Genomic DNA, 72089 nt, shown 5'->3' with positions numbered 1-72089 from the left:
CCACTCTTTTCGCTACGAAATTCTATTTGTGAACATAATCTCTGTTCTGTACGACGGCCTTACAGCATCTTACCAGGGAAGCCTGTAAGCCCGCATGGTACCACTGTGCTGGTCAACGTCGGAGCCAGCGTTTTTCTGCATAAATTACCTCCGCATTCTCGCCGTACGCGCAAGCAATCCCGCACACAGGGTCCTACATTCATGTGTAAGGTCTATTAGGCGGCAAGGAATCTTGCCGGCACTCATCTTTGAAATTAATTATAACGGTCGAGATCGCAGAGCACGTTTATTAAAAGGTGACCGGTTTCGACCATCACATGATCATCTTTAGACGTACAATCACATTGATGGACAATGGCTATGAATTGGTAGGAAACCGCTGAATGACGACTGAGCAGTTAACTATTGTCATTCACATGTTCCTGCTTCCATTCACAGCCATTGTACATCAAGATGGCTACAGGTCTGAAGATGATCATGTGACGATCGAAACTAGTTACCTTTTAATACGCGTGCCTTGTGAGCTAGACCGTTGTAATTAATTTCAAATATGATATTGTAATCACTGATTTCTCCAATAATTAAAAAACACACCTTTGAGCACCCCAACTGGTGGACGGGTGTGTAAGCACTGCCAACAGAGACGTCCAATCATGTAGCAATGTGAGTATGATTCGTCGACAGCCACGAATGAGAGTATCCTCAGGTTCCAACACCGTAGGAGTCAAAGCTGTGTCCGGCCGACCAGCACTCGGGAATTCAGACGGGTGTGCACGATCTTGTTACGGTCATGATAAACGCATCGCCCAACGACTCACCGTGCTTTTGTTCATTGCCGGGTCTCGTAGACATACCTCAAGTGCCTATTGACAGCTGTCTGCTACAAACGTATCTCCTTTACAGACGCCGTTTTGAAAACTACATACAGAGCGGCCACCTATCGGCACTACGTGAAACTACGGGGACTGAAGTGGGAATACTCCATGATGTCTCACAACAAATTCCGCATTTTCTCAACCGACACTGGCTGACAAAAAAAAAAAATCTGTGTTGCATTATTTACTGGACTCCCCTCGCAAATAAAAAATAGAAGAAGTGAGAGGACGTTTAGTTTGGGAGCTCAGCTGCAGTTCTACATCCGGCTTAGGCAGAGATCACTGGGTCTGACACACAGCTCCCACAGATTACAAGCGCGTGGAAGTCCGGCAGCTCACCACAGGGGAGGGGGTCCGCCGGGTATCCAGCAGTGACACAGTGGCGGCAGCCGCAGGGCCGCGCGTATTTCGCGCCGCGGCCGCCGAACCGCGCATAATCCACGTTTCTCCACTTCCACTGCCCCCAGCCACCCCTCATCCTTCGCCCCCCCCCCCCTTCCCCCACCCCGCATAAATCTCTGCGCCGCCGCCGGCGCTCGAGCTGACGCTTTTTGCAGGACGGACCGTGCCCTCCCGTAACAAATCGCCAGTCGCATTTTGCGACGAACGCGCAAAAAGACGCGGCTGGACGTGGCCGAGGTCGGAGGGAAGTGTAACTGGCGTGATTTCCACCACTGCGCTTGGCCGAGTGCCCGGACACCGGTCAGCGCATCGCACAAATTCCCTGGTGACGACGCTAGATCTGTGACAAAATTGTCCGTCCGAATAATTAAAGGACGTAGACGACACCAGGAGAATATAGGAACGTAAGGCCCGCTGGCGCCGGTTTTAGAAGGCAGGCGTCTTTCGTACAGTGGTTAGCCTAGGCAGAAAGAAACCTTTGTTCATGTGGAAATACCTTAATAAACAGTCAAAAAGCCTGCAATATGAAATTGCCAAATAGTACAAGAGAATCCACAGAGTGGTGCAAACCCTCAGCTGCGAAAGTGCCCTGATTCGGTCACCGTCGCTTCGAGAACACAGCAGCTTAGTGCGGTTATGCCGTTCGTCCAATGTTTAGAAAAAAGAAAGTTCAAATGTGTGTGAAATCTTATGGGACTTAACTGCTACGGTCATCAGTCCCTAAGCTTACACACTACTTAACCTAAATTATACCTAAGGACAAACACACACACCCATGCCCGTGGGAGGACTCGAACCTCCACCGGGACCAGCCGCACAGGCTCGTCCAATGCATTCGGTCAATCCATAGATGATGTACATTTCGGTCAACCCTTCATCGGTAAACGAATAAATGCTTTTGTTTATCACAGTAGATATGCAGTTCAGACTGCCCGAAATAAAGAGACAAAAGCGATTGGTAGCCTACAGAAATCAAGATGAGGGCAAATAGTAAATCTGTCATTACTATTTTCAACAGCGAATACCATTGATGAGTAAATGGAATACGTTTCGTTCGAAACAAGACGCATAACACATACCGTCGAAATTTACAACGTCGTGTAGATATTTACAGGGTAATAGATGCACAAAAATAAAAACTTACGGTCCGAGCACAGTCATCTCAAAGCAGCTCTAGCACCAGTTTCTGTCTTTCCCAGTTTATACCCTCTACAGTTCTCTCTAATACCATGAAGGTTTTTCCCTAATGCTTTAATTCATGAATTATTTAGTAAACACAGTAGTGGTCGCCTTTAAGATTTTAATTTTCATGTTAAGACGACCGGTTTGGTCTTCTAAAGATATCACTATCAGATCTACATTCGTTGATGACAGCAGGAGTCGCTGGCATGGAGACCACTACCAGCGATCCCTACTGTCCTAAAAGAATGCTGATCTGACGATGATCTCTTTATAAGATCGAAACCGGTCATTTTAAAATGAAAATAAAAACTTAAATGCGACCACAACTGTGTTTACTAAATAAATATTAATATTAATAGGTCGTTCTTTCCCTGGACGATGTTCCAAAACACTTCAATACATGTCCTACCATTCTATCCCTTCTTCCTGTCAGGGTTTTCCATTCTTCGTCGATGCTACGAAGAACGCCCTCATTCGTTATCAGTCCACCTGATTTTCAACATTCTTCTGTAGCCCCACCTGTCAGGCGCTTCAGTTTACTTCTGTTTCACTTTTCCCACTGTCCATGATTCACTGCCATATAATGTTGTGCTCCAAAAGTACATTCCCACCATTTTTTTCCTCAAACTAAGACCTATCTTTGATACGATTAGATTTCTCTTCGTCTGTAATGGCGTCTGAGTGTGCTTTTTATTTTCTCCTTGCTTCATCCGCCCATTTTCCTTCTAATGTGCCAGAACTCCTTAACATCGTCTACTTCGCAACCACCAGCTTTGATAAGTTTTTGCAATTCTCATTTCTGCTACTTCTCATTACTTGCGAGTTCTATAGGTTTATTCACAGTCCATATTCTGCATCCATCAGACTGTTCATTCTGCTCACCAGATGCTGTAATTCTTCACTTCCACTGAGGATCTCGTCAACGAATCTTATCGCCGATATCATTTCACTCTGATTTTTAATCCCACTGTTGAACCTCATTTCCAATCAAATTAACAGTTATGTTATTGTGTGCTTAGCGGTGTTGCTTCTTAACTTTGTAGGACCGCTCGAACGTTCGTTTCACCACCAGCAACCCAACATCGGAATATTGAATGCTACGTACGTTGGAAGACTCGCTACAAACACTGAATGATATCAACAGTAAACAAAATTATTGTGACGAAATCGTCGGTTGGGTTAATGATTGTTTCATATGCATGTTACTTGAGAAGACCCCTGAAAGAAGTCCAGATATCTCAGGCTAGGTGAGTGCAGTGGTCTAGCCAGTTGGCTGTTTATTGACCTGTTCACAAATGGAACTGTTACGTAATTTCTGACATTATCACTTCAGTGGGACGGCATCCCCGTGGCTTCGACGTACATTCTTCACGAAGCGTCTAAAGGTTATACAACATTTATAGAAACACTCTTCGAGGAATATGTTAATCTCTATAGTTAAACTGTTTAACCTTACAACCTTACAACCTTATAACTGTTTAATCTTACAAAAAGAAGAGAAAAAAGTTTTTCTGTCATGGAAACAAAGATTCTCAGGTGGACATCTGGCTTAACGCTGCACGATCCTGTTACAAAAGAGGAAGTTCGTAAGTCATATGGAGTATCATCAGTAGAAGACAATATGAGAGAAAGCCGTCTACTATAGTATGACCATGTTCTTAGACCAAACGCAACATTGAAAAATTCTGGTTTTAGTTTGAGAGCAAATGGGAGACAGCCAGTACAACGATTCTGGCAGCTACGGATTGATAACCTGCACGAAGATCTCAAGATCCCAGGTCTGCACCCTGATCAGGCACAAGAACGTATAAAATGGCGACAGAGAGCCAAAACAGCGGGCCCTGAAAGCATGTGGGACAAGTGCTAAGGAAGATGAAGAAGAAGAAGACTGGAAGTAGCAGAAGTTGTATGAGTTTCCTATTCATCTCAATGGATAACTAACTGTGACGGTGCCATCACCGTTATAACTTAACCAAAAATCTTAATTCTGCATGCCAAGGTCTGTACTATGAGCTGCAGAATGCTCATGTATTTTCAGTTAGAAATTACTGTTAGTCGTTTGACTTGGAAACTGTATTATTAGCCTACTTTTCACACTTTCCACAAATGCATAACCTACAGTATAATCACGTGACAAAGTAAAGCTAAGGTCAAAACAGCGTTTATGCTACAGAAGTATGTAGTAAGAATATTTTTTTAAGATTGTTAACCACACATTTTGCATATCCCTTTCGACAGATGTTGGGATTCATACACTCACGTGGCATTTACTCCCTAGTGAAATTTGCAGTTCATTATAAGAGTGAATTTAGGATGAACTGTGTAATTTCTAGTTACAGTATTAGGAACGAAAATAATTTCTATTTAGTATATGTGTCGCCGTCTAGGGTTCAGAAATCGCTCCCTACGGTCCTCGTAGGCAGGCGGCTGGAAATTAGAAATTATCAAATGTTAAAAAAAGTAAAAGCGTAGCTGATAATCCACTTCTTCTACAGTTCATCAGAATATTTGGACTCGGGAAAGGAAATGGAGTTTAGCAGTAATATTCATGTTTTACCGCTTTAAATTTTGCTTTATACAGTGCGAACCAACAAGGGTGGTAATGTCAAGAGTACAATGGGAATTCCACTCTTGAAGGCAGAGGAAAGAGCAGATGGGCGGAAAGAGTATATTGAAGATCTGTATGAGGGAGAGAGCTTGTCTCATGATTTCATAGAAAAAGAAATTGGAGTCGATACGGAAGGCATAGCGATCAAGTAAGTGCTCTGGAAGACATGATAGCAGTAAAGACAGGAGAGACAGATAATATTCTGCCGGAATTTCAAGAATCATTGCGAGAAATTACAAGTAAATGACTTTTCAAGTTGGTGTATAGAATACATCAAACTGGTGAAGTACCATCAGATTTTCGGAAAAATATCAGCCACACAATTTTGAAGACAGAAAAGGCAGTTAAGCGCGAGAATTACCTTACAATCGGCTTTAACAGTTCATGGATCCAAGTAGTTGACAAGAATAGAACGGAAAAAAATTGAGGATGCAGACTGGCCTGGCTTTAAAAATGGTAAAGGCACCAGAGAGGCAGTTCTGACGTCACGCTTGATAATAGAAGTAAGACTGAAGAAAAATCAAGGTATGCTCATAGGATTTGTCGATATAGTAAAATCACTTTACAATGTAAAATGGTGCAAGGTGTTAGAAATTCTTAGAAAATATGGGTGTAAGCTATAACTATTCATTTCATCAAAATCTTTCTATGTATAATTCCACAACATCACGTGAAACCGTTGGGGTACTTGTCACACTGCATCGCTTTCCTCAAGATGTAGACAGTCTATGTCACAGGGTAGGTCGCTGCAACACACTCGAGCTATTTCAGTATTTTAAGTTACTATGTTGATGAGGTGGCAGCCACCCAGAAGGATTTCAATTGACGTTGACATCGATATCGGCCACGCAAACCTAAAATTCATGTGACTGTAAATGTCTCCAGGATCAAAGGGACCATTTGTTCTCTTATAAAACATATTTCCTTTGTTGTTATCGAACTCCCGTTTTCATTTGAGCACATAATCTTGTAAGATTCTACATTTATGTTCTATACATCACCCGAAATGTAATATTTTTGGTTAGACTGAATGAAGAATTGTTAGAGTATAATGTGCCGTCGACATAGTAGCCAGTAAAAGAAAGGAAGATGTGCTCATTTGCACAAAGACATGGAAAATTAAGCGGCTTTGGATTCTTTGAAGAACTGTCTCCATACTAATATGTAGAGATACCGAAAAGTATGATGGTCATAAATAAAGATGGCTGGAATTCATTTCTTTTGGTGACTTACTAATTCATGTCCATATAGGCGGTAAAAGAAAACAGTTGAAAACGGGGTTACGAAGAAAGTGCGTCACGTTACGAGGTAATGGTCAGATTAAGTACAAAGTGAGGAGTCATAAATAACAACATGATTGCTAGAGTAGATACACCAAATGTAATGTATTGCGAATACATAGAAAGAAGGATCCTTTATTGTATGATTATATGATAGCGGAACAAACACTGGTAGCAGTTACTTCTGTAAAATATCTGGGAGTATGCGTGCGGAACGATTTGAAGTGGAATGATCATATAAAATTAATTGTTGGTAAGGCGGGTACCAGGTTGAGATTCATTGGGAGAGTCCTTAGAAAATGTAGTCCATCAACAAAGGAGGTGGCTTACAAAACACTCGTTCGACCTATACTTGAGTATTGCTCATCAGTGTGGAATCCGTACCAGATCGGGTTGACGGAGGAGATAGAGAGGATACAAAGAAGAGCGGCGCGTTTCGTCACAGGGTTATTTGGTAACCGTGATAGCGTTACGGAGATGTTTAACAAACTCAAGTGGCAGACTCTGCAAGAGAGGCGCTCTGCATCGCGGTGTAGCTTGCTCGCCAGGTTTCGAGAGGGTGCGTTTCTGGATGAGGTATCGAATATATTGCTTCCCCCTACTTATACCTCCCGAGGAGATCACGAATGTAAAATTAGAGAGATTAGAGCGCGCACGGAGGCTTTCAGACAGTCGTTCTTCCCGCGAACCATACGAGACTGGAAGAGGAAAGGGAGGTAATGACAGTGGCACGTAAAGTGCCCTCCGACACACACCGTTGGGTGGCTTGCGGAGTATAAATGTAGATGTAGATGTAGATGTAGAATAGCTGCTTATAATAAGTAATCTTTATTTACGACAGACTATTTCGGCTTAATCGTCATTTTCAAGTATCTGCAATTACAATTTTGGTGAGAACAGATATGGATGCCAATGTCATTCATATTGAAGTAGCTGTCTTGTACTCACGTCTAGACTGATGTGACGTCCACATTGCGCCGTTATTGGACGGTTTTGTAACTGTCACCGTGTTATTAAGATAGTAAATGATGTCATGATGTTAAAATTAAATGTTAGTTACGACGTGACAGCAGTTTGACAGTTCCACTCTTACGACGCTATATGTACACGAGAAAATACCCACAAAAATATTAAACGAACATACAGAATTTAGACATAAGTACTACCTTAAAAAGTTTATTGAACCGCTAGAACACGAAAGTGGATAAATCGGAAGTAACCTAAGATAATCCTAACAAATTTTAGTTAGTCAAATAATACCCCTGTTCACAATCTTTGTAAACATATAAGTCGTAAGAGTGGACCTGTCAAACTGCTGCCACATGGTAATTAACATTTAATTTCAACATCTTGACATCGTTTACGATCTTATTGAAGCGGTGACAGTTACAAGACAGTCCATTAACGACACAATAAGGACGTCACATCAATCTATAAGTGAGTAGAAGACATCTGCTGTATATGAATGACACTGGCATCCATAACTGTTCTCACCAAAATTGTAATTGCAGGTACTTGACAATGGCAATTAAGCCTAAACAGCCTGTCGCAAATCAAGATTACTTATTATAAGCAGCTATTTGATGTGTCTTCTCTAACAATCATGTCGTTCTCAGACATATTTTACGCTGCTGGCCCTAAAGAAGAAAAATCATAAATAACAGCTTAGTAAAGGAGTTTGAGGCGATGCTTTACAAAAAGCAATAGGTTAGTGGACACTTACTGTCATATTTAGAAAAAGTTGTCACTGTAAGGAAGCTTGAAAGAGAAAAGTTGCAGGACAGAGAAATACAATAGATGGTTCAGCATCTTCGGTATAGTGGACATGTAACATTCATATTATCAGTCCATGAGAAGAGAGGTGGGACCACATCAAAACACTAGAAAGATGAACCAATTTGTCTTGCACTGTTTTTGCGGGTCCCTTCTTTGCTAAGATATAAGTGCTGGTTTTAAGACCTTTACATATTAATTACATCGTTTTGTGAGACCATTTGAGTATATTCTCTAAATAAAAATTGAAGAGAATATTTTGAAAACTGTTGCAAATACTTAAATCACTGTGCATTAACGTTTTCATTTAGGTAAATCAAAAGCAAACCAGTAAAATTTTATTTATTATAAATAAAATCATTAATGTGCAACATAGTAGAAATTCATATTGTGAACTTGCGCACATGTTCTACATGTTGCGTCGTTTAATAGCTTGAGTATCTTGTACATGCCTTGGTTGAAAAAAATATAATTTATAAGTGGGTGCGACATTATTCAAAATTCAAATTTACTTTCCCGTTGTTCGAATTGTGTCTTTCGTGCTTCTCCTCTTCCTCCCCCCCCCCCCTCCTCCGCCCGTTGTCTCTTCGTATGTGTGTGTGTGTGTGTGTGTGTGTGTGTGTGTGTGTGTGTGTTTGTGCACCCGCTTCAAAGTCTAAAACGTTGGACAGTCAAGACCAATGATATGAATTGTGGCGATACTGCGCTTTTTGAATACGTCTTTTAATAAAGTTTCTTACTGCTGATTTCGTGACCTATTTATTCAGTGCATCTGAAAGGCTTTATAAGTTAATCGCAAATGCTGTAAACCTAAAGTTATTTCGTTCTTTGGCTTTGCCTCTTTCTCATTTCTCCACATTTAAGGAGAGATGCCATTCAATAATCAACTAGAAGGGAAAGGAGATATATAGTCAGAACATCAGTCACAAAAACTAAAAGATGTTAATTGAAGTGGTGTATTATACTGGACGGAATCTAAATGAAAGAAAAATTATGAAATAAATGATATATGATGAAAAGCAGTGACCCAAAGGATGGGAGTTGGAGCGTAGAAGAGTTGACTAGAACGGAAACAAGAATGAAGTACACAACCGTAAAACTCCAGTTTGTATGCAGAAGACTGATAAATGAACTCTTTGTCCTGCAGTTACAACAAAAAATCTGGTTTCACATGCACGACACGTCTCATATTCCAATATTTCGATTTAGTGGAGCACCGTCGTTTCCAATTAGCGGTCACGTCACGTATTTCTTCGTCCGCAAATGTTAGACGGCCACGCGAAATTGCTGACCAACCAGCGGGGAGCTGCTCCTTCTTCCCTACAGCCACTTCGTCACAGTTAGGGATAGCGTCATACGCTATCCCTCGGGACCCGGGAGGGGCGGTGTTGGCTGTGCGGGCCCGCATTATTCAGCGCGGAAGGCAGGTCGGACGCCGCAGGGGCAGGGATACCGGCCCGCGTTGCTCGTTAGAAGCTCCGACCCGCTCTCCCGCTGCCGCCACAGGCAGTCTGTGTGCGCGCCTAGCCCTTCTCTTTTTGTCGACTCCCCGCACTCACAAATTTCTGCCCCGTCCCACAATGGGAGTACGCACACAAAAACTGACCTGCTCGCACGAGGGTGTCTGCGTAATAAATATGCCACAGACAATGTGGTCCAATCAACATTCGTTACTGTGATGCACAGCGAGGGAGGAAAAGATGGGAAAAACACTTCTCCGCATTGTCGCACTGAGATTTATTTTCTCAACTCCCACAATGGCACGTACACACATTGTTGCCTTTTTGTATTCCATACTGCTGCACTATACCGCACAGTTTTTTTTAATGAAACGAATAATCAATATTGTGTTGGATCGAGTTACAGATATTCTCTTTACAAACAATTACAACTTATTCGTTAAGGGGGGCTGGGGCGACCTATCCCAACAATGTTAAATTTAGTGACTTGTCTTCCCTGTATTTCAGGAACCACTGTAGCCATTGATATGAAACTTTTACAGGACATTAAACTGTATATTCTGAGTGTACTGAACTAAAATAATTGCATTTCAGCCACTGCTTTCGGAAATGCTTTTTTTTAATTTCACTGTTAAAGTTTTGCGTACTTTTTTTGTACGCTATCCTAAATAATTTTAATTATAGATAACATTACGCTCTAATTTTAGTTCAGTAGACTCAGGATACGTATGTTGGTACCCCCTGAAAATTTTAATACTGTACTCGGAGTGGTTTCTGAGATTTAGGGGAAAATGCTACAGAAAATGTAAATTTTTAGGAACGGCTTCTAAGATTTCAAAAGACTCTAACTCACTAAATATGAGCTTAATTTTTTATTTTTAGTCTCAGAAGCACCCTGCAGCATACTGTATATCATGCTCTTAATCTTTTTCCAAGTTTTTTCTTCTTTTCTTCTTTCTGGACTCCTTAATGGCCAAATGTGCTGCATTCTCTTCTTAATAAATGCGAACTTTGTCCATCCATTCACGTTCTCGGTTGCAATTTGCTCCAGGATTAATTCCGATATGCTGTAGCACTTTCACCCTACCAATGCTGCCATCATTAAAAGCAATAACTGCATCATTGACCCCCCCCCCCTCCCCACTTTAGTGTCTTCATTCCAGCAAAAGCAATTTTTAGTATGTGAGTCCATGTAAGATTATTGAACGACTCGTTGAGATTTTGAGTGTGATCATGCAGACACTTCTTCAGTAATTCGGGAATTGCCAGGTCTCTGTAAATACATTGTATGATATACATGACTGCTGCTGGGATGGATTGTTTGTGCCTATATGAATTGTTTGAGTACTGGGCATTGAGGTAACTGCACCATGAATCAGGCCCAGGGGCGCAAAGTTGGTGTACTGGTTTTTCATCAGTTGACAGTCTGTGGAAGAAGGTAGCCCATACTGCCTGATTTATTTTCAACAAGTCCTCAATATTATTTCTTATGGCCATCCCATAATACTGCTGTGTTATAAAGGTTAAATTACGTGTCTGCATTGGTAGCACTATCATAAACAGAATCGTATCGTTTCGTAATATAAACACGCTTTTTTTGTCTGTCAGCCTGCCTCTTTATGGTTTTATCATCAGAAAGCTTCTTGTCTCTCAAACTTTGTTTCAACTTCCTCAACCTGGTGCCCATCCTCTTCTGGACATGACCAACTCATTCCAGTTTTGTGATAACCTTCTCACCATAAGGCTGAGCGGCTACTACACTACTATGTGCTTTTGAGCCTCCATCACCTAAGTACTTAACGTAACACACTTCCCTTTCATTCACAGACCGACTAAAAATTTCGATAGCTGCAGAGGCCTCCATATCACCACTTGTTCCTTAATTTATGTCACAGATACGCCCTTCTTCATTCCCTGATTTATACTTATGACAATGATTGGTTAAAATCTGGAAATCTATTACCTTCCTAGTATCCACACTGGTCACCATAGCAACAGAATTCTTAGAACTGTAGCCGCGCTTTTGCCAAGTGCCTTCAAAAGCTACTGGTACATCAGTCATACCATAATTTATTTCAACAGCTTCGTTTGCAGCACCCTTCATTGAGTCACATGCAACAGATTCCACAGCAGCTCCAATAAATCCTGAAAACTTGTCGATTTTACAAGGTGGGCGTGGCATATTCATCGTGGCACACATATTTTCTGCTGCAGTGTGTCCTTTGCCAATAGCTCTCAAGCCATAAAACCACCTAACATTTACTTCAAAATAATTAGCTTTACACTCACCAGAATTCCGAAATGAATGAGTATATTTACAACTGGCACAATTAATGATATGTTTCCTGGCTAGTCCATTTGATACTTCACAGTCTTCACAACCTTCATCTGAACTAACTGTCCCTCCACAGATTTTACAACACACGTATTCACCTAATACCCTTGTTAGGATGTGTAAATATATCAGAATATAACCTAACCTACCATTTACGTCACTTTCGTTTTGAGAAAACTGTGTATCACAACATTTTATTTTAATCTTCGAAGCACGTATGGGTGTTTCTCTAGATACTGAAGAGTTTTCCTGTATTTCTTTGTCTGTGACTTTACACGCCACAATCCTTCCCTTTATTCGAAAATGTATTACCATGAAACCTACGTTTCTTAAAAACACGTCGTTTTGGCATCATACTTAACTTTACTTCGAAAAACGTTAGCTCTTCGACATACAAAGCGTGTTTATATTACGAAACGATACGATTCTGTTTATGATAGTGCTACCAATGCAGACACGTAATTTAACCTTTATAACACAGCAATTCACAGCCTTCGATATACAAAATTACCGATTTTATTAGATCTTGAAGTAATACACTTTCAACCGGTATGGCCTATATTTAAAAAAATAAAATAAAATATTTCCCATGTGGGTTTATTCGGAAAATTGCAAATTATATGATGAGATAAAAATCCGAAAATGTGAAAAAAAATTCCGATTCTAACTCCCCTTAAGTCAACTTTTGTTTGACTAATTTAATTTTTTTAGTGTGGGATAACAGTTTAATGTCTGCTTGTCAGCTACATCCGCCAGTAATTGGTTTTCCATTCTGATCCTACCAAATTTCCAGTGTATCGTCTTAACCACTCCTGAAAATCGTAATGTACGCCGAAAGCTAAATGCTCTGTGCATATGCAGGAACGTTGCTTCGCAGAAAATCCAGTTTTGAGAAGAACCGGTTGTCTCGATGGATAGAGTGCCACCGTTGGTTGTTGAAGTCTTGATTTCGCTGACACAAAAAAAAGAACCCAGTTGCGACATTAAAATCAGGCAGTTATTCTCAATTTATTCAAGGCCCTGCAGAGTACTGTATAGACATCCACATGTTGCACAAAGATGTTTTGTCCAGTCAAAAATTAAATATATTCCACAAAATGTTAATATACGACCAACCCAAGTAATAGCCATAGCTAAGTTCCAATAATACATCTGAGTACGAAAGACGACCTGTAAGAATGAAAGAGAAGAAGTAATACATCGCTAGCAATACTTCACATGTCGCTGTCTCACATCTGTCAACTGCCCCACCAAAGAATGTACTTCACCACTTTGGTTTCCGCCATGCTATGCTGCTCCAAAATATATTCTTGATCCCTTGGTGCCAGAGATCTTACGGAAAAATTGTTCTACATGCTAGTAAGTTGTAACTCTGTGGCCATATGGTAAGTTTGACACATACATTATACAAAACATGCCAACATTGGCACAACGGGGACCCCTGTCAATGTGTATCATGCTCTTATTTTTGGTTCTTCTGGTACACCGTATATTTCTTACATCAATCGTTTTTTCATTTTTCTCTCTGCGAGGGTAACTTACTAAAGGAATCTTTACACTGTACTCGGTGCATTTTCCTTTCTGGTCAATGCACTTAATTCGATATTCTACCAGCGAGCAGATGCAGTACTTAAAGTGCTCTTCCGGAATATCTGCAAACTATCCATCAGTGGTTACAACAGTCCTTCTCCGTATCGTTCTCAAGCAATAAATATCTCTAATGTGAGAATAAAGGAAATATACAATTAAATACTTCTCAAATAACTTTAGAAGCTGTAAAATTTTTTACTCAGACAATGAAACAAAGCTTACTTAATTGGAAAGCCCAAGTCCTAGAATTAACGAAGTGCCTTACTTCAGAAACACCTAAAATACGTAAGATGATGTGATTAATAATAATGTACAGAATAGGGTAAAGAAAACTAAGGAACTGTTAGATGACAATCACTTTGGCCTTAGGAAATGTAAAAGCACCAGAGAGGCAGTTCTGAAGTTACGCTTGATGATGGTACCTCAAGACACTTTCATAGGATTTATTGGCCTAGAAAAAGCCCTAGACCATGTAAAATGGTGCAAATTGTTCAAAATTCTCAGAAAAATAGGTGGCAGCTATAGGGAAAGATGGGAAATATACAATACATAAGTGATCGATGTTCTGAGACAAATATGAATAAGCTGTAGGGGACACTAAGCTCGGAAGGCCAAGAACGAAATGATTAGAGTTGAAGGGTGTAAGACAGGGGTACCGTATTTCAACTCTACTGTTCACTTTATACATCGGAAAGCAATGCCAGAAATAAAAGAAATGTTCAGATGTTTACAAATTAAGGTAAAGGAACGTCAGGGACGTTGCTGTCCCCAGTAAAAACGAAGAGGAATTATAAGACCTATTGTATGTTGTTTTCACAACAACACCCTGGATGGATTCAATAGTAACATGGGTACAGAATAGGGATTGAGGGTAAATCGAAAATGATGAAAATAATGAGCAGCAGAAATGAGTTCGGTGACAAATTTAACAATAAAATTTGTGATCACGAGGTAGATGAAGTGAAGAAATACAGCTGTCTTGGAAGCAAACTAACAAATGATTGACGAAACAAGAATGACATAAAAAGCAGACTAGCACAGGTAAAAACGGCATCCCTCACCAAAAGAAATCTACTAATATCGAATGTCGACCTTAATTTGAGAAAGAAATTTTTGAGAATGTATATTTGGACCACAGCATTGCGGAGAAATGAACCATGGACTGTGTGAAAACCAAAATATAAGGAAATCGAAGAGTTTGAGATGTAAAGCTATAGAAATAAGCTGAAAACTATGTGGGCAACAGGTTCTCTGCATAATCAGCGAAGATAGAAACATAAGGATAGCCCTGACAAGAGAAATCCATAGGACTGTAGGACATACACTATGTGATCAAAATTATCCGGACATCTGGCTGAAAATGACTTACAAGTTGGTGGCGCCCTCCATTGGTAATGTGGGAATTCAGTATTGCGTTGGCCCACCCTTAACCTTGATGACAGCTTCCACTCTCGCAGGGATACGTTCAATCAGCCGCTGGAAGGTTTCTTGGGGAATGGCAGTACATTCTTCACGGATTGTTGCACTGAGGAAAGGTATCGATGTTGGCCGGTGAGGCCTGGCACGAAGTCGGCATTCCAAAACATCCTAAAGGAGTTCTATAGGATTCAGGTCAGAAATCTGTGCAGGCCAGTCCATTTCAGGGATGTTATTGTCGTGTAACCACTCCGCCACAGGCCGTGCATTATGAACAGGTGCTCGATCGTGTTGAAAGATGCAGTCGCCATCCCCGAATTGCTCTTCAACAGTGGGAAGCAAGAAGGTGCTTAAAACATCAATGTAGGCTTGTGTTGCGATAGTGCCACGCAAAGAAACAAGGGGTAAGGGGTGCAAGCGCCTTCCATGAAAAACACCACACCATAACACAACCGTCTCCGAATTTTACTGTTGGCACTGCACACGCTGGCAGATGACGTTCACGGGCATTCGGCATACCCACACCCTGCCATTGGATCGCCACATTGTGTACCGTGATTCGTCACTCCACATAACGTTTCTACACTGTTCAGTCGCCCAATGTTTACGCTCCTTACACCAAGCGAGACGTCAGTTTGCTTTTACCGGCGTGATTTGTGGCCTATGGGCAGCCGCTCTACTATGAAATCCAAGTTAACTCACCCCCTGCGTAACTGTCATAATACTTGCAGTAGATCCTGATGCAGTTTATAATTCCTGTGTGATGATCTGGATAGCTGTCAGCCTATTACACATTACGACCCTCCTCAACTGTCGGCGGTGTCTGTCGGTCAACTTACGAGGTTGGTCTGTACGCTCTTCTGCTGTACGTCCCCCTTCTGGTTTCCACTCACTGTCACATCGGAAACAGTGGACCTAGTGTTGTTTAGGATTGTCGAAATTCTGCGTACACACGTTTACACAAGTGGCACAAAACCTCCTAACCACGTTCGAAGTCCGTGGGTTCCACAGAACGCCCCATTCTGCTCTCTCACGAGGTCGCTGATATGGAGTACCTGGCAGTAGGTGGCAGCACAATGCACCTAATGTGAAAGGAGTATGTTTTGGAGGTGTCCGGATACTTTTGATCACATGTTGTATCTTAACACATCAGGGAATAATTTCATTAGCCTTAGAGAGGATAAATTTCCATGGAGAGGGAGAGGGAGGAATATATCCAATAAATAATTGACCTTGGGTGTAAACGCTCCTCTGGGATGAAAAGGTTGGGACAGGAGAGGAAGTCGTTTTGGTCGTGTGAAATCAGCCAGAAGACTGACAACAAAAAGAAATTAAAAACAGGGAGATGCTATTCTTTGCCACATTATTTGGAAACGCAACTCACAGGAATATATTGTCAGGATGCAGAATCTTCTCAGAACAATTACGTGATTATTGTACAGGAACTTACAAACTTATCAGTGGATTTCAAGTTCATCCTGTAGAAGATCCTGGAGTCACCTCATCACAGATCTCAATAGTCTGAAAACAATTTAAAAATATAATCTGTCGTTACTAATATTTCCTTTCCTCAAGAAAGAGCGGAAATCTTGACTTCAGTACTAGGACCTAAAATGTCTCTACAGACGTTTCAAGGGCTTTAGTACGGAAAGATGTCAAATACTTTGGTACGATATAAGTGCCTCCCATGGTAACTTTCAGCTCAAAATCGACGTAGTGCGACCCCATATAAGTCATTTCAGACAATGAATACATTAGTGGGATATATTGTGATGGAAGTTACTCCGAAACGGATTGAAGGATGCTTCTACATCTACATCTACGTGGATACTCAGCAATTCACACTTAAGTGCCTGGCAGAGGGTTCATCGAACCATTTTCATACCACTCTATCACTCCACTCTCGAATGAGGCGTGGGAAAAAGGCACACCGAAATCTTTCCGTCCGAGCTTTGATTTCTCTTATTTTATTATTATGATCATTTCTCCCAACGTATGTAGGTATCAACAAAATATTTTCGTATTCAGAAGAGAAAGTTGGTGATTGAAATTTCGTAAACAGATCTCGCCGCAAAGAAAACCGCCTTTGTTTCAGTGACCCTCAGGCAAAACAAAACAAATGCAACAACCAACTTTATACATATGAGTAAAATTGCGCAGTTGAGGTAAATTATAAAACCAGGAGTCACTACAGATAATTTGTTTTATACCTTCCTTTCGAAGGATTTACGGATTTATGTTGTTATGAACTTCTTGATATGTTTTGAGGTCAAGAATGAATCCGTAAAATTTGACACACTGTATTTTAGCTTTGAAAGTAGATGTACAAGTAACACAAGCCGCGCGGGACTAGCCGAGCGGTCTAAGGTGCTGCAGTCATGGACTGTGCGGCTGGTACCGGCGGAGGTTCAAGTCCTCCTTTGGGGATGGGTGTGTGTGTTTGTCCTTAGGATAATTTAGGTTAAGTAGTGTGTAAGCTTAGGGACTGATGATCTAAGCAGTTAAGTCCCGTAAGATTTCACACACATTTGAACATTTTGAACTAACACAAATACTGCATAAACGGAAATACAGACATGGTTTACCATTACCCATTTTCACTAGGGTAGTAACGACAGCCTTGTGTTTCCATTTTCATACTCAGGGTGAGGAATCTGTTGTTGTTTTCTTTTATTTTTGTTATCCAGATGAACAGTGACCAGGGGCCAACGAAACAAACAGAATGGAAGTATGCTGTTTTCCTTCACCAATCTAGTAGACATCGAATCAAATCTACTGATATGATTCTTTTGTAGATCTAATAAGAAATCACGAAATAAAAATATATTAAATATAGGTATTTATGGCAAATGCTCCGACTGCTGAATGACATACCATCCGGAAGTTTAAGCCGTCCTCCCAGGACACTTGTGAATGGATAATCAGGGTTGCTGAGTTATACTTGCAAACAAAAAATTAATTACGTAAGTTTACTTTTGCGTAGCGGTAATTAAAACCTTGCTACTACTCGTAAAGCGTTTCCGAGCGTTATATCCACGTAACTTTTTTTTTTCACCGATCATTCTGCAAGCTTGGTTGCAGTTTCCTCATCGTGGAATGGCGGTAACATTGACAGAACTCGCCAAATATTGGTAGCATTAATTAAGGTTTGCATTGAGGCAATATCTATTTCAGTTACATAGCTGAGATATGGTGTTACGATATTTGTAGTGTTCGTTGATACAGTACTGAAGGGTGACAGTATCTGAATCGATTCCTTGTTGATTAAAGGAATACGCTGGTAATGGTGTTAGTTTATGAGTTTGGCTGGAAAATTTGCGCCAACAGTTGCCCAGTATTTTTCTTTCCAAAATCAAGCCAAGAGTTACGTGAAATTTGGTCCTTTAAATCTGTGCACCACTCAGACGTGTGTCGGAACAAACCGACGTGTGTCACAAAAAGCACCTTCACTTGTCGGAAACATGAGAGGAGATCTTTAGTCAGCAGTGCTGCAGTGGCAGAGAGGGAGGAGTGGCGGGGAGGGAGGGGGAAAAAAACGCTAAGTGGACGAAATGAGAGCATTCTATTTGGTCGTCCCTAGAGACAGATTTAAGCACCGTCCATTGGTACGGAGCTGGAGGTATCACGGAACGGTGTAAAACACATCTGTCTCTACGCGGAAGAGCTTTGCGACTCCCTATAACTGCTGCAGAGGGAAGACAGTGTCAGAGGGGAAGGGCGAGGAAGCAAGAAGAAGGGAACGAGAGGGATGAAAACAGAGAAAGAAGAAAGCGGAATAGGATGGAGGATGACGGCGCCCGGGAAATAATGAGTCGTCAGAGGGGAAGGAGGCAGGAGTAGTGGAAGATGGTGGAGGTGGCGCCGAGTGGCGGTGGGGAAGGAGGAGGAGGTGGTGGGAGGAGGGGACGGTGGTGGGGGTGGGGGTGGTGGTGGAGGCGGCGCTGTGTTTGTGGCGCTGATTAATTCCGGCGGCGTTGCGGCCGGCCGGCCCGACGCTCGCTTCTCGCTTCTCGGCCGCAGAGTCTGAGCCGCCGCCTGCAGCCTGCCGCCGGCTGATCTCCCAGACAAGACCGGCCGCCGGCGCCCTTAAAGAGGCGCTCCTTTACGTCTACCTCCGCGACTTTGTTCCCAGTAATCCCATAATCCCACACAAGGACCGGTAGCGTAGCGGGGAGTCGTGGCGGAGTGAGAGAGAGATTTTACCCGCGATCGTCTCACACACACGCACGAGTAGCGCTATTGCCTGGCTGCAGCTCATTCAGTTCGCCATGATGTACAAGTATAGTTCAATTCTTTTATCTTGGCGGCTCGCGCATGCCGGCCCAGACGCGGGAGATTGCTATGTTGCCAGTTGCACACGCCAAGAGAACCAGCGCCATAGTATAGTATAGTATAGTTCGCAAACTTACGTTTAGGGGGGAGCGCGCAGTTTATGAAGTAAAGTCACCACAGCCGCATTAACCCTTTCGCTGCTACAGAGACGTGCTCCCCGCATTCTCAGCTGTGCGCGATTTTGTCTTCACTGCACTGCTCGCCTGTGCAGGCACATGGTGTTCAGACTGCTTTGACACACTTATTATTCGATTTCACAAAAACTATTTGGCCCAAAAATTTGATTTTTACACATCTTCTTGACTGATACCTTCTCCCCATAAATAACTTAATTTTGTTTCGAAGTTCAATGCAGTTATTACGCAGCATTAAATGTGGTAAACCATTGCACGAAATTTTGAAGAGCTTGCAGAGGTAAAAGTCCACAGCGTACACTTTCCGTGTGGTCGATTTTAGTTGCCAGTAGAAATTTCAAAAAATTACATTCAAACGAATAAAATTCATGAAGTAAGACACTTCAATATTGTTTTTAAATAAAGAAAATGTCAAGCCTCGGACAAGGTTTGAACTCAGGACCTTTTGCTTAGCAGCCTAAAACCTTAACCATTACGCTAACGCAGCTCGTCATTGAACAGAGTTCTTGGAGGATTTTAAACAATCACGCAAAATACCGACAAACACTGATGGTATGACTATGAATTACTCACGTTTCGTCGAAGTACAATAGGAAATAAAGAATTACCGCTGTTCTTAATTGCCAAAAAGCGGTTAGTGAGAATGAATTTCCTTGCTGTCGCCTGAATTAGGAGGCTTATTGCTTGTTTAGTGTAATTAATAAATAGAATATAAAGCAGTTGGTATAAAGAATGCTTTTTCCAAACGTTCCTTTATAGAAAGTCTGCTATCAAGACACTGCTTTTGTTCAATTACTTTATTTATGACTGAACGTTTCTAAAACTGAAGACACTCGCCTGTGCTCGGCACTGCAGTCGAGATCTGGCAACCTCGTTCTCTGTTCATTGGCTGACTCTGTTTTGTGACGTCAGATGCGCAGAACGAACCTAAACTAGGCCACTGTCGTAAATGACGCGCACTTTAGCAGGGGCAGATCCTAAGGATGGTGAGGCGGGGCAGTGTCTCAGCAGAGATCATGTTCTCCAAAAAAATCGAACTCAACACGTCGCTCTTAACGGAACTAAATCGACAGATGTGAAGGTAATATCCGGAGTACCACAGGGAACTGTGTTAGGACTGTTGCTGTTTACAATATACAAGCGTCACTCCAAAAGAAGTGCACACTATTTTTTGAAAATTGTGATGACCTCAATCCACAGAAAAAATAATTATCAAAATCTGAACTGCGAATTCATCCAAAATTCTAGTTGGAAAACCACACTCTTTGTTACACTTCTCAACTGGTCGCGATTCCACTTTGTTTATGAAATGAAAACTCTAATATTCACGAGAAACTGCTCTGAAATTAACCTCAACCGACAAAATTGTGTATATATTCTCTGAAACTTCAAAGACATCTAAGACAATATCTGAAAGGAATTAGAAAAAGTGACAACATTTCGTGAATCACACACAGTACTGTTAATAATGGCATGAACACTTCTGGGGGGGGGGGGGGGGTTCACCATACGTCTACCCACTTTTGAATATAACCAGTATCTCTTAATACTACGACTCGTAGCAATACAGTATCAAAAACTTTTATTACTGGGTAAACAGTCCCTACGTGATTTGACAGCTGATATTTGTAATTCACGCTCACGTCAGGAAATGCACCAATACGGAAATAGCAGCTTTTACGTTATTGGTCGAACGCAAGCAATTATGGCGGTCGCCGTAATTTTCGCCCGACGCCATATTTCGCGACAAAATACTCTTATTAGTCACTGCCATATATCTAGTCTCATAACAATACATAAAACTACATAAAATAACTACAATAATTTTGACATGCAAGGAGAATTAGTCCTAATGAGAGGAAGAAGTTTATATTTACTGGTGTTTCAACAATGACTACCAGGCAACTTTTAATTCACTGATTGCAATTTTATTTTCGTTAGCAGAAAGCAAACATAAACTAAACAAAAAATTTATTTGAATAGAGTCTGTAATTCTTATACTTTTAATAGAGAAAGAAAGTTCTTAGGTCATGGGGATAGCGTTCGGCGAAATCTCATAACTTTTTTTTTTTTTTTTGCATACGAAGCGTTGCGTTGAGCAGCACGATGTCGGCGGGTTACGATGATGAGAGCAGCATACAGGCAGTTCCGCTGGTTAATCTTCTCCGGCGAAACGCACATAAAGTTCCGGCACAGCTGAATCATTAACCCCGTGGTGATTAACAAACCACAAGACACCAGTATGCGACCGTTGTTGACTTGTCCTCTCTTTCAAAGTACATTACGTAGATATCGCTCGTTTTTACACTTTATGCACTGTCCGTGACGCTATAGTCCATAATTACGCAGTTCGTCACATTCATATAGTCCTAGCCACAAATACACAGTTCATAGAATTGTTCTTCTGTGTGAAGCACACCGTTAACAATGTCTACTCTGTTCTCGCATTTCAAACTTCGACAACGTCACTGAAAGTCATTTATATTGCACAGTTAATTAAAGCCTTAACTTTCACGGCTTGATAGAATGTGACAGACAACAGTCCCACCACCCAAAACCAATACCAGCAAAGTTCATTCGCATAAAAGCACTGCTCGTGTCGGCCACAACAAAGTATTATTAGCGGCACTTTCACAGTCCAGTTTATTTGCTCTTAAAGTTCACTGGCGATGGCATTACATACCGCAGTGGTAAAGAGAATTAACAATCTGATAGTTCGGTATCACTGTCCATAAAATTACGTATGCTTTTCATAAAACACAGTACTATTTTTCCGCGCACGCTTCACAGACACGCCATCCACCATCCCCTCTACTACACAACAACCTTTCGACTATCGATATCACTATCACTGTCCACTGTCTATAGATGTTATATCGTTATCGTAAATTACATAAATCTTTATAAATGTTATTGACTGCATTTTTCACAATTAATAATATTCCAAAAGAGAACTTTACAAACTTTACCACAGGTACAAAGCAAGAAACATATTTATCCATTGGCAAACGAAATAATCACAATTACATCTTTACATTTAAAAACCACAGTAGAATGTTACATAATCACAATTAGAAATGCCCATATGAACAAAAGAAAAAGAACAGAAATCTAAAGAAAATCACGAAAAAAAATTTTATATACGTAATTAGCAATGCCTTCACAAAATCTATCTTTTATTCTACATGTTTGAAAGTTTTACAGTGTGTAGATAAATCCTTTAGGAACAATATATCCATTCCTCTACATAATTTCCATCCCTCTCAACTGCCTTACGCTGTCTTGGAACCAGCGCCTGTACACCCGCACGGGAAAATTTTGGACCAACCTCTTGGAGCCACTGTTTGGCAACGTGCACAAGGAAGTCATCATCTTCAAACCTTGTTCCACGAAGAGAGTCCTTCAGTTTCCCAAGAGATGATAGTCTCATGGGGCCAGGTCAGGACTGTAAGGCGGGTGTTTCAGTGTTGTGCATTCGAGTTTTGTGATCGCTTCCATGGTTTTTTGACTGACATGTGGCCGTGCATTGTCGTGCAACACCAAAACATCCTGCTTTTGTCGATGTGCTCGAACACGACTCAGTCGAACTTGAAGTTTCTTCACAGTCGTCACATATGCATCAGAATTTATTGTGGTTCCATTTGGGATGATGTCCACAAGCAAGAGTCCTTAAACACCGTAGCCAAACATTTCCGGCAGAAGGCGTGGTTTTGAATTTTTTTCTTGGGTGAATTTGCATGCCACTCAATTGATTGCCTCTTCGTCTCTGGTGGAAAATGATGAGCCATGTTTCATCACCTGTCACAATTCTTCCAAGAAATTCATCTCCACCATTCTCGTACTGTTCCAAAAGTTCGCTGCATACCGTTTTTCTTGTTTCTTTGTGAGCCACTGTCAACATCCTGGGAACCCACCTGGCGCAAACCTTTTTTAACGCCATCAATTTCAGTATTCTGGCAACGTTTCCTTCCCCTATCCCAATGTAGCGTGACAATTCGTTCACTGTGATGCGTCTGTCAGCAGTCACCAATCCGTTAACTCTCTGCACATTGTCTGGAGCGTGTGCAGTACGAGGCCTGCCGCTGCGAGAACAATCCCCAATATTTCCATGCCTGCTTTTATCACGTAACCTGCTTTCCCACCGACTAACTGTACTGCGATCGACAGCAGCATCTCCATACACCTTTTTCAACCTCTTGTGGATGCTTCCCACTGTCTCGTTCTCACAGCACAGGAATTCTATGACAGCACGTTGCTTCTGACGAACGTCAAGTGTAGCAGCCATCTTGAACTCATGCTGTGACGGCGCCAATCACGGGAACAGGTTGAACTAAGTTTGAAAACAAGCGGGAAGGCTGTATCTACACACTGTAAAACTTTCACACATGCGGAATAAGTGACCATGGTATATAAATGATCTAGCAGAAAGCGTCGGATGCCTTTTAAGGCTATCCGCAGATGATGCAGTTATTCATACCAAAGTAGCAACGCCAGAAGATAGCAAGAATTTGCAGAACTACCTGCAGAGAATCGATGAATGGTGCAAACTCTAGCAGTAACCCTGAACGTAAATAAATGTATCATATTGCGCATACATAGGAAAAGAAATCCACTACTGTACAGCTACACTTTTGATGACAAACAGCTGGAGACAGAGTCTACTGTAAAATATTGAGGCGTAAATATCCAGAGCGACCTTAAGTGGAATGACCATACAAAACAGATAGTGGGAAAAGCAGACACCAGATTCAGATTCATCGGAAGAATCTTAAGGAAATGTAACTCATCCACGACAGAAGTGGCTTATAAGGCGCTTGTTCGCCCGATTCTTGAGTATTGTTCATCTGAGATCCCTATCAGATCGGAATGATAGAGGAGATAGAGAAGATCCAACGAAGAGCGGCGCGTTTCCTCACGGGATCGTTTAGCTGGCGAGAGAGCGTTACGGAGATGCTAAACAATCTCCACTGGCAGACATTACAAGAGAGGCATTGTGCATCATCGAGAGATTTACTATTGAAATTTCGGTGCAGCATATTTCAGGATGAGTGAGACAACATATTACTCCCCCCCCCCCCCCCCCCACATTCATCTCGCCTATTAACCACGAAGAGAAAATTCGAGAAATTAGAGCCAGTACAGAGGCTTACCGACAATCATTCTTCCCACGCACTATTCGCGAGTGGAACAGGGTTGGAGAGATTAGATAGTGGTGCCGAAAGTACCCTTCGCCACACACCTTTAGCTGGCTTGCGGAGTATGATTCAGATTTAAAAAAATCAGTTTAGTAAAAGCGTATATACAGGGTTTCTCATTTATCTTGATCACCAAGAATAATTTTTTGTCTGGAAGCGAACTGAAAAATGTAGCATACGACTGTTGCTTAGCTACGACTGGGAAATTAACCAGTATGACTGACTTAAATCGAAAGTCCATATGAGTTGCAGGCTTTCTCGGTGAATTTAGATGATGAACTCTTCCCAGGTTAACAGCCCAGTCAAGACATTCTGCGACAAGGCATCAACAAGTTTCCTACACATCATCTTCAGGTGAAGTGGTCACGTAAAGGTTACGATTAGGAAACTTGTCGAAACATTGCCGAGAAGAATTCGGCAATGCAAAGTTCACGCTGAAATATCAACAATATTATGTACAGGATAGAATCCTACCCGTCCTTAAGATAACACATTGAGTTTCAGACAGGCACAACAAAAAGACTGACACACGGAGCGTTCGGCCAAAACCTTTTTCATATTCACAGAAGCAGTGCGCCTCACGCACATAAGACTGCCATCTCCATCCGCTCTCACCAGAATACCTCGCCAGAGCACCCGCAGAGAATTTTTCATATGTCCGTGTGGAGTGTTTGCTTGTGCTAATTTATGTGTGTGTGTTTTCCTTTTGTGTTTTCCTTTCTGACGAAAGCTTTGGCCGAAAGTTCACTGTGTGAGTGTTTGTGTTGTGCCTGTCAGCAATTCAGTGTGTTATCTATACAGTGAGTAGCAATCTATCCTTTTCTTGTAACTTCGTTTGTTACAAAGATAGAAACACAATCACATATTTTTGAATTGACATCGTGCATTTTCATTTGGTAATCCGTTCACCATCTTCAAAACTTGTTCGAAAAGGAATCCAGTGTATCATTTACGTAAAGAAGCGGCTGTTATAAATGTTACACCGAAATGACTTTGACTTTATTGTACGACGTAGGAACTTCAGAGAATGAGTTACATACACCGTCCCACGCTATCATTGGGCAACAATAGCACTTTTGTCAAAAGAGAGAGTATATGACCAGGGTTTCACGCTGATTCAGCTCTGCTGGGGTGTGGTTAACAAGTGTAGCGCAGTGAGCGATTGAAGTACGGGGCAACTGAAAACGTACTCCAAAGCTGAAGCCCTTGGGACAGTACGAGCCTTCTGGAGAAAATACGATTTCACTCTTTCCTGCAAGCTGCAAGAATATTTGGGTGACAAGCGGTTTTCCAATAACGAGGACGTTTGCACAGCGGTATCCGAATGACTTTGTGGTCAAAGACCAGATTTCTGCCGTGACGAATTGAACGATTAGTGTAAAGTTCGCACTATTATATCGAAAAATAGTATCACGTATCTAAGAGGGCTTGCTGAAAAATTTTGCCTCTGAAATATTTGTGTGAAAACTCTTAAAACTTTTTAAATAGAAAAAACGTTATCAACTCTTTTCATCTTTATTCTTTCTGTCTGCGTATTTATTTCAAATGGTTCAAATGACTCTGAGCACTATGGGACTTAACATCTGTGGTCACCAGTCACCTAGGACTTAGAACTACTTAAACCTAACGAACCTAAGGACATCACACACATCCATACCCGAGGCAGGATTCGAATCTGCGACCGTAGCAGTCGCGCGGCTCCGGACTGAGCGGCCTAGAACCGCGAGACCACCGCGGCCGGCTTGATTTCTCAAGGCGAAGAATACATTTCTCCCAACGAGAGACCAGTTTGTTGATACGGTCACTGTAAAGCGTTTGAATTCGCTGATGAATACACAGCCTCACCTCTGCTTTCACCGCTTTATCACTATCGAAGTGAAGACCTCTGTTCCTAAATTTGAGAAACAAATGAAAATCAGATGGGGCCAAGTCGGGTCTTGTATGGAGTATAATCGATGTTTAGTGGACCCAAAGCGTAGAATTGCATATGTCGCAGCGCTCGTGTGTGGCCTTCCATTGTCTTTCTGAAGGAGAGAGTGCTGTACGTGTGGACCAACTCTTCGAATTCGAAACTCTGCTACAGCACGCACCGACATAGTTACGTTACACACTGCCGTGTTACACGCTACGATTTGGAGCCCTCTGCTACAGCGGGCTGAGAATATGTAGTCACGAAAAATAAATATGTAGGACGCTAATAACGTTTGTTTTATTTAAAAGTCTTTAAATATTTCACATCAAATATTCGGAGGCATCACTTTTCAGCACGCCGTCGTATTTCACTTTGAAACGTTGTACAGCATTCGACAGAAACTACTTTGCATGCCGTAATAATGTGTAGCTTTCTTTTCTGAAATTCCCTCGTAGCACAAAGCGTAGGTGCTCGGGGTAAAGTAACTCGTCCATTTTCTGGAATCGAAATTACACAAACGGGAACAGGAAGTCATTCATTCTACGACGACAGCGTTGCCTTGGGCTGAAACTTCCGTTTCATGAAGCGTCACAGTAATACAACAACACACCCGTCAGGAAGGTGGGTTTTTGTCACGATACTGCTCCCTGTAGAGTTCTGCCTGAGTTTCATTACGCCTAACTTCCGCCACAGTAAGTGATGGTGATTCAGTTTTTAATCAAAGGCTGGCTTACGTGTCCACAACATGTTGTTTAAAAGTACTACACTATTGTTCTTCATCCTCTTATATTGTTGTTGTGGTCTTCAAATGGTTCAAATGGCTCGGAGCACTATGGGACTCAACTGCTGTGGTCATCAGTCCCTTAGAACTTAGAACTACTTAAACCTAACTAACCTAAGGACATCACATACACCCATGCCCGAGGCAGGATTCGAACCTGCGACCGTAGCAACAGCGCGGCTCCGGACTGGAGCGCCTAGAACCGCACGGCCACCGCGGCCGGCTGTTGTGGTCTTCAGTCCTGAGACTGGTTTGATGCAGCTCTCCATGCTACTCTATTCTGTGCAAGCTTCTTCATCTCCCAGTACCTACTGCAACCTACATCCTTCTGAATCTGCTTAATGTATTCATCTCTTGGTCTCCCTCTACGATTTTTACCCTCCACGTCGTCCTCCAATGCTATATTTGTGATACCTTGATGCCTCAGAACGTGTCCTACCAACCGATCCCTTCTTCTTGTCAAGTTGTGCCACAAACTTCTCTTCTCCCCTATTCTATTCAATGCCTCCTCATTAGTTACGTGATCTACCCATCTAATCTTCAGCATTCTTCTGTAGCACCACTTTTCGAAAGCTTCTATTCTCTTCTTGTACAAACTATTTATCGTCCATGTTTCACTTCCATACATGGCTACACTCCATACAAATACTTTCAGAAACGACTTCCTGACACTTAAATCTATACTCGATGTTAACAAATTCCTCTTCTTCAGAAACGCTTTCCTTGCCATTGCCAGTCTACATTTTGTATCCTCTCTACTTCGACCATCATCAGATATTTTGATCTCCAAATAGCAAAACTGCTTTACTACTTAAGTGTCTCATTTCCTAATCTAATTCCCTCAGCATCACCCGACTTAATTCGACTACATTCCATGATCCTCGTCTTGCTTTTGTTGATGTTCATCTTATATCCTCCTTTCAAGACACTGTCCATTCCATTTAACTGCTCTTCCAAGTTCTTTGCTGTCTCTGACAGAATTACAATGTCATCGGCGAACCTCAAAGGTTTTATTTCTTCTCCATGGATTTTAATACCTACTCCGAATTTTTCTTTTGTTTCCTTTACTGCTTGCTCAATATACAGATTGAATAACATGGGGGAGAGGCTACAACCCTGTCTCACTGCCTTCCCAACCACTGCTTCCCTTTCATGCCCCTCGACTCTTATAACTGCCATCTGGTTTCTGTTCAAATTGCAAATAGCCTCTCGCTCCCTGTATTTTACCCCTGCCACCTTTAGAATTTGAATGAGAATATTCCAGTCAACATTGTCAAAAGCTTTCTCTAAGTCCAAAAATGCTAGAAACATAGGTTTGCCTTTCCTTAATCTAGCTTCTAAGATAAGTCGTAGGGTCAGTATTGCCTCACGTGTTCCAACATTTCTACGTAACCCAATCAGATCTTCCCCGAGGTCGGCTTCTACCAGTTTTTCTATTCGTCTGTAAAGAATTCGCGTTAGTATTTTGCAGCTATGACTTATTAAACTGATAGTTCGGTAATTTTCACATCTGTCAACACCTGCTTTCTTTGGGATTTTAATTATTATATTCTTCTTGAAGTCTGAGGGTATTTCGGGTGTCTCGTACATCTTGTTCACCAGATGGTAGAGTTTTGTCATGACTGGCTCTCCCAAGGCCGTCAGTAGTTCTAATAGAATGTTGTCCACTCCCGGGGCCTTGTTTCGACTCAGGTCTTTCAGTGCTCTGTCAAACTCATCACGCAATATCGTATCTCCCATTTCATCTTCATCTACATTCTCTTCCATTTCCATAATATTGTCCTCGAGGACTTCGCCCTTGTATAGACCCTCTATATACTCCTTCCCCCTTTCTGCTTTTCCTTCTTTGCTTAGAACTGGGTTTCCATCTGAACTCTTGATATTCATGCAAGTGGTTCTCTTTTCTCCAAAGGTCTGTAATATCTGTCTTACCCCTCATGAGATAAGTCTCTACATCCTTACATCTGTCTTCCAGCCATCCCTGCTTAGCCAGTTTTCACTTCCTATCGATCTCATTTTTGAGACGTTTGCATTCCTTTTTGCCTGCTTCACTTACTGCTGTTACCATTCTGCTTGTGTTCTCTGTAGATGAGTAGCATTTCTGCCTTTTCTTCCTTGGTCTACATTCTACTCAGAAAGCCTTGAAGATGGTTGACTGAATTACTTGTGCGTATTATCCTTGTTTCCATTGGTTACCTTTGGTCGAGTTACCTCATATCATGTACCGGCCCTGTGTGGTAGTGCACGAGAGTCAAAGTCAGTTTTTAATGTGTTTACATGAGTGGTACACTGTAATATGTTCATGAGAAGGTCTTGACGAGAGGAACTGGACTACCGAATAATAAATGCAGGTTGCTGTTTCAAAAAGACACCTTATTGTTGAAATTTTCGAAACAATGAAAGTTATAAGAAATAAAATTATGCTGCCTAATGTCCCCCTCGTACCTAAGCATCATCTTGATACATATTTTCTTTTGTTGCTGGGCAAAAAGATATTCCATGTGGTCAAGACTAGTGGAGCAACTTGTACATCTGCATATGTCAGCATCCGAATTTCTCCGCCAGCTTAAGAAAGATGGAGTAACATGAAACCTAAGAATCTCACAAATGCTGAGGAATTCCCGGAATTAAAGTCTTGTCTAGCGCGGGACGCGGTTCAGTCAGTTGCGTGGCGCCCTCCTCACAGGGATGGACTTACCGCCTGACTTATCAACCAGGAAAAGACGCCCAGTTAGAGGATGACCGTACCCGCTGTCAGAAACAACTCTGACAAGGTTCGTGAGTCCACTGGGAGAAGTGGCGAACCACGTGAAATTCAATGTGGCAAAACAAAAAGAGAAAGACGTTCACTACCAAAAAACATTAGAGAAAGGCGAAAATGAGAAAGAAACGTTTAAACGCTGGCATAGCCACAGTCAGTAGATACGGATTCACAATCGAAGAGCTTAGTAAAATGTTGGTAAGGCTCTATCCATACTACGATTATATGTAACGAAAATTAAGACGTAGTCGAAGTTGCGTGAGTTAGTTGCTTTCACAATAAAGAAAGACAAATATCGTCTCGGCAATTTCTTTGTTAATTCGGCGTTATATCTTCAATTACGAAACTTGCTGTTATAGCCCTTAAATAAAATTTTTGACACATGTACTTCTCAAACTTTCAGACGAGTGAGTTTCAGGTGCTTTCATTCTTCGGATTGCAATTTATTCAAAGTTATGCCAAAGCGATGTACTAAACACTGAACTACCTTTTATATACCGAAGCGCCAAAGAAACCGGTTTAAGCATGCGTATTCAAATACAAAGATATGTAAACAGGCAGAATACGACGCTGCGGTCGGCAACGCCTATATAAAACGCAGCTGTTACATCGGTTACTGCTGCTACAATGGCAGGTTATCAAGATTTGAGTTTTAACGTGGTACTATAGTTAGCACACGTGCGATGGGACACAAATCTCCGAGTAGCGATGAAGTGGGGATTTTCCCCTGCGACCGTTTCATGAGTGTACCGTGAATATCAGCAATCCAGTAAAACATCAAATCTCCGACATCGCTGCGGCCGGTAAAAGATGCTACAAGAAAGGAAACAACGACGACTGAAGAGAATCGTTCGATGTGACAGAAGGGCAACTCTTCCGCAAATTGCTGCAGATTTCAATGCTGGGCCGTGAACAAGTGTGACCGTGTGAACCATTCGACGAAACATCATCGATACCGCCTTTCGAAGCCGAAGGCCTACTAATACCCTTTATGACGGCACGGCATAAAGCTTTACCCCTCTCCTGGGCCCGTCAACACCGACATTGGACTGTTGATGATTGGAAACATGTTGCCTGGTAGGACGAGTCTCGTTTCAAACAGTATCGAGAGGATGGACATCTACGGATATGGAGACACCCTCAAGAATCCATGGGCCCTGCATGTCAGCAGGGGACTGTTCAAGCTGGTGGAGGCTATGTAATGGTGTGGGGTGTGTGCAGTTGGAATGATATGGAACCTCTGATACGTCTAGATACGACTCTGACAAGTGCCATGTACGTAAGCATCCTGTCTTATCGCCTACATCCATTCATTTCCATTGTGCATTCCGACTTTGTTGTTGTTGTGGTTTTCAGTCCTGAGACTGGTTTGACGCAGCTCTCCATGCTACTCTATCCTGTGCAAGCTTCTTCATCTCCCAGTACCTACTGCAACCTACATCCTTCTGAATCTGCTTAGTGTATTCATCTCTTGGTCTCCCTCTACGATTTTTACCCTCCACGCTGCCCTCCAATACTAAATTGGTGATCCCTTGATGCCTCAGAACATGTCCTACCAACCGATCCCTTCTTCTGGTCAAGTTGTGCCACAAACTTCTCTTCTCCCCAATCCTATTCAATACTTCCTCATTAGTTATGTGATCTGCCCATCTAATCTTCAGCATTCTTCTGTAGCACCACATTTCGAAAGCTTCTATTCTCTTCTTGTCCAAACTATTTATCGTCCATGTTTCACTTCCATACATGGCTACACTCCATATATCAGTCATTCTGACTGATTTTTGCAATTCCAGCAGGACAATGCCACACCACCTATGTCCAGAATTGTTACAGACCGGCTCCAGAAACACTCTTCTCAGTTTAAACACTTACGCTGGTCACCAAATTCCCCAGACATGAACGTCATTGAGCATATCTGGGATGCCTTTCAACGTGATGTCCTGAAGAGATCTCCACCCGCTCGTACTATTGCGGATTTATAGACAGACCTTTAGGATTCATGGTGTCAGTCCCCTCCAGCACTACTTCAGACATTAGTCGAGGCCCTGCTACGTCGTGTTGCGACACTTTTGAGTGTTCACAGGGCCCTTCACGATATTAGGTAGGTGTACCAGTTTCTTTAGTTCCTCAGTGTACTAACGAAGAGACGTCCATCAAATATCGGAAACATAATGTTATTTAATAACACAATTCCATTGACCCCAACTGCTAAGAACCGTAGGGCAACCTCTGAACGAAACTAAATAGAGATACAATATTGAAGAATTTCACAAGAAGACCACAAACGTATTGGGTGCTCTGTATCCGATGATACACGCTCTCTGTGGAAACATCATGTTACTTAATAACCCAGTCACATTGACTCAAACTGCTAGGAATCTCGGGGCTGCCATTGAGTGGAACTAGACAGGGATAGAATGTAGAAGAGTTTCACAAGAAGATCACAAATGTAATGGGTGCCGTGTATCCGATATAGGCGCTCTCTTGGAGTGAGCAATTACGAGCAGTCTTACAAAACAACTTCATTCGTCAATTCAGACAACGTAACGTATAACACAACGATAGAAGCGGCCCGTGGCTCCACTAGAAAGGTCCACGAGAGGATGAATAAGATATACACAAAATCACTCGCACCTATAGATACAACATTACAGATATTTGTGGCCTAATAACTTCCTGCAAAAAGAAGATGAAAACGACGAGCTTACTTATGACATCGTAGATCCCACTACCTTAGAGGAATTACAAATAGCATTAACAGAAATTAAGATAGGAAGGCTACGGAATAGGATGGCATAAGCGCAGATTTATGGAGACAAGAAACGTCAGTATTAAATCAGATATTTCAGAATTTTATTAATAAATGTTGCAGCCGATACCAGAATACAGTATTCTGGTCGCATACCCGACTTATGCCTCTATTTACAGAAGGCGCTAGAGATAGATGTGAAAATTATAGGGGCACAATTGTTTTGAATGTAGGCTATAGAATATGTAGGCAAGAATATTAAGTAAGGAGTACGAGCCATCAAAGACGTTTCATAACTAGAAGAAAAAAAACGGCTTTAGAAAGGAACTATCCTTTAAAGATGCCGTTTGCTCAGTTAAGCATATATTACAATAAAGAAGAGATTATAACCTTGAAACTCATAAAGAGTTTGGTGATAACGAAAAGGTCCCGGCGGTGGTTCGAGTCCTCCCTCGGGCATGGATGTGCTTGTCCTTAGGATAATTTAGGTGAAGTAGTGTGTAAGCTTAGGGACTGATGTCCTTAGCAGTTAAGTCCCATAAAATTTCACACACTTTTTTTATATAACGAAAAAGCATTCGATCAAATAACTAGGAAAACATTATGGGAAATCGTGGTTCAAAGAGGATATTCGAATCATATAATTAAAGTAATAAAATGTACGATACAGATACGGTAATCATCGTGTATGTTGGGAATAGAAGGTACAGTAAAAAGATATATATTTCCAAATATGTTGGAGATTGTCTCTTATTACGTTTAAAATTTATAGAGACGTTTTGATTGAAGAAGGATGTATAAAATTATGAGAGGCAGTTGCATTGTACCAAATTTTATCCTGAAGACGATGCTATTTGCTGATGATCAGATTGTTATAAGTAAAACTGATGACGAGCTGCAAAGAATAGTAGGCCAATACATAATGCCAGGAAAGAACAATTAGTACACGCTTTTAGAGGTTTCTAATTCACTCAAGGTTTATTCTTGCAACAGTGCGTATGGAGTATATGAAATGATTGCACACACAGATCAATATCACTAGCAGTTCTGAGGTAGAGGGTTCTGAGGTACAACATATCGACCCGTGTTGAAACACTAATATTAGTACGTGGTGTAAGAACCATCGGCGGCGAAGTAGACGCTCACTTTGGCGTCCAGTCGATCGTACAGATTGTGAGTACTGTCCAGGATTGTTGTGGCGCTTCTACTCGATCTATTCACGTAGTTTTGTACGAGTTGTTGGTTGGCGAGCCGCACGAATCACTTCTTGTCCCATCGTATCCCACATGTGCTTGATAGAGACAAGTGCGGAGATCTTAATGACCAGGGAAGTTGGTGCACGTCTTGGAGAGCGCGTTGAGATTCACGGGCAGTGTTTGGACGAGCAGAAAAACGTGTCACCTCCCTACAGTAAGAAGAGCAAAAGAACGGGTCTAACAACATTCTGCACATACCGAGAGCTGGTTAACGTTCCCTCCAGAAACACCAGGGGTGAGCGAGAGTTCTACCTTTCCGCATCTCAGATCATAATGTCTGGGGTGAGGCCAGTGTTCAAATGGTTCAAATGACTCTGAGCACTATGGGAACCGAGCGAGGTGGCGCAGTGGTTAGACACTGAACTCGCATTCGGGAGGACGAGGCTTCAATCCCGCGTCCGGCCATACTGATTTAGGTTTTCCGTGATTTCCCTAAATCGCTCCAGGTAAATGCCGCAATGGTTCCTTTGAAATGGCACGGCCGACTTTCTTTCCCATCCTTCCCCAATCCGATGAGTCCGATGACCTCGCTGTCTGGTCGCCTTCCCCAAACAATCCAACAATCCAATCCACTGAGGTCATCAGTCACCTAGAACTTAGAACTACTTAAACCTAACTAACCTAAGGGCATCACACACATCCATGCCCGAGGCAGGATTCGAACCTGCGACCGTCGCGGTCACGCGGTTCCAGACTGAAGCGCCTAGAACCGCTCGGCCACACCGGCCGGCTGAGGCCAGTGTATCTTAGACCAACGCACTCTACGAGAGAGCGCTCGCAAGGTCTACATCGTACTCGCAAACGACCATCACCTGCACGCAGGCAGCATCTGCTTTCATCGCTGAAGATCACGGAGCAGCATTCCATCCTCTGGCGGCACCAATAGAGCCGTGCATGTGATGCTCTGCTAGAGATGTGCGTGCTAGTAACTACTTGGCGACAGTTCGTGTTGACACGTCTGGGCCCTCAAGCCTCCTTCTTACCTGTGCTATGTTAGCTGTACGATCTGCCACTGCTGCCGTTACGTTACGATGATCCTGGCAGGCGTCTGTACTGCGTGGACGTGCAGAACCTCGTGTACAGTCGTGGACAAAACGAGCGAGACCCCTCGCCTTTTCGTTATGCTGATCCGCACAGCTTTAAAGTCTGCTGCACAGCATAACAGGCAAGGGGACGAAGTGCTACCAACATACTATGCACAGGAGTGAAATTGAAAAACTATCCGAACTTTGTCAGACTGTTTTCAATCATCTGTAAGACTATACTAATGCTGATTATTGTGTTAAGCACAACACGTAAATGCAAGATATAAGTGAAAGAAGTAACGCTAATTAGTATGAACTGTATTAATAAAAACGAATTTCAGCTTCTCGAGATAACACAACAGTTTTAGGAAGACAAAGTACCCCAGATCGTTACGAATTAGCAAAATATTATGCGCATTCGGCCGCGGAACGGTCTGTGTTAACGTTCAGACCAATCGCACTGGATTATTGTAGCTGACTTACCATAAATGTGTACAAATTTAGCAATGCGTGAAGATTCATAACGAAATTCAGTTAAAAATATTTCAGTGTCACACTTAAGTCAATTCAACTATTGACAGAAGCGGAAAAAGTAGGCAGTAACAAGTATGAAATTCTACAAGAGTTTCATATTGACATCCACAGAGAGCCAGTACAGAATAAAGGTAGCAATAAAACGTATTGGGGGCGCGAGAATTTCTTAAAATTGCTTTACTGATAGTCTATCTGCCTCCTTCGAGATTAGAGCAGAAAACAAACCAGACTTCCCTTGCAGTAACAAACACCTTTCACTACACTAGCAGACAACCCAGGCAAACAGCCCTCTATTATTACCCCAGACACAAATAAGCCAGCAATTTCGCAATGAAAATGCAAAATGATTTGCAGTTTCTGTTGCACAGAGCTTTCTGGACTCAAAAACATGAATTTTCTACGTTTATGTCACCGCCCATGTGACAATCATTGGGAATGTTTATCGAAATAACAAAATACTGTTACTAGCGAGTAAAATTAGTAGGATAATTCTGCACCACCCCAGGAAATAAACGGCGACATAGCTGCCAAACGTATTCTACAATGTTTCGAATTCTCCATTAGACCCGCCACAGCGAGAATACGTTCATTAGCGGAAGTGTTTCTTAAGATAGCTAGCAATGGGAATGCTCGCACTTCTAAAACTAATTGGGAATAATACTGGGATCTGAATTATCACGTGTATAGGCAAATGGACTTTGTTTGCATTCCTGTAAACGGGTTCGAAAGCGTAGCTACGATTAATATGCTGATGTATCGACTGCAACCAGAACATTTCGAATAAAGACTAGAGGGAATTACTTATGCGGCCCTCATCTTCAGTAACTGTCGTAGCTATTTCGGTCTTAGGAATTCGTCACCTAAATCGGAAAAATTGAACCCTACTAGTCTCACTTTCTTGACCGTCTATCTGTCTACCCAACTCTTAAAACCCGTTTGCCTCGAGTAGTCTTAATAAGCGAAATGTATCGCACTTCCTGCGGTATACGGTCCCTTGGTGGTGTAAAAAAGTGAGCATCTATGTTAGGATCCAGTATGACTGGTCTGAACGATGACACAGACCGTTTCGCGGCCGAACGCGCATAATGTTTTGCTAATTCGTAACGATCTGGGGTACTTTGTCTTACTAAAACAGTTAGGTTATCTCAATAAGATGACATTCATTTTTATTAATACAATTCATACTAATTAGCGTTTCTTCTTTCATTTATATCTTATATTTACGTGTTGTGTTTAACACACTAGTCAGCATTAGTATAGTCTTACAGATGATTGAAAACAGTCTGACAAAGTTCGGATAGTTTTTCAATTTAACGCCTGTGCATAGTACAGGGCTATTACGAATGACTGAAGCGATTTCATAAATTCACTGTAGCTCCATTCATTGACATATGGTCACGACACACTACATATACGTAGAAAAACTCATAAAGTTTTGTTCGGCTGAAGCAGCACTTCAGGTTTCTGCGGCCAGAGCGCTCGAGAGCGCAGTGAGACAAAATGGCGACAGGAGCAGAGAAAGCGTATGTCGTGCTTGAAATGCATTCACATCAGTCAGTCATAACAGTGCAACGACACTTCAGGACGAAGTTCGACAAAGATCCACCAACTGCTAACTCCATTCGGCGATGGTATGCGCAGTTTAAAGCTTCTGGATGCCTCTGTAAGGGGAAATCAACGGTTCGGCCCGCAATGAGCAAAGAAACGGTTGAACGCGTGCGTGCAAGTTTCACGCGTAGCCCGCGGAAGTCGACGAATAAAGCAAGCAGGGAGCTAAACGTACCACAGCCGACGGTTTGGAAAATCTTACGGAAAAGGCTAAAGCAGAAGCATTACCGTTTACAACTGCTACAAACCGATGGATCGGTCGTGGTGGAAATCATGATCAGCAATTCATGTCATGGCCTCCACGCTCTCCCGACTTAACCCCATGCGATTTCTTTCTGTAGGGTTATGTGAAAGATTCAGTGTTTAAACCTCCTCTACCAAGAAACGTGCCAGAACTGAGAGCTCGCATCAACGATGCTTTCGAACTCATTGATGGGGACATGCTGCGCCGAGTGTGGGAGGAACTTGATTATCGGCTTGATGTCTGCCGAATCACTAAACGGGCACATATCGAACACTTGTGAATGCCTAAAAAAACTTTTTTTGTGTGGGTGTGCAAAGCATTGTGAAAATACCTCTAACAATAAAGTTATTGCAGAGCTGTGAAATCGCTTCAATCATTTGTAATAGCCCTGTATGTTGGTAGCACTTCGTCGCCTTGCCTGTTATGCTGTGTAGCAGACTGTAAAGCTGTGCGGATCAGCATAATGAAAAGGCGAGGGGTCTCGCTCGTTTTGTCCACGACTGTACATGTTTACGTGACCACTGATACCAACATCGTCACCCAGTTAACGCAGCACGTCCAACCTGTGTGGCAGCTATCCGAAAGGACCACGTGCCTTCTCGGAAGGACACAGTTTGCCCCGTCTCAAACTCTCTCAATTGGCTGTAAGAAGCACGAGTACGTCTCCGTCGCATGGTTACCTGCTTGCTTCAACGTTTGCAACCACATTGATCTTTTGGGTGTGTATTAAAGGATATACACAGCTCTAGTAGCTGTCCTACTACGTTGTCTGTTGTCGGACGCTGTTGAAATCACTATCATTGCACCCACTAACCCCAAGTGGTATACGCAGTCACCGGATCAAAATCGACGTCGTCTTTCCAGGTACACTGACTTTTCTTTCGGCAATGTGTGTCACAGAACTTACGGGAAATTAAAATTTCCGTAAAGAAAACTATACCAATAATTTTAATTACTTGCCAACGTATGGCAGTTTTAGATATGAAAAGGATTTTAAAACGAGTTACCCATTACATCAGAAACGGAGAGAAACAAGAATGACGAGGTACTGGCAGAAGTAAAGCTGTGAGGACATGGCGTGAGTCGTGCTTGGGTAGCTCAGTTGGTAGAGCACTTGCCCGCGAAAGGCAAAGTCCCGAGTTCGAGTCTCGGTCCGGCACACAGTTTTAATCTGCCAGAAAGTTTCCCATCAGCTCACACTCCGCTGCAGAGTGAAAATCTCATTCTGGAAGAATGACGTATTCTTCAAAGTAATGACTGCGCCTGCTTTTTTTTCAACGTATCTGAAACAAAGACATTGATAAAAGCTGATCAAAACAAGATACAAACTGCTGATATGAAGTTCTTAAGAACGGTAAAAGTAATTATCCATTCAAATAAAACTGCAAATGAAAACATGAGAGAGGAATTTCGAATAAATTGGGAGAAAAATCTGAAACCACAGAAATTACTGGAGACGCAAGTTGAGAGAAAGGCGAAGGAGAGTATGTTATACTATAGGGCTGAGGAAAGAAGCTTCCCGATAAGTCATGTTCTGAAGCTGGAGAAGGCAGCATTGTCTATCCTAGGAGTAAAGAAAAACAAGAAGATAAAGCAAAAGAAGAGGAATAGTTAGAAGACATACGAAGACAACAGCCGGCCATGGGAGCCGAGCGGTTCTAGGCGCTTCAGTCTGGAACCGCGCGACCGCTACGGTCGCAGTTTCGAATCCTGCCTCGGGCATGGGTGTGTGTGATGTCCTTAGGTTAGTTAGGCTTACGTAGTTCTACATTCTAGGGGACTGATAACCTCAGATGTTAAGTCCCATTGTGCTCAGAGCCATTTGAACGAAGACAACAGAAATTTTCAACATCGAACCAACAGAATAGGAGCAATAGTGTCAGGTAAAACACTGAGTCTATGAACAAGAAAAGCTTGTAGATGGAGCTTCGTTGGCAATACTTCACTCTTCTCTGCAGCTAGTTACAAATCGTTTGAAACACCCCGAATCATCTGATAAAGCTTAATACACTGTATATTTCGCTGCCCCTGTTCGTCATCTGCGTAAACGGCAGAGCGGTACACATCTCTTCTGAGATGTTCCCAGAGGACTGAGATCAGTTGATCTTGCATATCGAGGCCCTGCTCAGCCTACCCATCTTGTAAGCATATCAGTCCTTTAGATGTCGTCCTACATTAGCAACGAGTGCTGGTTCGCCGTCGTGCATTAAACACGCTCCCCAATTGCGGCTCATGAGTGAAATTTAAGCCCCGTTACATGAGGACTCAATCGAAAAGTTAACTTTTCAGTTACATTTGTAATAACTAGAACAATGTTTCATACTGAAGTGGTGATGGTAAGTTACTGACCAAACTGTTGAGGTCATCGGTTCCTAGGCTTACACATTACTTAATGTAAGTTAAACTAACTTACGCTTCGAACAACACACACACCCATGCCCGAGGGAGGACTCGAACCTCCGACGGGGGGAGCCGATCGAACCGTGGCAAGGCGCCTCAGAGCGCGGCTACACCGCTTGGCATGTGGCATACTGAAGTGATGGTTCGTAACGACGCATTCTCAATTTTTCCGAAATCTGCTCGTTTGTGGATGCATGTTTACCAAACGGTTTTGCATCAAATATAGCGTATTTCACACGAGCCAGTTTTCGATATTAATTATGATACCACCTGCATATTCTGCCTCGGTATCAACAAATAGCACGAAGGGAACGCATGCGACTAATTGATTGTTGTTCGGTTCGAGAGTGTATGACAGGAACAACAGTTCTGTCGGTAGATACATTGGACCTTACAAAATGTCCGAATTTTATGTAATTTTAATACGAGGGTGAGTCAAACGAAGACCTTAAATATTTTTTAAAAATATTATTTATTGTGCAGAAGGGGTACAAAGCTGTATCACTTTTCTCAACATAATCTCCGCCACGCTCAGAGCAATTCCTTCAGCGCTTACAAAGTGCATAAATTCCTTTAGAAAATAATTCTTTTGGTAGTGCGCGCAACCACGTATGCACCGCGTGGCGTACCTCTTCATCAGAACGGAACTTCTTTCGTCCCATTGCGACTTTGAGTGGTCCAAACATAAGGAAATAACTTGGGACAAGGTATGGTGAGTATGGTGGATGAGGAAGACACTCAAAATGCAGGTCTGTGATTGTTGCAATTGTTGTACGGGCAGTGTGGGGCCTTGCATTGTCATGTTGCAAAAGGACACCTGCTAACAGCACTCCACGTCACTTTGATTTGATTCCAGGCCGCAGATGATTTTTTAGGATGTCTGCGTATGATGCACTGGTGACAGTGGTCCCTCTAGGCATGTAATGCTCCAAAATGACGCCTTTTTCGTCCCAAGAGAGTCAGAAGAACCTTCCCTGCTGGTGGTTCTGTTCGAAACGTCTTTGGTTTGAGTGATGAGCAATGGAGTCATTCCTTGCTCGTTCTCTTCGTTTGGTGGAAGTGAACCCAGGTTTCGTCCCCAGTAACGATTCTTGCAAGGAAGCCATCACATTCTCGTTCAAAGCGCCGAAGAAGTTCTTCACAAGCGTCAACACATCGTTCTCTGAGACACTTTGTGAAACTGGAGCACATCATGCACGATGTGGTGTGCTGACCCGTGACTAATCTGTAAACATGCTGCAATGTCATTTAGTGTCACTCTGCGGTTTTTCTTGACAAACATGCATCACCGAACTGAACCTTCATTCGTCGATGAATTTCAATAGGTTTCACACCTTCACTACGCAAAAACCGAATAACAGAACGCTGTTCTTCCCTGGTGCAAGTCGCAAGTGGGGTGGCCATATTTATACTGATACTCCGACGGTATGTGTGCATCTGCACTATGCTGCCACCTACAGGCCACTCTGCACGCTGTTTTTAGCACGCTTACCAACTTACAGGATAACGGCGCGAAATTTCGATTTGTTATTACAAATTTAAGGTTTTCATTTGACTTACCCTCGTAGTATGTAGATGATGTGGAGTATAAAATACAAATCCTCGACATCAAGGATCCTTTTCTATATTGGTGGGAGAGCCAAAAAACCGCAAATCTTGCTACTTTTTTTATTTTTTGTCTTTATTTTCCTCCCCTTGCGCCCTACGACCAAAAGTCGAGTGAAATATTTTTTAGAATTTGCACTGGTTAAACGTATTTTAACACCACATGCTTCCACGACAGAGATGGAGGGGTCGGGGGGGGGGGGGGGGTAGAGGGCAGATGGTGGAGTGTGGAGGGAAGTGGGTGGAGACGGAGTGGAGGGAGGAGTTCGGTGGGTCTCCCAAGAACATCAGCCCACCTTGCCACTCAGTTCTCCAGCACTAGCAGAAATGAACATTCCATTGATGAGGGTGGGGAAGGGGATGGTTGGGGAAGGTGCTGACGTTGCTGAGATTGATAAACGTTGACAATTAAAGGCATTCAGAGTTAAGGTTTTAAAATCGTTGTACAACTGAAATTATAACTCTAAAATCTGTCCTTTGCAAATTTTCTGATAATTTGATAAATTCGTCATTCCTCTAAGGCACTGGTATGTATCTTGCGTAGCAAAGCGTTTAACCGGTGAAAACTGTAGCAATTGTAAGTTTCTAGAAGAAAGCTGCTCGTACATTTGGCACGGAATGCATCGGAGAAAAATTATAGGAAAAACACTGAAAAACGTGGTTGTTAAGTCCCTAAGGTGCCCCCCCCCCCTCTCTCTCTCTCTCCATGTTAGCACCAGGTTCTCGAGGATGAAAACTTGTATTCTCGATTACAGACCACCTATATGAAAAGAAGGGGGAGTGTTGTACATAGAGGATAGCTTTTTGGTCGGTACTTCGGTCTAATGTTTCGTTTTAAAATGGTATTAAGGAATACGCAACAGAGAACACCATAAATAGTTTCCGCCACTTCCTCCAGTTTTGATTGTTATACATGAAATTGTGTTCTGCGTATCATTTGTAAGTATGGTAGTTTACCCATCATCAACAGTCGCAGGTGTATTTGTTGAGAAAATCAGCAACCAGTTGCACAAAGGAAATTTTATTTGTTGACCAGTTTCAGGCACCTAGTTGTTGTTTGCTTTCCTTTTAATGTTGCATACATTTGCTAATTTTTTACGCTCGCTAACAATGTGATAATTCTAGGAAGAGGATATTACTGTTTAGCAACCCGTCGACAACGAGGTCAATACAGATCGACCATAAGCTCGGGTTGGGGAAGGAAATCGGCCGTGCCCTTTCAAAGGAACCATCCCGGCATTGCCTGAAGCGATTCATGGAAATCACGGAAAATCTAAATCAGGATGGCTGGACGCGGGTTTGGATGGTCGTCATCCCTCCAGTGTGCCACCCACTGAGCCACCGCACTCAGTGTGATAATTGTAATCTTCTGAAGAAGGGTACTATGTGCCTGAAACTGGTCAAGAAACAAAAATTCTTTTGTGTAACTAGTTGCTGATTTTCTAAACAAGTTTGTATTTTGCGTTCTACAGATTTAAGTACTGTATAACATGTTAAAGCTATTTGAAATATATTATTAATTCCTGAGGTACAGTATATATTACGGTGAGTAAAATTCTATGTATTTTGGAACTTTTTCTTTTTTTTATTTTCTTTATTACAAACCATAGTAATTATACAATGTTAACCCACTTTCTTACCTGATTAGTGGGTGATAATAATTATACAACTGATATAATTATGTTGCAGCTAATTACAATTTTCAAGTGAGGTACAGTTGATATTACATACAATGGGCATTTAATATCAAATACCTACGACTTATATCTATTTCTTATTACTAGTTTCTATCGCCTGCAGCGTCACATGTGTGCCAGTGAGATATAAACCTACTTTCATAGCATTGCTCATCGAGCTAAACCCGAAGAGCACGCCCCTGGCAGTGGGCAGGCCAAGATGTTTATTCGCTGTAGTTCCCTAAATTAATTTTCCTAAACTAAGTCCTACAAACTAACTTATCCTACGTCATATCAGGTGCATGTCCTTCTTGGTAGCAGTGGCCCCCACTCCTCCTAATCCTGAACTATTTGTATGACATATGGACGGTTAAGTGATACTTCGTCGGTCGTCCACTAGATTGTGCCTTGAAACAGGAGGATGTCTGTTGTAAGTGGCGATCAAGAACTTCTCGTTTGAGGGCGGGCGTTACCAGAACGTACGTGCAACGTACCGTGTCTCCGATGCGGTACAGTAAGCGTCGACATGTAGGCAAGGGATAAGTGTGGAATTCGTGTATTTATGAAGTACCTGAGGTAAATGCAGTAATGTGAAATACAGCGACGTTATTACCAAATGCGTCGAAAGAGGAACAACGTGCTGTTGTTATTCTCTTGGCTACCAAAGGACTAACACCGACCGACATCCATCAGAGAATGAGGAACATGTATGGAGCAGCATGTCTGTCGAGAACCACCTTTGTGGAAGTGTGTGCCAAATTCCGCGCCGGCCGCTATTCGACATGCACGTACCCACACCGTAAAGGTCGTAACGCAGAAGGTTGTTGTTGTTGTGGTCTTCACTCCTGAGACTGGTTTGATGCAGCTCTCCATGCTACTCTATCCTGTGCAAGCTTCTTCATCTCCCAGTACCTACTGCAACCTACATCCTTCTGAATCTGCTTAGTGTATTCATCTCTTGGTCTCCCTCTACGATTTTTACCCTCCACGGTGCCCTCCAATGCTAAATTTGTGATCCCTCGATGCCTCAAAACATGTCCTACCAACCGATCCCTTCTTCTAGTCAAGTTGTGCCACAAACTTCTCTTCTCCCCAATCCTATTCAATACCTCCTCATTAGTTACGTGATCTACCCACCTTATCTTCAGCATTCTTCTATAGCACCACATTTCGAAAGCTTCTGTTCTCTTCTTGTCCAAGCTAGTTATCGTCCACGTTTCACTTCCACACATGGCTACACTACATACAAATATTTTCAGAAAGGACTTCCTGGCACTTAAATCTATACTCGATGTTAACAAATTTCTCTTCTTGAGAAACGCTTTCCTTGCCATTGCCAGTCTACATTTTATATCTTCTCTACTTCGACCGTCATCAGTTATTTTACTCCCTAAATAGCAAAACTCCTTTACTACTTTAAGAGTCTCATTTCCTAATCGAATTCCCTCAGCATCACCCGACTTAATTCGACTACATTCCATTATACCCGTTTTGCTTTTGTTGATGTTCATCTTATATCCTCCTTTCAAGACATTATCCATTCCGTTTAACTGCTCTTCCAAGTCCTTTGCTGTGTCTGACAGAATTACAATGTCATCGGCGAACCTCAAAGTTTTTACTTCTTCTCCATGAATTTTAATACCTACTCCGAATTTTTCTTTTGTTTCCTTTACTGCTTGCTCAATATACAGATTGAATAACATCGGGGAGAGGCTACAACCCTGTCTCACTCCTTTCCCAACCACTGCTTCCCTTTCATGCCCCTCGACTCTTATAACTGCCATCAGGTTTCTGTACAAATTGTAATAAGCTCTTCGCTCCCTGTATTTTACCCCTGCCACCTTCAGAATTTGAAAGAGAGTATTCCAGTTAATATTGTCAAAAGCTTTCTCTAAGTCTACAAATGCTAGAAACGTAGGTTTGCCTTTTCTTAATCTTTCTTCTAAGATGAATCGTAAGGTCAGTATTGCCTGGCGTGTTCCAACATTTCTACGAAATCGAAACTGATCTTCCCCGAGGTCGGCTTCTACCAGTTTTTCCATTCGTCTGTAAAGAATTCGCGTTAGTATTTTGTAGCTGTGACTTATTAAACTGATAGTTCGGTAATTTTCACATCTGTCAACACCTGCTTTCTTTGGGATTGGAATTATTATATTCTTCTTGAAGTCTGAGGGTATTTCGCCTGTCTCATACATCGTGCTCACCAGACGGTAGAGTTTTGTCATGACTGGCTGTCCCGAGGCCATCAGTAGTTCTAATGGAATGTTGTCTACTCAGAATGTTGTCTACGCAGAAGGTAGGCCGTATCAACTGGGAGACACTCGAGCTTCCGCACAGTGGTCCTGATCGCACCAATGCGTTTATCACGCCTTCAGTCCTTTAAAGAGGCGTTGAAGGGTCGACGACTCATGTCGGACGAGGACGTGCAGCGGACAGTTAGGACTTCTTCATGCAGCACGGTCTTTTACGAAAAGTATATCCTTCGCCTGATGCGTCGGTGGGATGGTTACCTCAATCCTCACGGTGATTTTGCATGGTTGGCAAACCGATTCTCAACTGTACAGCCTTTGAAGGGAAACTTTTTGATAGTATCTTATATCAGACAAAAGGTGCTATTTAAAACTGAATTGAGTGGCTTTAGAGTTCAAACAATTCAACCTGTCTCGGAAATGTGAATTTGTGTTTGTTAGGTAATGGGCGAGTTGTGCCGCCCTGGAAATATTCTATGTTCGGAGCTGGGGCAGCCGCACAGGACGCTCTTCAAAGCCGTGGCTCGTTAGCAACCGCGTTGTGCCGCACTATAGCTGGACCATATGGTGCCGAACGTTAGCCGGGGTCCAGGCGAGGCGTGGCTGGGAATTCCATGATGACGCTGTGTCGATGAAAGAGACATGCCGGGAGAGCCAAAGATGGCGAACTTTGTGAAACCATCATGGCAGACATTTCACAGATTGGATAGTAGCCAGATGAATGATGATAGCTCAAAAAGAACAAGGAACAGAAAAGCAACTGGAATCACTCAACAGAGGAAAGTCCACTGGACCTGACGGGATACCAATTCGATTCTACACAGAGTACGCGAAAGAACTTGCCCCCCTTCTAACAGCAGTGTGCCGCAAGTCTCTAGAGGAACGGAAGTTTCCAAATGATTGGAACAGAGCACAGGTAGTCCCAGTCTTCAAGAAGGGTCGTCGAGCAGATGCGCCAAAACTATAGACCTATATCTCTGACGTCGATCTGTTGTAGAATTTTAGAACATGTTTTTTGCTCGAGTATCATGTCGTTTTTGGAAACCCAGAATCTACTATGTACGAATCAACATGGATTCCGGAAACAGCGATCGTGTGAGACCCAACTCGCTTTATTTGTTCATGAGACCCAGAAAATATTAGATACAGGCTCACAGGTAGATGCTATTTTTCTTGACTTCCGGAAGGCGTTCGATACAGTTCCGCACTGTCGCCTGATAAACAAAGTAAGACCCTACGGAATATCAGACGAGCTGTGTGGCTGGATTGAAGAGTTTTTAGCAAACAGAACACAGCATGTTGTTATCAATGGAGAGACGTCTACAGACGTTAAAGTAACCTCTGGCGTGCCACAGGGGAGTGTTATGGGACCATTGCTTTTCACAATATATGTAAATGACCTAGTAGATAGTGTCGGAAGTTCCAAGCGGCTTTTCGCGGATGATGCTGTAGTATACAGAGAAGTTGCAGCATTAGAAAATTGTAGCGAAATGCAGGAAGATCTGCAGCGGATAGGCACTTGGTGCAGGGAGTGGCAACTGACCCTTAACATAGACAAATGTAATGTATTGCGAATACATAGAAAGAAGGATACTTTATTGTATGATTATATGATAGCGGAACAAACACTGGTAGCAGTTACTTCTGTAAAATATCTGGGAGTATGCGTGCGGAACGATTTGAAGTGGAATGATCATATAAAATTAATTGTTGGTAAGGCGGGTACCAGGTTAAGATTCATTGGGAAAGTCCTTAGAAAATGTAGTCCATCAACAAAGGAGGTGGCTTACAAAACACTCGTTCGACCTATGCTTGAGTATTGCTCATCACTGTGGGATCCGTACCAGATCGGGTTGACGGAGGAGATAGAGAAGATCCAAAGAAGAGCGGCGCGTTTCGTCACAGGGTTATTTGGTAACCGTGATAGCGTTACGGAGATGTTTAACAAACTCAAGTGGCAGACTCTGCAAGAGAGGCGCTCTGCATCGCGGTGTAGCTTGCTCGCCAGGTTTCGAGAGGGTGCGTTTCTGGATGAGGTATCGAATATATTGCTTCCCCCCACTTATACCTCCCGAGGAGATCACGAATGTAAAGAGAGATTAGAGCGCGCACGGAGGCTTTCAGACAGTTGTTCTTCCCGCGAACCATACGCGACTGGAACAGGAAAGGGAGGTAATGACAGTGGCACGTAAAGTGCCCTCCGCCACACACCGTTGAGTGGCTTGCGGAGTATAAATATAGATGTAGATGTAGATGAAGAAACATTTGCACGACGACTGTGATGGTGTAATTTCCAATATCTGTCTTAGTTTAAAGTTTAGTATCTGATGATAAATTATACAAGTAACACCCAGCAACAAATTTTCAAAATCTAAATGGTTCATCCGATTTTGTCGATCGACATGTCTTTAGAAAGATATTAGTGTAAGCCTAAATTGGTATAAATTACGGGCATGTAACTTGAATAGTGCATGAGTTATTGAAGGTCAAAGATGGCGATTACTATCGATCGCGTCAGGCCATAAGTACTCCACAGTTGCACGAGAAAACGCTAGCAGCATGCTTATAAATATATTTATTCGTCTATGTCTTTGTTTATATCCGATATATACTATTCATGAAGAAATTGGTTCAATACGTACTGTGTTTAGAAAGCACAGAGACATTAGGCTACTGGCCTTCCTTTTGTTTCTATTCCTTTCTGATATACGTTTATTTGATTTGTTTATGTATTTAATAATGTGTGTTAGAGCGTGTTTATGGTCCAGCGGTACGAATATTTATTTAATTTCTAGTTATCTAATGTAAATCCAGTATTTCGAATGTGTTTCATTGTATTGTGTGTGTACGTTGGCGTGGAGACAGGGTGGGAGCCCTGTAGCCAATCACAGTGATCTTTCGAAAAAGGACACATGGGGAGACTGTACGGAAGTGGGGAAGGAGGATCGTTTTGAGGGAGGACACGGCAGCTCCGGTTGGTACAGGAGAGGTCACGCGAGAGTCCTGGACAGAGTGTGCTGGACGCGAAGGAGCGATGCGGAGTCGCAGGAAAGACGTGGAGACTGGAATTGTTTGCGTGTGGTTGCGGGGGATAGAAATATTTCAGTTCCGACTTGTGCACTTGTGAGATTCCGTGGCTTCTGCAGTGAAGACGTAGTATGTGTTTAGAAGTGAATATCTCACGAGCTATGCTGTTGTTCATAACTAATTACATGAAGTAGGAATCTATTGTTTCCCTGTTATTCCGGTTATATTTTATTTTATTGCTGGACCATCGACACCAGTAAGTGTTTTGCAGTAATAAACAGTATTCTAAAAGGTACTTCTACCATCGTACTCATCATTTAAAGTCGTTAAGATAGTACCTGCAGATTTTATTTAATTGCAAAATTTCTTCGTTACATTCGCAATTGCCGAGTAATAGGAACCTTGACCATTCGATTTATGTATCTATTCATATTGTACACTGTAGACTCAGCAGTATTTGGCTTGTAATGCAGCAACTAGGTATCCCATCCGCTTGACAACGAAACAGCCAGATCTTTTAATATTCCAACTCAGAGACGGAGGGTAAGTAGTTGAGGGCCACCACCATATCACCTCATCACATTTTATTTGTTTGTAGACCCGCATGTTAGTTTCACATAGCTTTTATTTCAGAATTCAACTTGTGAGTGGTTTTTGATAAAACTTCTACTTAAGTGTTGATTTCATTTACTAGTTGTAGGTGCGTAATAGAGTAATAACGTAACAGACAGATTGGGTGTGAAATCTTATGGGACTTAACTGCTAAGGTCATCAGTCCCTAAGCTTACACATTACTTAACCTAAACTGTCCTAAGGACAAACACGCACACCAATGCCCGAGGGAGGACTCGAACCTCGGCCGGGACGAGCCACACAGTCCATGACTGCAGCGCCCTAGACCGCTCGGCTAATCCCGCACGGCTAACAGACAGATTATTAAATGGAGTATGGGAAAGATTTTCCAGATAGCAATGCTTTTAAATTTCAGTAGAATATTTGTTCCTGGGTACATGACCATGTTGTGCCTTGCAACATGATTTTACATTTGGAAAATCCTTAATTTTCACGAGTAGTTTTTGTAATTTCAAAAAAAAACAAAGACTGCAGTACATAAAACGTGAATGCCACAATTTAGAAATGGAATAAAAAATCGTAATAAAATTCTATTTCTGACTACGGGTGTAAGTCTGACAAGACTACCGAGATGAAACACTCTCCGTAACTAAAGTTAACGAAATTTCGAACTTTTATAAAGTACTCGTCACCCTTCTCATAAGTACCCGCCTGCCAGCCTCGTATGAGCAATCGTTGCAGGAAGCTGTGCGGCGCAGTAGGAAGGGCGTGCCTTTCGGCGTCCCCCTAAGCCCCCCCCCCCCCCACCCTACATGGAGCCAGTGAAGCCCGTAACGCAGGGGCAGCCGGGGGCGCGCGCCGTGCATTATTGAGAGGCGGCGCCGGCGTCTGCGGCGGACGTAAACGGGCGCCCGGGGGCGGCGCCGTCGTAAACTGGCCGCCAGGGCGCAGATTGAATCCGCCGCGCCTCCTTGAATATGCATGGCGGCAGGCGGCCCGCCGCTTCTTACCGAAGCCGGGGGCCGGACTCTGCGCGGCCCGCGACGCCGCCTCCACCTCCGCCCCCGCGGCTCGTTTTAATTAACGTGCCGGCCGGCAGGGTGCGCTGCGGCGCGGCGGTCGCCCTGCCGGCCGTATCGCGTCACCGGCACACGCGGCACTGGCGCCGGAATTAGCGGGGATTCCCCGGCGCTGAGTCGGCGTTCTCAGTGGAAACGTGAAATTGCAGGGTCGCGCTTCGTTGTGCGGCTTCTACTGCACTTTTGCTGCTGAGAAGTGCCACAGTATTGTTCCCACTGTGTGTGGCAGTGGTCTCTGTGTTGCTCTGGGTACACAAGATCTCGTTCTTTGGAAATTGGTTTATGCTCCTACTCCTTTTCCACTCAGCTGTGTCTGCTGTTTCAATTTATTTGCGATAGCGTTCGAAGCAACTACGGTTTCACCTTCAGGCGCTTTAGCACTGCGGTGGATGTTGTATAGTAACACACAAACGAGGTGCGATCCAAAGGTATTTTCGCAGCGTTATACTGTATATCCGATTATGAAAATTTATTCATTTTGTTAGTACCCACGCTCCCGATGTATGTTTGCATTTTCAGCTCTTTTGAACATTACCTCTATGGTTGACAGTCGAGAAGGTATTGTATTGTATGTTAACCGGGGGCCTAGAAACGACGGAGAGGCTCCGTCCCCGCCGCAGCCGCAGTGGTCCACAACCCCACGACGACTACCGCAGTCCACTTCACCACTCCGCCGCCCCACACCGAACCCAGGGTTATGGTGCGGTTCGGCCCCCGGTGGACCCCCCCAAGGAACGTCTCACACCAAACGAGTGTAATCTTTATGTTTGCGTGGTAGAGCAATGGTGGTGTAAGCGTACGTGGAGAACTTGTTTGCGCAGCAGTCGCCGACATACTGTAATTAAGGCGTAATAAGGGGAACCAGCCCACATTCGCCGAGGCAGATGGAAAACCGCCTACAAACCATCCACAGACTGGCCATTTCACCGGACATCGACACAAATCCGCCGGACGGATTCGTGCCGGGGACCAGGTGCTCCTTCGCGCCCGGAGAGCCGCGCGTTAGACCGCACGGTCGAGAAGGTTATATGTGTCTTTCAGTGCTCGACGAATTTTCACTTTCGAGAAAGATATCGCAAAGAATTTGCGCTAAGTTTTGCTTGAATAATAGAATAAAGTGCAGCACTGTATTCGAAATGTAGACTGTGGCTTTTGGCGAATCTACTGAGTATGACAAGAGTTTGCGAACGATATAAACGTTTCAAAACGGGTCGAGAAGGCGTTGAAGTTGGCAATCGCCCTGGTCGCGCTAGCACACCAGTTACTGACGAAATGTGGACGAAGTAAAGAAAATGGTTCTAGAAAATTGCCGAATCACCATCGGAGAGGATGCTGTTGATGTTGTCACATCTTTTGGCTCATGACAAGCAATTTTTTGCATGTTTTCGGCATGAAACCTTTAGCAGCAAAGTTTGTTCCGAAATTGTTAAATTTGGAGCAAAAACGACGTTGCGTAGACATCGCTCACGAATTGTTTAATGAAGTCGGAAACGAACCGAACGTCTACAGAAGGTTTTATCAGGTGACTGCCCATAGGTATAGAGCTATGATGTCCAAACCAAGACCCAATCGTCCCAATGGAAACTGCCTGAAGAGCCAAGATCGGAACATTCGATAAGTTCGATGATATGTGAAGGATCTCATCACTGTTTTCTTCGATTACAATATAATGACGCTTCATGACTTTCTGCCTTATGGTCGTATGGTCAATAAGAAGTACTACCTGGACGTTATGCACCGTTTGCGAGAAGCAATCCGAAGAAAACGACCAGAACTGTGGCAGAACCAATGGTGGAAACGGCGACACGACAATGCTCACGCTCACACTTCAATGTTCGTGATTTTTTGGCAAAAAAACAAAGCCGTTATGATGCCTCAACAGTCGTATTCGCCGGACATAGCCCCCTGCTACTTCTTTCTATTTCCGAGGCTGAAGAGAACCATGAAAAGAAGTAGTTGTAATGAGATAAATAGAGAATCGCTGAAGGAGCTGAACATCATAATGAAAAGTGATTTTCAGAAGTACTTCCAAGATTGGAAAAAGGAATGACACAAGTCTACCATATCTGAGCGTTTCAATGGGATAAATTTGATGTTGATGAATAAAAGAAGATTCTTTAAGAAAAGCAAAAATTGCCTTTACTTTTTAATCCCTCCTCGTACATTCTTTCAATTTACCCCAGTATCCTCTAACTTGATAACCGTATGTCTTGTAGAGATAAAGCCGTTGTTGTGTCACAGTCTATTGCAAATAAATTAAGACAATAAAGACAGCTGTGTAAACAGGTATTAAGAGAATAGCTCTTGTTCCCCAAGAGAAAGCACTTCACAGCTGACGTCCAAAACTCCCAGCATCGTTGAAAGTAACGATATCCACTAGTCGTAGAAATACACTCGTTGGAATGTGTAGAGGAAATGTTTCGGATACAAAACGGACATGAACGAATAATTTTCGGTATGTGACTCTGATTAAAACAAAGTTCCCATGTCTGACACCCAAGATATTGTTGGAGGTACCTACAGTATTAATAGTAGCAATACTTTTAGTTGCAGTTATATGCCCACGTATCATATTTTACGACGATATTAGAAACCTCAGTTTGTTCTTACTGCTTAAAAAGAGATATGTAATTTGTCTAAACATTGACCTTAGCTTGAAATATGCAAGAAGAAACACTTTATATGCTAAGCAGCTATGTTTACACTGGTAACTAATAATAACCAGCGTCAACATTACACAATCTTACAGATGACGCCGATGTATACAAAAAAATGCACTACAAAAACACTAAGAAGCAATCATGTATAAGAGAGATGTACTAATTTTGAGTATATCAGTAATAATGTACCGAATCAGAAAACGTAGTTTTCACTCGAAACTAGTCACTTACTAAAGAGTGCGGCTTCAGATAAGCAGCTAGTCTATCATGTGACTTTCGATCCGTATAGAAGCTTTGCCTGATAAAAGTGTCGATAATTAGCAAACGGAAATTTCCGTTACTTCTTCTTTGTTTGACAAGTGGTTTAGTCAGTAATTAAAGTCGAAGCTTCTTGTTTATAGAAAGAACCTTCGAATATGACCTACCGCCAGAACAGGCAGCTGCGTGTTCGATTCGTAAAGAGCATCAACGTGGTAGACTTTCTGGTTCTTGTTGACAATAGGCGACGATTACGTAAAAGAAGAAGTACGCCACATCCGTTCGACGAATTTCTGAGGTATGGCTCATATCGAAGCCTGGAGGAAGTGCCTAGAGAAAGAGTGCTGTTTCCAAAGCTGTTACCCTTGGGTCAGTACTGAAGGTTTGAGTGCATTTTGAATCCAGTATGTTACTTTTACACGAAGCAGCTCAACGAAATCTCTGTATCGTCAACGCGTGAAGAGGAATAAATTTTATGTTCTCGCGACGTGTTGTTTGCGAGCTTGCGAAAAGTAACCTCAGAACAATACATACTGGTTTCCGTAGACTGTGTGACATAACGTTTTGCTGCCTTGCAGAACTGAAAACTCACGATGTATGACATGCCGTACAAAATTTCCATGGCATAACAAAGAAAATCACTATTGAGGTAGGTGACTGTTGCATACTGGGACTGACTGATTTGTGGGAATGTTTTGAACGCAAATCTTAATAGCTCATATTCTTGGCCCGTTGCAGAATATCATCTTCAAATAAATATGTTATCATCCAACAGATTAGAAAATTTTAAAATTCTCAAATTCTTCTCGCAGTGAAGTGCACAGTTCACGGTGAAAAATGTATGGGCGCCGGGCAGGACAGAGCATATCATGGCGTCCTCGCAGCAAGACTACCTCCACTCGAAGATCTGGTGCTGTAAACTGTCCAGGTAAAGCTGAAGCGTGGTGTTGGTAACGTCTACCTCTCATTGTTCCCAGGATGAATACCGGATGTTAAACGAATCTTCAGCTGTAAGAAAACTCGAACTTCTGCAGAAGAGAGCAGTCGATTTCATGTTCATAACAGACACATCTTAAATATAGTAATTACAAGTAAAGTAGCTATGAGATGGTGACGAGGGAAACGCCTTTGAACTTGCCTCTTTTAGAATTACGGTGCTGTTAGCAAAGTTTACTATACTTCTATTTGAAAAATCGAAATTGATACCGATATCTCTCTTACTAATACAGCTATGAAAACTGACTATACGTGACATAGCGGGAATTGCCTCACAACTCATGTGGGTAAAAACGGAATTACGATATCTTAAACGGTTTCCGAGTTGTTTGATGTGAACAGCTTAGCATAATCACCTTGCGCACGAGAAATAACAACCAACTAAACACATTAAAAGAAGAGCCTTTATTAACAATAGGGGATTAAGTTGTGTTCAGAAATACAATTTTTTTCTGCAAGAAGCTGAAAATAGGACAGTAACTTCCCAGTTTAATTACCAAGGTTAATAAACGGTAAAAATGGAACAAAATAACAAAATATTACTCAACACTTACGTAAAGATTCACGCCTGCATCTAAAATCTAAGCAGCCACAAGACAATTTTACGAGCGAAAAGACCATCACACAGAGACAAAATTTGGCAGATTGCTTAAACACAGAATAGTCCAATGGAACAGAGTTAATCTCTGCAGATGTGTTGATCTCCGCTGCATCAGAGGAGCGTAGGTTGTTATCGTGGTCTCTCACAAGAGCTCTACCTTGCGTCTTCTCTTTGACTTCGTCGGTGGGCTGTAGAAGGAAGGGACAAAGCTATCTCTGTACAGCACGACAAAAGGCAGGATGTCTAAGCGTCGCTTCCCACAAGCAGGACTACCAACAAACAACTTGGAACTTGTGTTTCATATATCGTTTCTTCATTAATAACACGAGAATAAAAGCTGATTCCGAAGTTAGACAGTGAAAGTAAATTCTAAAGTAAGCTGCTTTTTCTAAGCATTTAGTGTGTGTAACCGTTTGCGTGAGGGATGTTGAAAAAACAGAGCAAAATATTAACATGTTTGTGATACAATGCCCAAACGTAAAACAAGGTTAGAAACAACACTCAAATTTTACTAGATGTTGGCTGTAGCAATGTCACACAGTTGCAGTAGGATTATAGTAACAATGTAAGTGCTAGGCTCGTAGCTCATGAACTGCAAGATCTGAAAAAAGGAAGTTAAGGGTTTTATTTTGTGCTGAAGACAAACTCTCTGTTCCAAATGAACGTACCGATATTTACCTCATACGATTTGGCGATATCACGGGAAACGTAAATCTAGATGTCAATATGTGGATATAAACCTTTATCATCTCAAATAAGAGCGTAGTGTCTTACCAAGGTGGCAGCTCACTTGGCTGCATAATTTGGGCTACATCGCGCTTACTGTGGAAGCTCAGTCCATACCCAGTCCGTTTTCACAATATCCAACCTATAGCCCAGATATACTTGGATACTGCATCAGCAACCGATCTTCAGTAGGCTTTGGATCGGTATATAAGGCCGAAACTCCCGCGTTACGAACACTTAAGTATCTGGCTAAGGGATACACTTGAGGTAATTCGTAGATGGTGTATAGCACACAAAATATTTTGACACTCATTTTAAAGAAAGAGCTGTTCGATATAAATCCTACTGAGGAGTGACTAAGGTGTTTCTGGGTTTGTGGTTCCTTCATTCTTGGAGACAAACAAGGACTGCTATACATACATGTAACGCCAAATGATATCATGAAATACCATACGCACCAAAATTCACAGTTTCAGAAAATGTTATGTCTTTTGCACAACAACAAGGTAGAGTGAATGACGAGCCAGGTGTTACTGACAGTACGCATAGTTTTCACCTCTTGTAACGCATAACTGTCATTTACTGCACTTGTCTTGAAATGATACAGTCGTTCTACTTTATAACAAGCATCATATCACATTCTCTTAACAGGCCTTTATTGCCTCGTGATGTTTAAAACATTATGCATGATTCACTGCCTAGCATACAAATATTTTCAGGATGAAAAAATTCATTCAGAAAATGACCAGATTTTAGTGTAAATATTTTAACATTTCAGGCAATATTGGAGTTAGTGAGTATCAGAGTTGAAATGTATGTATTACGAGACAACGCAGCGAATTTCACAGCCACAATATTTTTCTCAGGACATAACTGTGATAGACGCCTGTGTTCGTATCGTGTCGGACATGCACTAAATTCAAAGTTTTAGGGCACTTTCTGTTCCAACGGAGTTAATCAGGGCTATAGCTTACATTTAATAAAGTACAGTCTGTATACTGAGCAAGCAGTAAAGGAACTTTAAGAGACATCTCGAAAAGGAGGGAGAAGAAATAAAAACTTTAGTTCTGCCATAAAAGGCAAAGGATTTGGAAGATCACTGAAGCGAAATTGTATTGAAAGCGTATTGAAAAGAAGTTATAAAATCATTATAGATAAAGGTGAGACGAGAGTAGTGAAGTTCAGTCGAACTAGTTCAAGCGTTGTTGGAGGAAGTAAAGGGGGGTCTACAAGAGTCTTTTTAAAAATAAACACCGTTTACCTTTAATCAAGGTAATGAAAGGAAATTTATTTTACTACATGTTTTGACATCTTAGCTATTTTTATACGTATTAGCCCTTTAAGTTGTTGTAAAGCTCCGCATGCTTGCTTATATCTTCTACATGCTGAATTACCGTCAGGTTGTCGAACCTGTCATTATTTATCTTACAGTTCCTTACCATTTCCACAGTGCATTTCACCCAAAAAATCCTTGAAGCTTGGAACGAAACGGTAATCACTTTGGGTCAAGTCCAGAATTCCAAGTACTTCCTATTTAAACTGCCGAAGGAAATCCGTGCGTAACCACAGCAAATGCGTGTAAGCATTATTGTGAAGAAACACGATGTTGCCGGACAACCAAACAAACCATTTGTTTTGAACGGCTCAGCGTAGTCGTAGAGGATCTGGCACTAGGCTACTGCAATGTTCTCTCCTCTAGGCATAAAGTCGATGGGTAAGAAGCCCGTCCAGTTCCAAAACACTGTGGCCGTGACCTCTTCGGTCTTCAGTATTTGTATAGCTTTGGTTTGTTGGGGATCGTCAATGATGTTATTCCACTGCTCCTTTGTTTCTGGATTTTTATGCCAAACCCGTCTCAAGTAACAGGTAATTGTGATTCAATTACTCGTCGCCATCCTTATCGTACGGAGTGAGAAAAGTTGGTGCAGCTCTAACTCGTTGTTCGTCTGTCAGAAATCGAGGGACCCACTTGGTGTACATTTTTCTAAAGTTCAAATCACCACCCGCAATTTGAAAACGAACTCATAGAAAAATTTCAGGAAAGCACAAGTTCTGTCCATCAACTGTGACAGATCTATCCGCTGAAGTCCTTCTTCATTCCTTGAGTTGAATTCGTCAGTGACAACTGGAGGTCTGCCGGATTGCTCATCATAAAAATTAATTCCTCTGCCATTGAACTTGATGCATCATTTTTCGTAATGAACCCTCCTTCAACACATTTCCATAAACGTCGGCTGTACGTACATTTTCATAGGACAGACTTTTCTTAAATTCGTAAATTAGGCTACGATCCTCAAACATAACGTGATCTTTTATTTTAAAATCGAACAAATAAACGGTTCGTGCTCACTTTCAATAGCAAAGTGGCAACAACGACTAGAGGTCTCTTTGGCATATACGCCAGTCACTTCTGCCTCAAGCACAACACATGCGACCAGCGGGTAGTCGTCCTGCAGGCGCTGCCCCACCGGAGACTACACGCACCGAGGAACGCAAGTACGCCCCGTGTTTGGCGTCCTACAACCGACAAACATAAGCACGCCTGTTGATACGCCAACCTCTCAAAGGCACCACCAGAGGCGCCAAACACGCGCACGAACTCACGCTTTCATCTACATCTACATGGTTACTTTGTAGTTCACAAGTACACAAGGAAGTACCTGGCAGAGGGCTCACTGAATCACCTACAAGTTATTTCTCTACCGTTCCAATCTCTGACGGCAGTCGGGAAAGGCGAGTGCGTAAATTTTTCTGTGCCAGCTCTGATTTCTCTTAATTTATCATGTAGGTAGGCGCCAACAGAAAATTTTCGCAATTGGTGGAGAATGATGGTGATTGGAATTTCACGGAACGATCCTGCCGCAACGAAAAATGCCTTTGTTTGAATGATTGCCTCCTCCATCCACGCAGTATGTCCGTACCGCACTCTCCCATATTTCGCGGTAATACAAGACAAAGCCCCGGGAGTAGACAACATTCCATTAGAACTACTGACAGCCTTGGGAGAGCCAGTCCAGACGAAACTCTACCATTTGGTGAGCAAGATGTATGAGACAGGCGAAATACCCTCAGACTTCAAGAAGAATATAATAATTCCAATCCCAAAGAAAGCAGGTGTTGACAGATTTAAAAATTACCGAACTATCAATTTAATAAGTCACGGATGCAAAATACTAACGCGAATTCTTTACAGACGAATGGAAAAACTGGTAGAAGCCGACATCGGGGAAGATCAGTTTGGATTCCGTAGAAATATCGGAACACGTGAGACAATACTGACCCAACGACTTATCTTAGAAGAAAGATTAAGGAAAGGCAAACCTGCGTTCCTAGCATTTGTAGACTTAAAGAAAGCTTTTGACAATGTTGACTTGAATACTCTCTTTCAAATTCTGAAGCTGGCAGGGGTAAAATAAAGGGAGCGAAGAGCTATTTACAATTTCTACAGAAACCAGATGGCAGTTGTAAGAGTCGAGGGACATCAAAGGGAAGCAGTGGTTGGGAATGGAGTGAGAAAGGGTTGTAGCCTCTCCCCGATGTTATTCAATCTGTATATTGAGCAAGCAGTGAAGGAAACAAAAGAAAAATTCGGAGTAGGTATTAAAATCCAAGGAGAAGAAATAAAAAATTTGAGGTTCGCCGATGACATTATAATTCTGTCAGAGACAGCCAAGGACTTGGAAGAACAGTTGAACGGAATGGATAGTGTCTTGAAAGGAGGATATAAGATGAACATCAACAAAAGCAAAACGAGGGTAATGGAATGTAGTCGAATTAAGTCGGGTGATGTTGAGGGAATTAGATTACGAAATGAGACACTTAAAGTAGTAAAGGATTTTTGCTATTAGGAGAGCAAAATAACTGATGATGGTCCAAGTAGAGAGGATATAAAATGTATACTGGCAATGGCAAGGAAAGCATTTCTGAAGAAGAGAAATTTGTTAACATCGAGTATAGATTTAAGCGTCAGGAAGTCGTTTCTGAAAGTGTTTGTATGGAGTGTAGGTATGTATAGAAGTGAAACATGGACGATAAATATTTTGGGCAAGAAGAGAATAGAATCTTTTGAAATGTGGTGCTACAGAAGAATGCTGAAGATTAGATGGGTAGATCACATAACTAATGAGGAGGTTTTGAATAGAATTGGGGAGAAGTTTGTGGCATAACTTCACTACAAGAAGGGATCGGTTGGTAGGACATGTTCTGGGGCATTAAGGGATCACCAGTTTAGTATTGGAGGGCAGCGTGGAGGGTAAAAATCGTAGAGGGAGACCAAGAGATGAATACACTAAGCAGGTTCAGAAGGATGTAGGTTGCAGTAGGTACTGGGAGATGAAGAAGCTTGCACAGGATAGAGTAGCATGGAGAGCTGCATCAATCCAGTCTCTGGACTGAAGACCACATCAACAACAACAACAAAACAAGCTACCCTTCCTCGAACATTTCGATGTCCTCTGTCAGTTCCATCTGAAGTGGATCCCGCAGCACACTGCAGTACTCCAGAAGAGTGCGGGAAAGGGTAGGGTAAACAGTCTCTTTACTAGACCAGTTGTTTTTTCAAAATGTTGTACCAATAAATCATATTCATTGATTTCTTTTTCCCACGTTCTCCACGTGATCGTTCCAATTTAAGTTATTCGTATTAGTAATTGCTAAGTATTTTGTTGAGTTTATAGGCTGAAGATTTGTGTGATTTACTGTGTAATTGAAATATATCGTATTTGGATGACTTCATACTTTTCATTATTTAGAGTAAATTCCCAGTTTTCGCACCATACAGATATCTTGTCTAAACCACTTTGCAGTTGGTTCTGATGATTCACAGTCAATGGAAGAGAGTTCCTCAGATTGATTCCTATGTCCTTTATGTTGACCAGGAACAGCAGAGAAACTAAAACACTTCCCTGAGGAACGCCAGACATTGCTTCTGTTTTACTCCATGACTATCAGGCAGTTGCTACGAGCTATGACGTTTCTGAGACGAACTCACGAATCCAGTCCTACAACTGAGGCGGTATTCCATAGTACACAGTACGATTAGAGGTCGCTCGTTGGGAACAGTGTCATCAACCTCATGGAAATCTAAAAACATGGAATGAATCTGACATTTCCTTTCGATAGCACTTACTACTTGATGGGAATAAAGAGCTAGTTCTGTTTCACAGAAATGATATTTTCTGAATAAGTGTTACTATTTGTCAACAGATTATTTCCTTCGAGGTAAATCACAGTGTTTTGATAGGAAATCGACGTTAGTGATATGGGTCTGTAATTCAACAGATTATTTCCGGCTTCTTTCTTGCATACTGGTGCGACTTGTGCAATTTTCCGGTCTTTAGGTGCGGATTGCTAAACGTGTGAGCGGCTGCGTATGATAGCCAGGTATGGATCTATCGTATCAGCAAGCTCTGAAAGGAACCTGACAGATATACAATGTGAACCGGAGGTCTTACCCTTATTAAGTAACTGAAGCTTCTTCGGTACATCGAGGATACGAAAGGGTACCCAAAAGAAAGCGAACATTTTTTAAAAATTTTATTCACATTTAAAGCACAAACGTTCAATCCCCTCCAAAGTACTCTCCACTTGCGCTAGTACACTTGTCTAATCTTTTATTCCATTTTTCAAAACATTGTTCAAATTCATCTTCTGCGATGGTTTTCCTTCACCTTTGTAACACCAGCAAAACAAAATGCTTTTCTTTCATGTCTCTTTTCATTCTCGGGAACAAAAAAGAAAGGTCGCACGGGGTACTGTCGGATGAGTGCGGCGGGGGAGGGGGGGCAGAATGGGTTGAGGAACAGGGGTCATACCATTTCCGTTCAAGAATTATTGTACAGACAGTGCTGTCTAAGTAGGAGCATTGTCATGATGGAAAAACCAGTCACCCATCTGCCACACATGAGGCCGCTTCCACTGCACGCTTTTGCGCAATATTTTCAAAACTTCCAAGCATAACGCCTGGTTAACTCTCTGACCCAGAGAAACAAACTCTGTCAGAAAAACTCTCTTACGCCGAAAAAACAAATCAGCATTGTTCTAATGTTTGATATCATCTGACGAACTTTGCATGAATTTGAAGCGGTAAACCACTCAAATACTTGAGTTATCCCCCAAAGCATCGTCTTTGTACATCAGTTTTAACATTTAAAGAGATTTTTCCACTTCTTATGAGCAAAAAGCGGAATTTCACCGCCGCATATTGTTCACGAAAATCAGCCGTTGCAAAAACGAAAATCACAGAAAAAAGTTTTCACTGTAATCTCTGCCTAAAATAGCCCCAACCGTCTTCAGCGACAACATTTCACTTAGTGATTCTGAAATGTTCGCTCTATGCGCTCCTAGCGGCAGCACGCGGCACTATAGTAGCTTTTCCAACCAAAAAATTGTCCGGTTTCTTTTTTTTTTTACCATCTCGTATCTAAGTTACTCATGTTGGCAGTTGTTGTACATTCAAATTCCAGGGTATTTACTTCGTCTTCTTTGCTGAACGAGTTTCGAAAAACCATGACTAATAACTATGCTTTACGAAATAGTATCGCTGTCATCAGTGACATCACAACTGCTGTTGCGTAGAGACGATGTTGATTGTCTCTCGCCGTTGGCTACTTCACTTATGACGAGAATCTCTTCGGGTTTTCTGCGAGATTTCGGTATTGAGTTTCGATGTGAAAACTTTTTAAAAACATATTGTACTGAAGTACGGGATAAGTTTCGAAAATCTGTACAACTTCGCCAGTCTTGGAGATTTTTGCATGTTTTTAAATTTGGCATGCCTTTTTCGTAGCTTTTGCAGCAGTGTTATGATACTTTTCGTGTAACGCTGGGGATCAGTATCATCTATTATTAAATCATTTGATATATTTCTCTCAATTGCCATCGATAATATTTCGTTGAATTCATACCACATCCGGTCTACGCTTACATAGTGAGATCGGAAGGAAAGGAGACTGTCTCCCAGAGAGATGTCAAACGAATTTTTATCTGCTTTTTTTAAATAGATGTACTTAGCGTTTATTTTCGGTGGGTTCGAATTTTACGACATTCATTCCCGCTACAACAACCAAGTGGTGACTAATCCATGTATCCGTCATGATGCTCCCAATTAGCTCAGGATTATTTGTTGCTAAGAGGCAAAGAATGTTCTCGCAACGATTTACACTTCCAGTCAGCTCTTGAACTAACTGTTCAAAATAATTTTCTGAGAAAGCATTCAGTACAATTTCAGACGACGTTTTATACCTACCGCCGCCAACATGTTCAGGGTGGATTAAAAACCCACCAACTATAACTGGATACCTATTTGATATAAGACTCAAGTTTTCTTTGAACTGTTCAACAACTGTATCATCTGAGTAAGGGGGTCGGCAATAGGAAACAATTATTGATTTATTCCGGTTGTCAAGTATAACTTCTACCCAAACTACGAGCTCACAAGAACTATCCACTACAATTTCATTACAAGGTAAACTACTTCTGACAGCAATAATCATTCCACCATCAATTGTATTTAATCTATCCTTTCTGAACACGATTACGTCTTTTGTGAAAATGTCAGCTGAACTTATTTCCTGCTTTAGCAACCTTCTGTACTCTAAAGATTTGAGATTATATGCTTTCTAATAGCGTTCTGTGCTCTGCTTCTTTTCCAACACAGCTACGACAGTTTACAACTACAATATAGATTTTTGATATGTGTACCCTCGTCTTGAGTTATTCATGCACTCTTTGAAGCCCTTTCTGCACGTGCCCGAGACCCTCAAACCCAGAAAACGTCCCCGTCCCCTCCACACAACCCCTACTACCCGTGTAACTGCTTCCTTTGTGTAGTGGACCCGTGACCTATTTAGCAGAACCCACGACCCGATGGCGCAAGTCGAGGAATCTGCAGCCTACACGGTCGCAGATCCGTTTGAGTCTCTAATTCAGATCCTTCACTAGGAACTATACCCAAAACCCTACAATCGGTTCTGTCGGCAGTATTACAGATGGTGAGCTCTGCCTTTATCTCGCAAGCCAGACTGGCAGCTTTAACCACTTCAACCAGTCGTCCGAAACGATAGAGAATCTCTTCCGATTCAAAACGACACACATGGTTGGCACTGACATGAGCCACCACCTACAGTTGGCTGCACACTATGCTCTTCATGGCACCCTGAAGCAAACTTTCCTCATCTTGAATGACTCCATTGGTTTACTGGGTTTTTTCCCCCCTTGGCTGCTGCATCTGGTTTAGGGACCGGCTTACGCTGGTCGTGCCAGAGGCCCATCTATAGCAGCTCACGTCCGCGGCACTTCACCGGTCCACCAGTCGTCACTCTTGGGGTATTCGCCTCATTCGACGCTAGCCTTCCCCGGACCTGTACCTCGACGGCCATCCGTAGAAGATACGTAGCAGCATCCGTGTCGATCCGCCAGTCGTCAGCCTCTGAGTCTTCGCCCCCTCTGGTGATGGCCTTCCCCGGATTCAGTATCCACGGAACTGCTATTCTTCTATGTCTACCTGTATCTGCCACAGCAGTTATCGTCACGACCTACGTCGCAACGGACTGTTGTGATCACCTGCGACACGACTTAGTCACGAGCCACGTCTCGACAGACTCTGGCTTCCCCACATTCATATCTGATCACGAAGATCCATTTAAGATGTATCAATCGGAATCTACGCTCTGTTGATGCCGGCTGGACTGACCGAGCGGTTCTAGGCGCTACAATCTGGAACCGCGCGACCGCTACGGTCAAAGGTTCGGATCCTGCCTCGGGCATGGATGTGTGTGATGTCCTTAGGTTAGTTAGGTTTAAGTAGTTCTAAGTTCTATGGGACTGATGACCTCAGAAGTTAAGTCCCGTAGTGCTCAGAGCCATTTGAACCACCATTTTTACACTCTGTTGAACCTTTATCCTTGTGTTAATAAAATGTCACTTACATGCTACTTGAGAAAACATGACATTCTGCGTGCAGCCTATTACTCATTATACTTCAGTCCATTAAACGGCGATGAGGGTTGTGATATTCGCTATTTTTGGCTTAATTAAAACAGCAAATTCAGCCAGAAGGCAAATACTTGTTTATAAAGAATGATTAATATATAATAAGGCGTCGCATGGCGACGGTGGAATTTTCTAGATAATGTAATTCGTCGTCTTTGGGCGGCAATATAAACAGAAAAGTACGGATGGATATGCGATCCTTCACTATTTTGTTCGCTGGAGAACAAATGAAGCCTTGAGCGCTAAAAAGACTTTTACTGTTTTTCTCGAGTAAGACGGACGCAGATTTTTGGCGGTCTGATCTAATTATTTCTACTAAATAAATAAAAACGTGTTCCGTCTAAGTTTTGAGTGAAGTGTAGGAAGAAGAACTGTTGTAACTTACCGTGACGAAGCACGAGCGACTCAAGAGGACAATGGCTATATAAAAGAGCGCTCAATGGACATGATATGGACATAAAAATCTACCGTCATTGTAGTATTAAGCTTAAGGTACGATATATGTTTTAGTTATAATAAATATTTGTTCTGGGAATACTGAATCATTTAGCAGTGCTCATTTCTATTATCTCCTCAGTATTATTTTCATTTTAATTATGCATTTTGCTAATATTACAGACTCCAAGATCAGCAGTCCAATGTGCGTGTTACATTGATAAAAAGAAAACTGTTTTATCGTCTTCTTGCATCAGCTTTAATATTGAATTTCTCTTTTGTGTGATGTTACAGTTGTTTTTGCGCCCTTAAGAACTTTCTGGTCCCTTAGGAAATTTTTTTGTCATAACAATAACTTCACAACCGGGTATGATCGTATCTACGATCATGAAGTAATTAGAAAGACGATAACGCAACTTCTTAATCAATAGCACGCTAGTTGTGACTGCCTCAAGCCACGCGAAACCGCAAGTAAAAACTATTCACATCTCATAATGCAATATTTTATGACAATGGTCAATCCATGATTCTTACGCCAATTGTGATTGATAAAACAGTTAGTTAAATCTCAATTTCCAACTTTCCATTGAATAGCAACATCACTTCTATTTTGTAACATCACAGGGTGGGCTTGAATTTCACAGTTCATCGCATCAAAACGTATTTTACTTCGGTAATGACCTTTAAAAATTTAGGATAGAAATGGTAAGAAAAGCTTTTATACGGAATATTGTCGTTAAACATAAATCTAGAGGTTAGGAAGGAATTTCTGAAAGTATTTGTCTGGATTGCAGCCTTATATGGAAGTGAAACGTGGACAATAACCAGCGCAGGCAAGAGGCGATACAAGATTTTGAAATGTTGTGTTCAAGAAAAATGCCGATGGTTAGTTGGATACATCGGTCAACATGAGAAGGTACTGAATCGAACTGGGGAGAAATTTATGGTCCAACGTGGCTAAACAAAAGGACAGATTTATCAATGAATGGTCGATGCATTAATGGACGGAAGTATCTGAGGGTGCACGGGGGAGAGGGTGGAGGTAAAAACTAATGAGGTATATCGAGACATGGATACAGCAATCAGATTAAGTGAATGTGATTTGCAGTAGCTGTGCAAAGATGAGGGCAGACAAGCCTGGGAGTATGCTTTGTACCCGTTATTACGCTGGAGACTAAATAACATCATTCCGATAATCGGCAACATCGTACATAGTACTCTCGAAAATACGCCGATACAGTGCAAGTTTGCTGTTGGCATTATACGAAAAATTTCCCTTGGGTAAATGAAAACGACGCTACAGTGTTTTCTACTTGAAACGTCGCTCTATGATAAAGTAATTACTGCGCTGTGTTGCGCGTTGCGAGCTGTCAGGGGCCTGTGTCATCGTTAGCACCGCCACTGACCCACTTAAACCGGCGGAATGGGCGCCCATTTGGCTCCGCAAACTGCAGCCGTAATCGCATTACAAGTGGCGTTTGCAGTAGCCCGTAAGTGATACGGTGCGTCGCTGCAACTCCACTATGCGCAGCAACAGGGGAAGCCAGCACAACGCTACAATCACCCACACCGCGAAACAACCACGAAATATTTAAACCATTGTCATCGTCGGCCTGTCTACTACAATATCCCCGTGCCTGTACTGTTTAACATCAGCATTCCACTTTCATGCAAATACTTTCACAAAAACTTCCCAGCACTTATATTCACAATCGATGTCAACAACTTTCATGTTTTCAGAAACGCTTTTCTCGCAGTTACCAAGTCCACATTTTTATATCCTCTCTACTTCGGCCCTCGTCAGTTACTTTGCTGCTTAAATGGAACTCACCTAATGCGTTTGGTGTCTTATTTAAAAAATTATTGTAGTACCTGGCGTTTGCCGGGTATTTATTTATTCCAGCCTTCTATTACTCCATCTCCTCCTTCACCTATCTCTGCCAGTCTCTATCCTGCCACTCTCTCTCCATCTGCTTCTCACCTCCCTCTCTCTCTCTCTCTCTCTCTCCATGTGCTCCTCCTCCCTCTGTCCATCTTCTTTCCCATCTGAGTAGCTCTTTCCCCCTCCCCTCTATCACCCTCCTCTCCCCTCCATTTCCTCCTGAACACCCCCTCTCCACCTCCTACATTCCTCTTTCTTTTGTCCATCTACTCCTCCCACTCTTTCCGTCCATGTCCTCCCTCCTCCTATCTGTGTCCATGTTCGTCTCCTCCACTCCTTGTGCTCATCTCACCTCCCAACTTCTCTCTCCGTGTTATCAACCTCATCCCAATAGGAAGTCGCTGGTTGTTACCCCCACAATATATCTTTCTAGATAGTAAGTAATAAATGCAACAAGTTGGGTTGAATTCTATCCAGGATTTTTGGCGAAGCTTTTCACCCATAGCTTTGCCCACGTACGGCCATATGAAATATGTTTAACATACTTCACACATGAAACTTCCTGGCAGATTAAAACTGTGTGCCGGACCGAGACTCGAACTCGGGACCTTGCCTTTCGCGGGCAAGTGCTCTACCAACTGAGCTACCCAAGCACGACCCACGCCCCGTCCTCACAGCTTTACTTCTGCCAGTACCTCGTACCTTGCAGAACTGCAAGGTTCGTAGGAGAGCTTCTGTAAAGTTTGGAAGGTAGGAGACGAGGTATTGGCGGAAGTAAAGCTGTGAGGAGGGGGCGTGACTCATGCTTGGGTAGCTCAGTTCGTAGAGCACTTGCTCGCGAGAGGAAAAGGTCCCGAGTTCGAGTCTCGGTCCGGCACATAGTTTTATTTAATTTCTCAGGAAGTTTCATATCAGCGCACACTCCGCTGCAGAGTGAAAATCTCATTCTGGATACTTCACACATATTTGTACACATATTTCACCTGTATGCCCAGTAAATTTCGCCCTGCAGTTTTGTTTTCAGGCAGCTCAATATTTATGATGTCATAGCTCCTGAACTTTGTGTAGTACAATGATATAATTTTGCAGGAGCAGGCAGTGGTGTACGTGGGAACTGTTTGTGGCGAATGGTAAACAAGTAATAAATTAAAACGTTAAGCATGATGCGGTAATTTTTCACGCGTCTCAGTGTTTTTGACGTCATATCTCCTAAACTATGTGTCGCACAGTGATATGTTTTCACAAGTTCTCGCCGAGTTAGTGCGACGGCCTACACACCCGAAAATGGCGGCTAGGTGGACCGCCGAAATATTGTGTCCAGATAACAATATGTTCCGGGTGGAGACCCGACATGAATATAACCATTTGAACCTGGGGCCTGGGCGGGCGGTGGTAATTTAGTCCCTAGCAGCAGGAGCACGTGAAGGTTGTCCTGGACGATGGAGAGTTTTGATGTGGAAGGGCATCATGTTTTCAAGGGAGCTACGTGAAGGGTAGCCAGAGGCAACGCGATTTCGTTCGTGGCATCTCCAGTGCTGGTACAGAGCAGTAAATCCGGCGAAGCACGGATGTTTCGCAACGGAAGTGCTGCTCCGGACATGAATACAACCAATCGTTACGGTGGGAAAGTTTACTGAGCCACCTCAGGCTTAACTATCGCGCTCTCTCGGCATCTAACAAGGGAACCTCCCCATCGCACCCCCCTCAGATTTAGTTATAAGTTGACACAGTGGATAGGCCTTGAAAAATTGAACACAGATCAATCGAGAAAACAGGAAGAAGTTGTGTGGAACTATGAAAAAATAAGCAAAATATACAAACTGAGTAGTTCATGACTAACATAGGCAACATTAAGGATACTGTGAGCCCAAGAGCGCCGTGGTCCCGTGGTTTGCGTGAGCAGCTGCGGAACGAGCGGTCCTTGGTTCAAGTCTTCCCTCGAGTGAAAAGTTTATTTTTTTTTATTTTCAGACAATTATCAAAGTTCAGGCACTCACACATAATCAACTTCGCTCTCCAAAATTCCAGGACATGTTCAGATTTGCTTGGACATTTGCAGGACTTGACGGTCTACACACTGAAAAATTTGAAAACGCTTAAAACATGTTTTGACAGAGCACAGGGCACAGAGCAGTTTATGTAACAAACTCTTATGTTTTCATCACTTTTTTGGGAGTGATTATCACATCCACAAGAAAACCTAAATCGGGCAAGGTAGAAGAATCTTTTTACCGGTTCGCCAAGTGTACAAGTTAGGTGGGTCGGCATCATATTCCTGTCATGTGACGCACATGCCGTCACCAGTGTCGTATAGAGTATATCAGACGTGTTTTCCTGTGGAGTAATCGGTTGACCTATGACCTTGCGATCAAATGTTTTCGGTTCCCATTGGAGAGGCACGTCCTTTCGTCTACTCATCGCACGGTTTTGCGGTGCGGTCGCAAAACGCAGACACTAAGCTTATTACAATGAACAGAGACGTCAATGAACGCACGGACAGATCATAACTTAGCGAAAAGAAAGAAAATAAACTTTTCACTCGAGGGAAGACTTGAACCAAGGACCACTCGCTCCGCAGCTGCTCACGCTAACCACGGGACCACGGCGCTCCTGCGCTTACACTCTCCTTGATGCTGCCTATCTCGCACATGGACTCCTCAGTTTGTATATTTTGCTTATTTTTTCATAGTTTCACACAACTTCTTCCTGTTTTCTCGATTGTTCTGTGTTCAGTTTTTCAAGGCCTATCCACTGTGACAACTTATAACTGAATCTGAGGGGGGGGGGGGGGTGCGGTGGGGAGGTTCCCTTGTAAGGATAGCCCATCCAGAAACAGCGTGCTGTCGCCGCACCCCAAACAACTCTAGGCACCGCCGCTGGCTTCTCCACGATATATCGATGCGAACGTGCCAGCTGTGTGTGTGTATTCCACAAATACGTTAGTCCTCTAGACGAATGGTTCGTGACCTAAAAATGACAGCCAGTATTTGCCTAACTAATGAATTTCGTGTCTAGCAGCAAGGTACGGAACATTTTATGTAAGCAGTGCACAGATGTTAAGACTGTGTAATGCATTTCCATGAAATATTCGGGTGCTCTGAATATGTGGTAGCTATCGCGTAGGCTAGAGCATTTGTTCGACACACATTTCCACTAGGCAGCTTGCATTTTTGGTGTCCCTGCACACATTATTTCTACTGAGTCGGACATTACTAAAAATATTGTCTAGATACTTTTGCAAGCCCCATCTTGTCAGGACGAACATTCTGTTTACTGTCGAGAGAAAATCAGCTCCCACGCCACTACGCAAGTGTTATATTAAAACAACAGGCATTGTTATTACATTCGTCTTAAAAAAAACCAGTGTATCAAACGCAAACAGTTATCTATCTGTCTATAGCTTTAATTATTTAACAAGGGAATCAAGACACTCCTTTACAGGAGGTGTTATCACGTCTTGCAACATACGACTGATCGGTTTCGTGCGTTAATTTTCAATTTATAGCTCCAATATTTATCCAAACATACGAAGAATACAGTAATTTGCTAATGACATTTTTCTAGATATTGTAATACTGCACTGTGTATGCACCGAAAATCAAGTTACGATGCCAAGTGTGACAAACGGTGAAAAGTGATGGAATGCACCACAATACAAGCGTAAAAAAAGGTACAATTTGCTACTTGGCGTTAAGATATCACCGTCTGAGTAATTGAATGGCTGTCTTGACAGGATTAGGGTCACTGCCTCCGCTGCACTGTGCACTAGAAAGGAAGAAAGACAAAATTTTACTACCCACCAAAGAGTCGACCCACTGTTGTAAGCACTACAAAGCATGGTGGCCACCTGACTATTTTACACAACATTTTCATGCACTAATATTACATCCTCGCACAGTAACACAATACTTACAACAACAAAAGTTGTGTGTAGTTACAAAGTTTTGGTTTATTATGATTCCCCCAACCACGAGCACACATTTGCTAAAATAACGATGAGACGAGGGAACGCCTCCAAGCGCCGCACACTGGAAGAGTAGCTGCACCAACCACTGTTATCCATTCCAGACTCAACAGAAATATTACGTCGAACAAATACTTTAAGATAATCAAACTAGCTCGTATTCACAGCCGGCATGGTGGCCGAGCGGTTCTAGGCGCAACAGTCTAGAACCGCGTGACCGCTACGATCGCAGGTCCGAATCCCGCCTCGGGCATGGATGTGTGTGATGTCCTTAGGTTAGTTAGGTTTAAGTAGTTCTAAGTTCTAGGGGACTGATGACCTTGGAAGCTAAGTCCCATAGTGCTCAGAGCCATTTGAATCTTTTTTTTTTTCGTATTCACAGTATCCAAATATTTAACATAAATGTATTAAACACTCTCGATATTTGTTAAGTGCTTGCAGAAAACGTCCAACTGCTGATTATTACGGGCATTAATGCAATAATGCTGGTTCCCATCTTTTAGGTTCAGTCACACACAGTTCGCCTAGAGGACTAACATTTTTTGTACAATTCACACACACAGCATCATGTAAAGTATCATACGTTAATATTTACAACCATTTCTTGCGGAGTGCGCTCTGACGTCAAACACATACGGCAGTGTCAATGTTTCTCACCTCGTCATGTCTTAGCTCTTCCTATCAGTGCAGAAAATTGAGGATGCACTAGATGACGATCAGTTTGGCTTTAGGAAAAGTAAAGGCACGAAAGAGGCAATTCTGACGTTGCGGTTAATAATGGAAGCAAGACTAAAAATGATCAAGACACATTCATAGGCTTTGTCGACCTGGAAAAAGCGTTCGACAATATAAAATTGTGCAAGATGTTCGAAACTCTAAAAAAGTAGGGATAAGCTGTAGGGAGAGACGGGTCATATACAATATGTACAACAACCAAGAGGGAATAATAAGAGTGGACGAACAAGATCGAAATGCTCGTATTAAAATGGGTTAAGAAAGGAATGTAGTCTTCCGCCCATACTGTTCAATCTGTACATCGAGGAAGCAACGATGGAAATAAAAGAAATGTTCAGGAATGGGATTAAAATTGAAAGAATATCAATGATACGATTCGCTGATGACATTGCTATCCTGAGTGAAAATGAAGACGAATTACATGATCTGCTGAACGGAATGAAATGTCTAATGAGTACACAGTATGGATTGAGAGTAAATCGAAAATAGACGAAGGTATTGAGAAGTAGTAGAGATGACAACAGCGAGAAACTTAATATCAGGATTGATGTTGACGAAGTCGATAAAGTTCTCGAATTCTGCTACCTAGGCAATAAAATAACCAATGACGGACGGAGCAAGAAGAACATCAAAAGCAGACTAGCTATGGCAAAAAGGGCAAGAGAAGTCTACTAATATCAAATTTCGACCTTAATTTGAGGAAGAAATTTCTGAGAATGTACGTCTGGTGTACAGCATTGCATGGTAGCGAAAAATGGACTGTGGGAAAACCGGAACAGA

This window comes from Schistocerca piceifrons, chromosome 2, assembly GCF_021461385.2.
Source record: "Schistocerca piceifrons isolate TAMUIC-IGC-003096 chromosome 2, iqSchPice1.1, whole genome shotgun sequence".
Taxonomy (NCBI): Eukaryota; Metazoa; Arthropoda; class Insecta; order Orthoptera; family Acrididae; genus Schistocerca; species Schistocerca piceifrons.
The sequence above is the reverse complement of the archived record's forward strand: the minus strand, read 5'-3'. Positions refer to the sequence as shown.